Source organism: Notolepis coatsorum (assembly GCF_963971535.1).
Source record: "Notolepis coatsorum genome assembly, chromosome: 8".
NCBI classification, from domain to species: Eukaryota; Metazoa; Chordata; class Actinopteri; order Aulopiformes; family Paralepididae; genus Notolepis; species Notolepis coatsorum.
In genome coordinates, this window is record NC_140172.1 from 107552769 (window position 1) to 107624857 (window position 72089).

At 43.6% G+C, this 72089-nt stretch overlaps 1 protein-coding gene across 2 annotated transcripts; it reads right to left on the minus strand.

Annotated features, from left to right (window-relative positions):
- Positions 1-11609: 11609 nt before the first annotated feature.
- On the minus strand, positions 11610-47774 carry ncf1 (neutrophil cytosolic factor 1). Of its 2 annotated transcripts, XM_084320730.1 has the most exons (12): positions 47659-47774; positions 46884-46964; positions 46137-46212; positions 33633-33798; positions 32954-33012; positions 32511-32633; positions 32093-32245; positions 31224-31341; positions 27323-27442; positions 18598-18764; positions 17038-17112; positions 11610-13903 (listed from the first exon to the last, which is right to left on the minus strand). In XM_084320730.1, exons 1-12 carry the CDS (start codon positions 47728-47730, stop codon positions 13740-13742), a joined length of 1374 nt encoding a protein of 457 aa, XP_084176856.1. In that variant the 5' UTR covers positions 47731-47774; the 3' UTR covers positions 11610-13739. The 2 variants fall into 2 exon arrangements, with proteins under 2 accessions (XP_084176856.1, XP_084176857.1); XM_084320731.1 differs by lacking the exon at positions 17038-17112.
- Positions 47775-72089: the final 24315 nt, after the last annotated feature.

The window sequence follows — 72089 nt, forward strand, 5'->3', positions numbered from 1 at the left end:
AGAAGAGGACGACGTCGATGATGAAGAAGAGGACGCCGATGACGAAAACAAACTGCATAGCCAGAGTGATAAAGAAGAGGAAGAAGAGGTAGAAGAGGTGGACCAGTGGCCAAGCCATACTGCTACAAGCCATAAGACAGGATGTGCTGCCCCCGCTGGTCAAAGCCGGCATGTAATGCCAACAACCTCTCATACCCAAGCCCCTCAGTCTCACACTGATCTACACCCAACAAGCGGAAGCAGCAACCTAGCATCAGATGATGGAGAAGACAAGGAAGCTGATGATGATGGGGCAAAGGCAGAGGATGAAGACGGAGGAGAGGAAGGAGAGGAGGGGAACCAAAATGCTGGATGGGCGGAAGCCATGGTTAAGATCCTGGAAAAGAAGACCCCAGAGAGTACACCCTCCATGCTTCTGAAGAACAAACAGCTGGACAAGCTGAAGGGGAAGGAGAAACCGGAGCAGCTGGAGAGAAAGAAACAGGTTGACAAGAAGCGGACCTGGGAGATGATGTGTAGAGACAAACCTGACCTGGTCAAAGACAGAGAGGTGGAACGAAATCTACAGAGCATTGCTACCAGGGGGGTGGTGCAGCTGTTCAACGCTGTGAAGACACAAGCTTATCAAGTGAAGCCCATGGAAGCCCATGGTGTTACCGGGGCCGGTGATGACCAAACACTTTTGGATATGCCAGTTTCCAAAAGGAGAAACTACAAGAGACGACGGCGTAAGGGAAACCTGCAGGGAAGAATGGCTGAAACCTCCCGACCGACTTACCGCAGAAAGTCCTGACGACCCCGATGGAGTCTCACAACCAGTGGACATTGGCTGTATGCCTATCAGAGCCATAGGGCTCTGTTGAACTTTGAATAGACATTGGCTATATGCCTGTCGGAGCTTTATGGCTCTGTTTGTTATATAAAAAAAAAAAAAAAAATTTAATATTATTGAGTTACCTTATCTGTTTGACTCACTAACTGATTTGTTCTTCCCATGCTCAGGGACAACAAGTGAAAACAACAGGACCCAGTCAAGTTTCTTCGTGTAGAATTGTGATTTCATATTGTTTATTATTATGGAGGACATTAGCATTGACTGTAGGTTATGTCGGCTTCTTTGCCTCTTTGATGCATATATAGTTTTATAATTGTGTTTTAGTACACAATTAAGGGGCCGGTGTGTAAAGGCAGAAACCGACTTGGTGGATTTATATATTATTATTATTATTATATATATATTATATTATATATATATATTAGAACCATGCACTGAACCATTATATTATATTATATGTATACATTAGAACCTTTAGACTGTTTGGCCACTAGAGGGCTCACCACCCATTGCAGCCCAATAACTATAAATGGCCAAGGTGATCAACGGAATCTCATGCACCTGCTGAGGACTCACTTTCAAACACTGTTATACTGTTGGAACCGAGCACGGAGCAACTGACAACTGTTCTGTCAAACCTTTAATTCATTATCACTTTCATTTGGACAACAATAAACCCTGTACACCGTAAGAGAAGCAACTGTGGACATTCAACTCATTTAACATCAACAACTTTGGTACAGTGTAAAAAAGGCAATAGCGGGTGCATCGTGGACGACTATCAGCACACAGAGGAATGACAGTCGGCCACTACACTCACTTTAACAATAAATCTAATAAACGAAGATAAACTAACGAACACCAATAACTGCAAATAATTTGAGGTAGATGTAACGTTAGGCCAACTGACATTGGTTATGGTAATGTTAGCTAACTGCATTTTTCTCTGCTTTTTTGTTTTGTTGTACAAAATAAAGCCCCATCAGAGACCTGACAGTACCAGCTTTGTTTACACCGTCACACACTGTGTGTCAGCGATGACATTCCATGATTTCAAATAATTGTTTAACTTACATCAGTCTAATTGGCTTGACATACCTTATAGTGCAGCTGTAGTTTCAAGCCATTGGTACATCATTGCCAGATTTCTTGGTCTGCTTTGTAAATCAGAAATATAGATCTGTTTTGCTAGATGCAAGCTAACCATGTTAGTTGAGCAACTTACTATGCATTGTAATCATATGTACTAATACGGTCGAAACTACGTGTTGCTCACTTAACAATAAATCTAACAAACGAAGATAAACTAACGAACACCAAATAACTGCAAATAATTTGAGGTATGGTAACGTTAGCTAACTGCATTTAGAATCTTAACAAGCTATTAACTTACAATAAACATTAACTAAAGCTGGCTACATAAAATACCACTATTGACTAAATCCATGAGTTTTGATTTAAAAGACTCGATGGAGGGTGCAGATTTAATGGACATGAGGATGCTGTTCCAGAGGTCAGGGGCAAAAGCACGCCCCCCCCCCCCTCTAGACTTGAAATTAGACCTACTGGTGGTTAAGAGACCCTTAAAGGTCCCCTGTCTTATAAATGGCCTTTTCCAGCCTTTATCATTGTTTTCTAGCAATGGTGGTTTGTATCAATGGGGTCTGTGTTTCTAATTCTCATTTTGGCTCATCAGTCTAGTCTTGAGTTCACGAGATCCTCCCTCACTCAACTAAGGGGGCTTTCTCACTGCCATTCGGGGTCGAATCAGCTCCGCTCCGCCCTCGCTCCGTCCTTGGGTGCGAACTCCCTCTCCCCCCACCGTGTAAGCTGCCGTAGCGATGATGTCACGTTCTAACGTCAACACAGGAAGAGTTTTAACACACGGTGGTGGAAACTGGATGCTGATATAAAGAAACAAATAACCAATAAATATGAAGTTATATTTGAACCTCTGTTGTCAAGCCTTGTCAATATAACCCACCCCCTTTTCTCACGAATGGAACTGGTGTCGTGGTCCGCTTTGAGGGTTTTCCAGGGTTAACGCTAGTTAGCTTAGCCTATTTATTACTAGTTAGCAGCTAACATTAGCCCATTGCTCGCGGCAATTATATTGCATGTCATTGATCTACCGGTCGATCACGGCCGACTGGTTGGGCAACACTGGTCTATAGAATTAAATGCATTCGAACAAGAAATCAATGTATAGACATAGCAATGGCAAAACAATTGCCAGGCCTAATGCGAGCCAGGGAAGCCTTGTGCTTGTAACGTGGCTTCATCTAGAAGTTTTCATCCACTGAGCTGTGAGGCTCAACATGCTTGTTTGGTTGAGGTCTGAACTCACCAAATTGCCCATAAATATAGTTCTATTTCATTCTGGCCTCCGCTCAGCATCAGTCTGCACTGATTTCACTTAGTGCACGAGCACTGAATAAAAAATTCCACAATGTACCTTTACATACCAACATTCGTCTGGCCACACCCCTATCCGCTTACCTTCATAAGCAGGTGTGTGGTCACCTACTCGCCTCCTTCTTCACTTTCACCACAAGGAAGTGCCTTCGGTAGATACCCACACTTGACGAGGTTGTTAGTTGAAGAAAGTTGATACGTGTTTAAATTTTTTCTTGCTTTTTTCTTCTCTCATATATTTCAAAAGAAAAAAGCTAAGTAATAATGTCTACCTCGGAGGGTCGCGCTCGCAACGCCACTCTTCACCAGCGGTTCTCCATTGCCGCCTCTGTCGTGCGTCTTGGAGCGGGGTTGAGGCCTCTCTCGTGGTCGGCAGCCACGCCCGGTAGGCGTCCGATGGGTAGTTTGCCTCTCCAAGGAGCTGGTGCACCAGTGCCGTCTCCTGTGCGATGGCCTGGTTCCGGCTCTGGTTCCTCTGCTTCCGGGGAGTCGTCCGCTGTTGGGCGGCCGGCACCTTTGGTTGTGGGGGAAAAAGTTTGCGTCGGCTTGCTCCCGTCGCAAGATGGTGGCTTGCAGACGCGAACGGCCTGGTTTTGGTGAGTTGCTGGAGCCGGATGAGGATGCGTCTGTCTCTACATGGCCGATGGAAACAGAGGATTACATGATAGAGGCGGACAGGTTCTTGTTTGAAGGCCCGGTGGAGACATGTCTCCCGCCCGTCCAGGTAACACTGGAGGGGGGTGAGATGTCTCCTTGGGGTTCCTCGTCCGCAGATGTTGGGTTAGAACCTCCGACTCGGCGGCGGGATGCCCTGCTATCAGCCGCATCAGAATGTGGCTCCTTAACCAGTAGTCTGCTGCATGTGAGGGACGCGGGCTCGGAGGGGGAAAGTATGCAGGGGGAACTGCATGCTTTGTTCCCCGAGCTCATGGCGGCGGCGGCAGTCGCAAACGGCGTGCCGCTGCCGTAGCCACTGCCTGTTCCTGTCCCTGACGATCTCATAGGTCATCTATGGCAACGTCGCCCGGTGAGAGGGGTGGACGTTGTCTACGCATTTTTCCCTTCAATGGCGGCCTACGTCCGTCAGGGACAGGTGGTCTCCCACATCATGGGCCTTACTCCCGCCTACGTGCAAGTCACGCGGGTGGTGGGTTTGGTAGACGGCATGAAGGAGGGCGTGCCACGGCTTGATAGGCCGATGGCGGCGCTCCTTTGTCCTGAGGTGGTGTGGGAGCCGTTAAGGAAGCCGGTTCCCCAAGGGAAATCGGCGAGGCGGTTGGCGTTTTGGAGTGACCAGTCATTTATCTCCGGGACACAATCTCTAGCTGCCACTTCCAACATCGCGCAGCTGGCGAGATTCATGTCGGGATATTGACGGGCGGCATGGAGCTGACTGATTTACAACATGATCAGCTCGCCCAGTCGGCAGGAGCCATCCTGCATCTGATTCAGCCGCAGGCTATAGCCGCTGGGAAAGTGCGCGCCCTGGCCACTCTGATCCAGCGCCACCTTTGGCTGGAGCAGGCGCGTGTGCCGGAGAAGAAGAGGACTCCACTTCTGACGGCACCCCTCTCCGAGGCTGGACTATTCGGGTCGGCACTGCAGCTGATGACCTCAACCTGCAGGGAGATGCAGGAGGAGCGCTCCGTGCTCCAGCCTCATTTCCCCCCGCCCGATGTTGCCGGTGGAGTCAGACGGCCGCCACGTCGTCGAGGTTCCTCCGCCGTGGCCGCCGCTGCTGGACCTTCGGCGAAGAAGGCCAGGAGGAGAGAGGGCGCCTCCGCCACTGCAGCCGGCCCATCTACGCCCGGAGGTGACGGTAGGGATCGTCGAGACCAGCCGCTGATCGTTTACCGTCCCTCCGGGGCTCCACGGGGTGGAAAACCCTGAGCGGCTCGTGGCAGGCGTCGCTAAGTTCATTAACTTTTTCCCTCTGTGGTCCCCCCCTGTTCCCTTCCCGGCCCCACTATGATTTTGTTGAAAAATAAAGAGTCCCTCCTAAGGAGGGACTGTATTTTTTGTTAACAAACTGTGTGTTTATTCACCAAACATATGATGGTGATGCAACGTGTGAATCCTTCGCTAGTATGGGTTTGATAGGAGGGCTAGACGTTACTTTCATGTTAGAGCTTAAGCAAGGCCTGCAGCCTACACTCGGTTGAAAAAGGGTTTTTTCTGCCTCGACCTGAATCTTCACATAAAGGTAGAGGTTAGTTGTGTGCTCTGTTGCTTAAACAGTGATATTGAGCTGCAACACTATTGTGTTGGTTTGCAGTAATGCTCGTATGAAAACGTATCACGCCTCAGCCGCTCTCTCTCTCTATCAGATTTTCTGTGTCTTACAACATAGATACGGGTGTCGGGTTCACACGTACACAACTTGGCCTTGCTATAAACCCTGTTCACAGATGTGTCTGTGGCTAGCGTGCATTGAATTAGCTTGTGCTATTCATTGGCATTGCTACTGAAGGTATCATATGGCTGTTGTTGTTGTCATATGCAAGGGTTGGGCTTGCGAGGGGGTACCGGATAAACCCCTCCTTCCCTCTTCTGATTGGTCAGGGGGTTTCTGGGACTCTCTTTTCATTCGGTCAGGGTCAAGCTGTTAGGCAGCTTGGCACGGGGGGGGGGGGGCGAGGGTTTCCCAGACTCCGCACCTATCACAGGCGATTGAGTCTTGGGTTTCCCCCCGTCATAGCAAACGTCACTAGGCACGTTTCTATTGGACGACGGCTTCCGTGAGTTTAGACCCGTATGTAGGGTCTGTTGTTGTCAAGTTGTCGGGGCAGAGCGTAGGAACTTACTGTTCTAAATTTTTTTTATAAATTTTGAGTTAATTTTCATAACGCGATAATTAGCTGTGTAATTAATTAATCGAATTAACGCGATAAACTGACAGCCCTAATATATATATATATATATATGTATATATGTGTATGTATGTGTATATATATGTGTATATGTATATGCCTATAATGTCGTGAAACAGACATGGACACGATTAGCAAAAGATGTTGACTGGTATTTGCAACATGATGTCAATCTCCACATCCAACAGTAAAATGAAGAAAAAGCGTTTCTGAGAATGTGTCATAATCAAACAGTTCTATTACATTCCTAGTGTAATATTCCGTTACTCCATTTTATGATAAACCTGCTTACTGGCATAAATTATCTAGAATACAGGGAGCATGTTTTGTCTGTGACAACTAACAACCAACTCTCATAACAGAAATGCAGAGCTATTTGTTTTGGGTATATTAAGATATTGTTTTTGGTACGTCCCAGATGTATTAGCCTTGTGCCTTATAGACGGGGTGCTGGGAGCCTACCACGAGTATAATAAAAATTTTGAGTTCAATTTGCCGTATATTTTAGTAACCCCATGTACTTATACTAAGCAGTATGGTTACCAGTACCAGTATCACCAGAATTGATATGAGGTAGCTATCACCAGAATTAGCGGCTGTATTAGCGTGTTTAAAAGAAGTTGGGAAAATTCCTGAAAACTTAAACAAGCATGTACCAAAACAAAAATAGAAGAGCCAGCTGACTTAAAATCAAAAACCTCTTTTAAAAAAGGCGAGAGGGAACACTGACAAAGAGAGGCAGTTTGTGGGCCGGTGAAGGGAGACAGTGTTTTGGGGGTTAAATTCTAATTTTCATTTGTTTAAGTGAGGGAGCCTATCTTATCAGACACAGGAATGAAAGCAAGAAGCCACTATATATATATATGTATATGTATATGTATATATATATATATATATATATATATATATATATATATATATATATATATATATATATATATATATATATATATATATATATATATATATATATATATATATATATATATATATATATATATATATATATATATATATATGGGGGGAGGTGACCGTTTGAGCGGTGAAAAATAAATGATGAAGGAGGCCCCAACTCTTTTCCATTGTGAGGAATGTGGAGAACTAGCATTATTCTTCAATAGAAAGGGAACTGCACCACACCTTATCTGGTCAGGAGGCTAACGAATGAGAGAAAATTGTGTTTATTCAATGTATGTGATGTATAGATTGGGGGGAGATGGTAGCATGTAACGGTGCCAGAGAGGTCGAAGTGCATGCTGACGGTGGAGGCAGGTGACGGTGGTTCAGTAGAGCAGGGTGACTGAATAGCAGCACACTGAGCAGAGAGAATGTTTTGAATTCCGATCTAAGACACAACATTGATAAGAGCGAGTATTTAACAGAGCAGGGCGGAGAGAGGTTCATCTTAATGAAACGTTTTAATGGTGTGAAAGGTTATTAGCAGTTGTCATGACAGCACGTCGCATGACAACCAGAAGAAGGGGCCTGTCGTTGCTATGGCGAGAGGAGACAGTGTAGCAGGCAGAGTGTTGTTTTGAAGTCCGTGTTAGCAGGGCAGAATGTTTACATTCCTAACCAGAACATCATTCAATATAAACAAATTCTCTTCCAAGAAAGAGTAGCCATTGGATTATGAGCGAGACAAGATGGCCGCAAGGAGCCACGAGGAGGATGAGATAAGATGAGAGGAAAGGTCAACAAATTGGCACCAAGACAAGATGGCTGCACAGAGCCACGAGGAGATAGCGGATTAGGGTTGGAGAATGACGTCAGCTAAAATACTCTAGACTGAGTTTGCCACCATCTAGGGGGGACAGTGGGATAATGCAGGCACATTTTTGAAGATAGGTCTGTACTACCATCTAGTGGCGGAGTGGGGGAGTGATTAGAGTCTAGGATCTACCAGGGGATTCGGGTGGATCTATTATAATAATAATATTGATATACAGGTTAATTAAATATAATTTGAGGGGTTGCTTTCTTGCCTTAGGCGTATTCCAACAATAGTATGGCTGACTACTTAAAACCTGTTGAATTTTAGTTTTGTATGACACTCACACGAACAGTCAGTTTGATTAATACACCAGACGATCTCCAATAAGAGTCCTCTGATCTATTGTTTTGGTACAGGTTTTAAGACTGTCATGTTTTATTTTTATTTTATTTTATTTTATTTTTTACTGGGATACCATACACGGGTCGAGATGGCTTTTGAACAGTTTGGCAACGTTTCAGAGCAACATTGCTGCACTGTATGATTTGGAGGAAAGAAATGTGATAACGAGCAACATGTTTTATTTTTTAAAAAAATTGCACGCTTTAACACTTTGGTCGCCAGGCTTATATTCACAATAAACCATCCCACGCCAGCTCTATTTGTCTATGGAGAAGTTCCCCTTCTTTGCAGGGCTATAACTTTTTAAATTGTATGGCTAAATTGACATTACTATGGCCCATTCAACGTCAAGTATCTATTGTTCAGGGTGTAGCAACGTTATACTTTTTCATTCACATATTCATACTAAAATACGGTCTAAAGTATAAGTATGTTTTTATCGTTTTCTGCAGCATTCTCCAGAACGTGATTTATAGCCCCAAATGCATTATATTGATGATCAAATACAGTTTGATAGCAATCTGAAAATAGATAAGTCTTGAGGAAAAGCAAATATATTTGTAGAGGGGACATTGCATTGTGAGATTGTTATTTGATTTCAAAGCAGAAGATGTTAACTGCAAAAGTAGTTAACTTGTACATTATACTGTCGGGCCACATCGAGTCACTGGGAATGTGTCATGGTTCAATAATATGTATATATATATATATATGGTTTGTTTTTTGGCCAACGAGGGTCTAGGGGACATTTGTTTTTGTTGTCATGACCTGGGAAACTGCCCTGCTCATTGGAGCTGAGTTGAAATGTTACCGGACAGGTTTTTATTTTTTATTTCTTTCTCTCTCTCTCTTTTTCTTGTGTGAGTTCTCTCTGGGCGTGTCTCTCTTCAGTCTCCTGTGCCGGTCCAAATGCCCACCCAGCTGATGGGACGCAGCTAGGACACTGCTGACAGCTGACCACTGGGAAAGGGGGCTGAGGCCCGCGGTTCGGACCGGGGGCATGTGCTGGGCCAGCTGACCACTGAGAGGAAGCTGGGGTCCACTGCTCTAGCATGGGGAGACAGCTATTCTACTGAACTGATTTCTGAGAAAGTAAGCTGTCCCAGTCTGCTGCAGAACTAGGCCTATCGGCTGGTGAACGCATACACCCAGATGATGGGACGCTAAGAACATCAACTGATAGCTGACCCCAGCCTGATATTATCGGTGGTCCAGAGATAGAGATCTAAGAGACGGCTTCCATCAGGCTTTTGACCAGACTCAGTGGGCATCAACTGATGACAAAGATCTAAGCCAGCCAGTCTGGGCCATTCACCGGGCCGCTCCTTGCATCAGAGCCATGGACTGCAGAGGGGGGGTGTTTGGACTGCGGGCAGAGGAAGGAGGAGAGACCGTTCCGGGATTCGTCACAGATTATAAATGAGGCAAGTTTGAACCAAACATATACAGATATTACGGTATCGTCCTAAGAGATATTAGGTAATAATGTACTGAACTTGGTTCAGAATGAAGATGTTTTTGAATGTGCTGTACATTGCAATGGTAAACTTGGGTTATGTGTGACTTCCCTGAGATTATATTTCATTCTTTGTGAAGAGTCTGCAAATTTTGTTTTTGTTTCTTGCTGTTATCTGTTCTTCGCTACTGAAAGAGTTTTATGGGAATTGTTTGTTTTGAATAAGTTTGTATGGGTATGCTCTTTTTGGCGAGATACTCTCCTGGTTTTTTTTGTGATTCTATTTTTCAGCTTGGTGGTGGGAGAAATATGGCCTTGACAAAACCAGAGACTGGACTGTACTATTGAGTCCTTCAACCACCGTCTGGACATTTGCAAAGAGACACTAATGATGGTTGGCTGTTATGGCAACTTCTCTTTTGCACGTGACACAGGGTCAATCCAGAGGACCTTTTGTTTTTAAATAATAAAAATAGTTTGTGCTGAGTTATTATAATTTGTGTTATTTTTGGTTTGAGGATGATAATATTTTTTGTTGTCTTTATGAAGTGATAATGATTGTGATTAATTATCAAACGGGGGAGTTGTCGTGGAATATATTATCATGTTCTTATAGATCTGTGTTGAGACATCATGTTATACAGCGTGACTTTCCGTGTGACCAGCTTGACTGGTTAATGTGTGTATGTCTCTTTAAGAACACTCCGACATCACCCCAGCCATAACTTCTTTGTTGTTGTTCCCAGTGACTGAGAACCATTTTTGTTTACCTTCATCATCATATCTGATATTATGTTATGACTGACAACTGTGTATTTAACATATGTCTGAACAGCGCTCTGGGTCAGTCTATGGCCAGACGCTAATGTGTTAACATATTGTCTCTGACTATAAACTGTCCTTTCATTTGTGGCCACAGTGAAATAAACTTTCTTATTATTATTATTAATAATGACTCAGAATGATTTGTAAACGGCTCATCGTTTAGTCCTTTAATATTTCCCATTACACTATATATATTCAACAATTCTCTCAGAAGATCTCATTGTGCATCTTGAAATAGTGCTGAGCAGTACTGAACAGATAGACTAAACAACATAGATTGAAGCCTGTATTTCTAGACCAGGGTGCCTTGCCTTACGGCTTTCAGGTGTGGAGGATATCTTGTAGTAGTGACGTGAATATTTCGTGGCAGTAAACAGCCAAACAAGTTTTAGTTTAGGAAAAAGCTTTAGGATCACTTCTGTAAAGAAAGACTTCGCTGTGGAAGAGAAATAAACCATTTGGATATCTTTGTTTTACACCGGTCCGGAGCGGCTGTGGACATTATTTTTCTTTATCAATGAACGTACTACTCACGAGTAAGCAACTTTAACCAGTAGAGTGGACCGTTGGCCCTCATATTAGTAAGAAAACTCTGTTCCAAGAGGAAAAAGGAATCAACACAAACTACTGGAGCACTGAAAGAAGGATAACAACACATGTCGGAGCCTAGGAATGACACAAAAGGCCTATGAGGAAAATGTCCGTCATGCCATCAATAAGAGGAGAGATAAGCTATGTCAGCCAACTGGTCACATGAATCAGATTAATCAATTAATGGATGATGACGACAACGGTAACTTGGAAGTTGTACAGACAAAATTTATGGTCGAATTCAACAAGCTATTTGGAGAGTTCTGTGAGCTTAATACTTCAGTCCAGGTGTTACTAAGCAAGACATCAGAAGAGGAGATGAAGACAGATCAGACAGAGTGTGAATTCCTGTTGCTATTCCAGGACATTACCTTGTGTAATAATAAATCAAATTCAACTGCTGATTGAATCTTTATTTATTTATGTACACGTATGCACAATAAGGGTACATTTTCAGATATGGTTCAGATACGATAGCATTGCTATACAATAATACTCGTTCATTAAAAACAAATGTTCTTTGAGTCCACAAAGTCGGTCTCCCATTCATTGCAGCAATAACATTTGGAACAAATACAAATATTATATTGTAATAGGATTAGATCAGGAATTGTGACATTTCTATGATTTCTTTTACATTTAATAAACCTACACAATCCATAAAATATGCCTTTAAATAATGTTATTATCCTAGTGAGAGTTTAAGACAACGAGAATCAACATTTTTTTCAGGAGGTGTACATATTCCATCAAATGTTTTTGAGTAATCCAACATGTAATATATATATATATATATAGGGCGGCTGATTGGCGCAGTGGGCAAGGCGCTCGCCTCCAACGCAGGAGACGCTGGGCCCAGCCCTCGGCGTTGCCACCGGCCGCTTGGTGACACCGGTGCGACGGAAGCAGGAAGTGATGGGGGCAGCGTGAGCCTCCCACGCGGCGTGATTACGAAACCTAGCCGCATTTCTCTGAGACGCTCTCTGATTGGCCGACGCCTGTTTCTACACTGGTTAAGCTTAGGCACTCTTCGAAGTTGGTTAAGGTTAGAGTTTGTCTTAGAGTGTGACGGCAAGTTCTTTTGAAGGTTAAGCTTAGGCACTCTTTCGAAGTTGGTTATGGTTAGAGTTTGTCTTAGAGCATGGCGATAGAACGCCAGGTAGTTTGCAGGCTGTTTGACGTGGAAATGGGCAAAGACACAGCTCGTCACGGATTGGGCAAACGCGTCAGTGGCCAATCAGAGAGCGTCAGTCAGTGCCAATCAGAGAGCGTCTCCGAGAAATGCGGCTAGGTTTCGTAATCACGCTCCCACGCGCTACCCCTCGCCACTGAGAGCTCGAGCTGCTGCGGTGAAAAGATGCGACAGGCTGCCTCCTCGTGCACCGGAGGGGACACATGATGCAAGGCCTCTGTCCTCACTACAACCGACCTGTGGGAGGCATAGTCTAGCAACGTTCAAGACAGGGGATGGAAGAATTGGATATACGAAATTGGGATGGGAGAAAAATAGAAAATGGGGAGAAAAAGTGGATAAAAAAATATATATATATATATTTATAATGTTATTATAATTATTATAATCTGGTGTTGTGCACCAGTTGAATGTGAGGCTGTGAGAATGTTTTTCCACCACTTGATGGCAGTCTCACTTAATGTTGCTTTGATGTGGTCAGGTCATACAATGCACATCAATATCTTGAAGCTAAACCTTTCAGGGTAACCGTGTATATTATGCAATATTTCAAAGGAAGTAGATTGGATATCTGAAATGGCTTGATTGTGTTGATATCCAGGGGGATAGACATGATTTTTTTCTTTATTTTTTAAGCTTTAGAATAGAATAGAAATACTTTATTGGTCCCAAGGGAAATTCAGCTCATGGTAAACAGTCATCGTTTTCACAACAGTTTTAATATTTTGGGTAGTTTTATGTCAACATTATGCAACAAGTAATTATGAAAATATTTAGAAATTGCGAATCCATGAGGGACATAACTCAACCGTATCAGGAAAAAATAAATGTTATTCTGGTTAATCCCTCATGGATTCTACACATATTTAAGCAAGACCTCTACTCATGGTTGTTTGAGAATTAACCTTTTAGTTTACCTTATATCTGTAGCCATATATGTAGCTAGAAATAACAATCTGGACAATATAATTGATATGCCATGGATTGTTATTATTGTACAAATAAATAGCAATATTGGTCTTGTGTTAAAAAAAACTAAACAAAAAAACATCATGCATGAAATCTAGTAGATTGACATGGTAATGCAAATATAAAAATACATGCTTAAAACAGATTGATGTGGTAATGCAAATACAAAAACATGCTTAAAATAGATGCCCATGGTAATGAAAATAAAAAACATGCTTACGTAAAATAGATCCACGTGGTAATGCAAAATACTTACAGACAGTATGTTACCTAAAGCTGCAATGATACATTTCTGACCACTAGAGGGCAGCAAGGAAACAATATTATAGAAAAATGTATATTCACTGCACAATTCAGGAGAGAAATAAAAACGACACCTTTCATTACATTCCCCTTTGTTTTTAGCTTGTTCTGCAAATGCGAACAACACCACAGCCATGCATCTTTCTTTACATACTACTACTACTAGCTTAGCTTGACAATTCCGCACTGGACTTGCGTAGACTGACTTTCTGGCGGGTGTTGGTAGTACAGCGCTCCATGATGAGCTCTGCACTGGGCCGAGGGGGGATGACAGGAACCCCTTTCTTCCCTTCCCCCTCAGAACTGGAGCTTGAGTCCTTAGGGACGTTGTCTGTGGAGAGAAAAAGGACACAAAGAGTCATATAGACTGTGAAGCGTTCGTGACATTTGATCTGACACATCTTACAAATGCCATGCATGTGAGCCACCACTAGGGGCAGAGTTTCCAACAGTGAGTGAGTGACAGAGTTAGGTGACATTGCTAGTCTACGAGGTGCTTTGCATCAAAACAGCTTAGCTTGATTTGAGCCAAGACATTTTTACCTGGCCAGTATGTAAGATTTTCAATCACTTGGAATGCGGACCACGTAGTCGTAGACACAAACACACTCACAATTTCACTCACAGTCTATAGTGAGCGAGTTTCCTTGACCAGTGTACCAGCAGTGAGGAGATATTCCATTCTTGTATTTTATTTTTTTATAATTTTTTAAACAAACATATAAACAAACATGACAACACACGATAAGATATACAAGCATTAATTGTCAGGGCACATCCAATGAGATCACCTTTTAGTTAGTTGTCTTATATAAGATATACCCATAATACCTGTTATCTAAAAAAAAACCTACACACATATGCTCAGCTCGAACCCCCCCCTCCCGGACCCCACCTTGAGAAGTACCTCCACTATCCCTCGCACCTAACCAGACACTACCATTATAAGCTAGCTTTTATTCTCTCCACCACTTCTAACCACATTGACATTTTGGATTCATTGAGACCCAGAATTCTTGCTGTAGATATTTCATGGTAAATTACATCGAGATATGTAAGAAACCAAACTTTACGGCACATTTTTTCCGGTTGAAACCAGCGTGATGCGATCAGCTTTTTGGCTACTGTGATACCCGATAAATCTCTTTAGCTGTGGACAGTGGTGCAGTGGCAAATTGACAGGAGGTCAAACGCTCCACGCGCGTGCGCGTGCGCGCGCATGCACAGTTTTTTTTGGCTGCTCTCGTCCTGCAGCTGGATACTATTGCCTCACAGCGCGGCCGTCAGCGCGCGGCCCAGAGAGCGCCGCTGGCTCTGCGGCTCTGCAGCTGCATGCTTCTCCGGGAGTCCGGTTGGATAATGCCATGTAAAAAGCGATTGCGCGTACTTCAGCCTCAGTGACCGAGGTATAACGCCGTTATACCGAGTTATACCAGCACTGCACCACTGGCTGTGGATTCACTGCAAACTCAAAAACATCATTCAATAGTAATACCGAGGGGTGTACAGGTATATTCCAAGATACGAGTTTTGATATTTGTTGGGTCACTTCTTTCCAGAATGCCTTAACTGGTGAGCAGTCCCAATACATGTGCATAAATGTCCCTTCGTCCCCATTTGTACATTGGGTGCATTTGGAATCTTGTTTAAGCCCCATTCGGCACAGTCTTATAGGAGTCAAGTATGTCCTGTGAATATAGTTAAGATTGATTTGTTGATGATCCGGGTTCCTTGATGTAAGTCGGACATTTGCCCAGGCTCCTTGCCAATCAAAGTCATTTTCCAGGTCTGGTATATCCCTCCTCCAGACAGAGTCAAGTTGGAGGGTTTCATACGAGGACGTTAGTAATTGATGATAAAATTCTGAAACAAAACCTCTCGATGTCTCTCTTGCATAGAAGAATTTGTGGTATCTGTGGTGTTCAATTGGTCTGTCTAATGGAACACCGTGAGACTTCAAACATAGCTCTAACTGTTTGTGAAAAAGCCATGTGGACTTGGTGAGATTACATTTTTTGCGTATTTCTTTATCACTACAAAAACCCTGTTTGTTAAAAACATCCCCTAATGAGTGTATGCCTTGCTCTTCCCATATAGGGAATCTTATAGGTCGTTTTCCAATTAAGAGAGCATTGTTATTGAATAAGGGAGTATGATTGTGCCATTTTTGTGGGTTAGGATTTTTTTTTTGTGATTCACGCCATATCCGGATCGCATGAGTAATTATGGGGCCAAATTTCCGTTCACAGTGCTTGATTGGTAGTTTAGTGTATGCTATGTCCTTCAGTCTATGTGGGGCTACTATGTTTTCTTCTATTTTTCTCCAGGATGCTAATGCTTGGGAGTCAAACCATGTTGTCAATGGACTTAATGAGTACGCCTTAAAATATAGGAAAAAATCTGGAAATGCCATGCCATCTGCTTTATTTCTCTGTGCGGTGGATCTTTTTATACGTGGTGGTTTGTTATTCCAAATAAATTTGTATGTGGAGGAGTGTAATCGTTTCCAGTAACCCTCTGGAGGGGGTAACGGTAGCATTGAACAGATGAAGTTTATTTTAGGTAGTACATCCATCTTAACTATTGATATCCGTGCTTGTACTGTGTTTTTAAGTTTTGCCCATCTATCAAGGTCGTCTTTGATTTTGTTTTGGATTTTTGTGTAGTTGTGCTTCACCGTTTGTCTTATGGTAGGGAATATTTCCACTCCCAAGCATCTGAAATGTTTTACCATCGGTATCTGTCCTGGGAGGGTTGTATCTTTTTTTGCAGGGGTGTTAAGTGGAAGGAAAGCCGACTTCGGCCAATTTATCTTAAATCCCGATAAATCACCAAAGTCCTCAATCAACTTGAGCAGATGAGGCAATGTGGTGTTGGGGTTTTCCATGAACAATATTACATCGTCCACATATAAACAAATTTTTTGTTGTGTGCCCTTGATTACGATAGGTTCTATGGATTGGGATTGTCTTATATATTGTGCTAAAGGCTCTAATGATAGATTGAACAGTCCGGGACTAAGAGGACAACCCTGTCTGGCAGAGCGTGATACCGGAAATATTTCGGAGATGATTGTGCCTGTTGTAATCATGGCCGATGGGTCTTTGTATAATACTTCAAGTACGTGCAGTATACGTCTTATGTTCTCAGTGATCAGGCGGCCTCCTATGAAGCCAGTTTGGTCCGGGTGAACTAAAGACGTCATATGCTTTTGTAATCTGATGGCTAATACCTTAGAGTACAGTTTGATATCTGTTCCGAGGAGGCTTAAAGGTCTATAACTACCGCACTCGTTGGGGTCTTTGTCTTTTTTAAGGAGGACTGTTATGAGTGCAATATTGTCATTTTTATGGAAGTTCCCCTCCTTGACTGAGTATAAGATCATATTTAGTAATAAGGGGCCAATAATGTCCCAACAAGAAAGGTACATTTCTGATGGGAAACCGTCTCTTCCAGGAGCCTTACCACTTTTCATTGCGGTTATGGCCTTCTTGAGTTCCTCTAGTGTGATCGGTGTTTCTAACTGTTTAGCGTCATCCTCTGAAAGTTTAGGGAGAATAATTTGATTAAGAAATGTGTCCATTTTGTTTTGATCGAAGGTCATTTCTGATTTATATAAGTCGGAGTAGAATACTTTGAATGTATCGTTTATTTTTACAGGATCTGTTACAAGTACTTGTTGTGCTCTAATGGTAGTTATATCTGCAAATTTTGCATGATGAAAAAAGAACATGTGGACATTGCTCTGCTAAGTGAAACACACATTCTAGGGAAAGACATAGATAAATTAGCGGACAACATATACCATAATATCAGTCACTCCTCTATTGGTACGAGAACTCGGGGTGTAGCAATAGTCGTTAAACGTAAGTTGAATATTGTACTAAAGGGAGTATGGTCTGATGTAGAAGGTCGGATAACTATAGCTAAGATTGAACATAAGAACAGGAAAATAGCGTTGATAGCGGTATACGCCCCAAATTTGTACGAAGAAGATTTCTTCACTACACTAACCAATGCAATGTTAGACATTCCCGATTACTCATTTATAATAGGAGCGTATTTTAATGCCATCTGGAACCCAAGGATGGACAAATCTTACCTCGCCTTTTCCAGCGAACAAAAGAATTCATCGAAGGCATTAAAGGATTGGTCAAAGATTACAGGTGTAAATGACTTATGGCGGTTACTTAATCCCACGACCCGAAAGTACTCTTGTCGATCTGCGAGGCATAATACACTATCCAGAATAGATTATGTCTTTGCATCACAGAGACTATTTGATAATTATGAAGTGGAAATGATACCCAACGCACTATCAGATCACTGTTATTTACTCCTTAAAGGTACATTTGGTATACTATCCTCCCGAGCCCCAAGATGGCGATTTAACTCGTTGCTGCTTAATAACAAGGAATTCATTACACAACTCAAAGAAGCTCTTATAGTATTCCAACGGGAGAATGCAAACTCGGTGCAAGACCCCAGAATAATATGGATGTCGGTAAAGGGAATGATCAAAGACTTCACGGATAGCTTTTCCTCCAAAATGCGCAAGAATCAAAGCACAAAACTGGATGAGCTGGAAACGCTTTACTCAACGTTATTTAATTCTCTGAAATACAACAACTCAACTCGACTAGAAAATCAAGTTAACGTACTAAAAATAGAGATCAATGCCATATACAGACAACAATCGGAAATACAAATACGCAGCACAAGACAACAGCAGTACTCCCATGGTTCCAAACCCAGCCACCTATTAGCCATGCGATTAAGAATTAATGCAACATTTGCAGAGATATTCCATTCTAAAGTTTCACAGTAAGGCTCCCCCTTCTAACGTTTAGTGACTGAGTCTACGTGGTCGTCATTCAACACAGTCTGGTAATGAGGACCACGTCTTCTCTGATTGGTTAGAAGCGGGAGCCTCACTGTGAAACTTTAGAATGGAATATCTCTGCACTGGTGCCTCACTGGTTAATGGAACTCAGTGGAGGGGATGTTTAACTCTAGCATCTTTACCTTGGTTCTTTTTCTCCAGTAGCGGAGGGGGTCTGGAGATCTTCCTGGCGTCAGAGCGGCGACCGCCCTTCTGCTGTAGGTACCGGCGGCTGTTCCTGCGGTACGTGTCCTGGGTGATCCGCTGGCGGCCCCTGGTGTGCATGCTCTGGGCATTTCGGATGGTGGACCTGCGTACAAAAGGGAGACGGCAAACGCCTGAAATTAACATCAGCCAATAGACAGGTTTCGCGATTACGTAAGTGTGTGCGCATCAAGGAGGCAAAAAGGAACGTAATCCCGGTCACAATTAGAGTGCAGACTACAATATATTTGTGATCTAAACAATCAATCCACACCAAAGCTACAGTAGATGTGTAAAAGGTGAAAGACTCACTCTCACAGTTATGTTGATTTGGCTAAATGACATCCAGCTATTTTCATTTGACACAACCTTTAGTCAGGGGAGTGCCATGGTTTCTCCTGAAAGGGATAACCTGTCCCTTGTGAGTTCTTGAATTGATATGGTCATGGACCAGTCGACCAAAAGATTCGCAGAACGGCAGAGTATTTCAAACAGAGCTTTTATTCACAGAGAAGAAGAACAGTCACCCCGCACAGGCTCATCCTCTCGCACCAGTAGAAGAAAGAATTCATCATCACATGACATTTTATACCCTCTTGGACAGAGGAGAGAAGGGAGGGGTGTATGTGTGTATCTGTATCTGTGTGTGTATGTATGTGTGTGTGTGGTGTGTGTGTGTGCTTGTTTCAGAAGGGGGGCTAATGGGTTCCAGATGTAGAGACCCCTAGTCTCGAACAACACCTCCACAAATCACGGCCCTGACAGCTGGGTGGGGGAGATGTTGCGCGTGTGCTTGTGTGTGCGTGTGCGTGTCGGAAGAGGAGGATGTGTGTGTGTGAGGCGCGTGTGTGTGAGGAGGGAGCCACAGGATGGATGCAGCAACGGGGTCATCAGGTCACATGCAGGGAGGGAGAAGGCAGACAGAGAGCAGGGTGCAGCCTGCACAAGCACAGATATAAGATATCAGACATTTTACATCAAATTTGACTAGATCAATGAACTAAAAACTATCACTCCATAGAGCCCTGTTGTACATTTAGTCAGGGGAGTGCCATGGTTTCTCCATAGAGCCCCGTTGTACATTTAGTCAGGTGAGTGCCATGGTTTCTCCATAGAGCCCCGTTGTACATTTAGTCAGGGGAGTGCCATGGTTTCTCCATAGAGCCCTGTTGTACATTTAGTCAGGGGAGTGCCATGGTTTCTCCATAGAGCCCCGTTGTACATTTAGTCAGGGGAGTGCCATGGTTTCTCCATAGAGCCCTGTTGTACATTTAGTCAGGGGAGTGCCATGGTTTCTCCATAGAGCCCTGTTGTACATTTAGTCAGGGGAGTGCCATGGTTTCTCCATAGAGCCCTGTTGTACATTTAGTCAGGGGAGTGCCATGGTTTCTCCATAGAGCCCCGTTGTACATTTAGTCAGGGGAGTGCCATGGTTTCTCCATAGAGCCCCGTTGTACATTTAGTCAGGGGAGTGCCATGGTTTCTCCATAGAGCCCTGTTGTACATTTAGTCAGGGGAGTGCCATGGTTTCTCCATAGAGCCCCGTTGTACATTTAGTCAGGGGAGTGCCATGGTTTCTCCATAGAGCCCTGTTGTACATTTAGTCAGGGGAGTGCCATGGTTTCTCCATAGAGCCCTGTTGTACATTTAGTCAGGGGAGTGCCATGGTTTCTCCATAGAGCCCTGTTGTACATTTAGTCAGGGGAGTGCCATGGTTTCTCCATAGAGCCCCGTTGTACATTTAGTCAGGGGAGTGCCATGGTTTCTCCATAGAGACTTGTTAATTTTGAAAATGTCTAATCAAATCTAAACTGTACATGTTATAAAAAATAAAATAAAAAAGTATTTTGACAGCTAGTAAAATGATGAATCTCTTGCCACTGCATCCGGTGGACAAACCGGCTTAGATGCACGTTCTGAGACGAGGCCACAAGGTACTTCTGCTTTGGCAGAGGTGAGGTTGTCCAAAGAGGAAGTAACAGAAGTCGTTAGGGAAACTGTCACGACATATAAACAGAATTGGGAAGGTTTTACTACTTGAAATGTAATCCATTTCAGATGACTGATTACTTGTTTAAAACTGTGAAAAGGAAAATAATCCACCAGAATATTTGAAATCGGATTACTTAGTTACTTGTGGGTTACGTTGTCGCCAAAATATAGAATATGCAGTTCCTGCACTGGCGGACACTGTGCCCTATTGGTGCACCTCCAATGGTTAAACTTGACCATGTGCCCCCACAGTTGAAAAACATCACGCTAAAGTGCCCCTTTGAGTGGCAAAAACGAGAGGACGTGCCCATTGGTGCCCTTTCAATGGTCTAAACTTGACCATGTGCCCCCACAGTTGAAAACATTGCGCTAAAGTGCCCCTTTGAGTTGCGAAAATTTGAGGATTATTGGCTGCCCTTCACATCGGAAAACATAGCAAGAAAATTAAATAATGTGTCCTAATGTCAAGTCAAGAGTCACTTTATTGTCCCATCAGCTGGGAAATTTGTCTTGGCCTTACACCCACACTACAGCCACAGACACATAGGCATACAGACATGACACAACACAACTGACTCCAAACAGAGGAGATAAACAATGTAAAAGATACAGTAGAGTACCTGCACATCAGGATGTCTGGCAACACCACATATAGAATAGTATACCCATTAAGATTTAGTCTAGAGCGTGGAACTCTAAACCTCCTCCCAGAGGGCAGTAGCTCATATTCGGCATGTAAAACATGGGAGGGATCCGAGACAATTCTATTGGCTTGCCTTAGAGTAGCCTGTTCAAAAATAGACTGCAGGGATGGGTGACCTTTCACCCATATGATCTTCCATGCAGTCTGCATCAGATGGACCAATTTGGACTTTAGTTGTACAGACAGGTTACCAAACCAAGCTGTAATACCGTATCTGATGAGACTCTCTAATACAGATTGGTAAAAAAGTTACATAAATTAAATGAGTGCTCTTGTTAGTGGATAAAATGTGATGCAGCTTACTAGGGCAGGCTTTCCCAAAGTGGGTGCCATGATGACGACAGTCTAGGGGTGTTGCCAAATAGTTAAATCCTGCTTATTTTCAAAACACATTATATGGCCATTAGCAAGTTTTTGCAAGGGACCGATGGGCTAATATCTAGCTAACATTTTGATGTTTCTCGATCTGCATTGTCCCTATTTTTCTTTCAATGTATCATTTATGTTAGGTTAGAGTAAGTTCGTTTAACTGTATTTGAAAGTAAAAGACAAATGAAATTGTTGCCAATGATGAAACAATAATGTTTAAAATCCCATTGTTGAAAACATACTGTGGCAATCTGAAGAATGAGGCAGTTCGACTTCTCTTCAGGCACTTTATTGACCACCTGGACAATTATTCTCAACAGAAAGTTACCACTGGGTTATAATAAAAAATAACAACAAACCGCTGGCTGACACTAACACTCACTTTGTATGGCTACTACTGAATTCACACATTAGCTCCCGTAAATTGCTAGTTCTCTTTCATTAACATAGTATAGTCCTCAGGTCCTAAAGCTGCGCTGAACTAAACACACCGGCTTCCTTAAACCAATATGTGCCTTTAATGGACATATTTTCAAATGAGAACACTTCTCAGTTACAGTAATCTAATGTTGGGTCTTAAAATCATAATTTTCCATATAATGTGCTTGAATCAAGTGTATTTTATAGCTTAACATATAGCATGAAAATAACCAACATATTATCTTTGGAGGTGTTTGTGAAATAAACATTTTAAATGTGTATTGTTCCCTGTGTGTTTTTATGATAGAGGTGTGGTTATACTTTTAATCTGGATTGCCTAGACTACATGTTAATCTAATGTTAATCTTAAAAAAATATATTTATATATTCTATTTATTTTTGGGCTTTCTGTATTTTTCACCCATCCCAATTTAGTCGTTATGCCAATTCCCTTCCAGGTCATTGCGCACATTGCCCCACTGTCGGCCTGGGGAGATGTAGAACTACCACATGTCTCCTCCGATACATGTGGAGTCGCCATCCGCTTCTTTTTCACCTGACAGCGAGGAGTTTCACTGGGGGAACATAACGCGTGTGGAGGTTCACGCTATTTCCCCCAGATCCCCTCCCTGCTGAACAGGCGCCCTGACCGACCAGTAGGAGTCGCAGTTTACAACGACCAGGACACATACCCCACTGGCTTCCCACCCGCTAACACTGCCAATTGTGTTAGTAGGGACGACTGATCAAGCCGGAGGTACCGCTGACAGCTGGATTTGATCCCAGAGTCTCTGCAGTGTTGGTGAGTGCTTAGTCCACTGCACTACCCAGCCGCACCTCTAATGTTAATCTTAATCAAGGATGAGGACTATTTCACCATACATGCCATCATAACTTTTTGCTCGCTGATGGGGTCCCATGTTGTGCAGTAGGTACCCTTTTTTCTTTTCGCCCTGTCCTTCAAACTTGACACCATAAATATAACTTACGAACTAAATGGGCCCAACTTTATTTTCCTGTCAGCAGCTAATATCAATAGCTGACATAATAAACTTGCGACCAAGCTGTTCCCTAGCAATGCAATTCCACTGAAAAGGTCTTTATTTAACAATAATTTATTCCAATTTACAGACTGTAATTTGGTCGGAGTTCCCCTATCATCATCTACAACCATTATCAGCCTTTATTTAAAAATATGCTAAATAATGTTAGTGTCACTGTCAATAAAATCATAATCTAAATGCCCCCCCCTTCAAACATGTTCCTCTGGTAATTATCTTTTCAAAAATATTTGTAAAGGCAAATGAACAGGTCCAGGCATTTTCTTTATTGAAAATGTACTGACCTGTGGAGAGCCAATCCTAGATTGTGTGAAGTTCCAAGCAGTCAGGATGGGTCAAATGCAGAGGGCGAGTTCCCCCACGAGGATCAATAAAGCATAACTTGACTTCATTCATAATGTGGATGCAAGAGAACACACCAACAGCCTGTTTATTAAGTCAGGAATTATGAAACTTAAAGATATAGTTGAGCTACAGATATTGTTAGTATTGCCAGAAAGCTTGGAGAAGTTGTTTGTTTCTAGTTTGAGGACAAGAACCATAGAAGGAAATGTAATTTGAAGCATCAGTATGTAGGACTACTAGCAGATGTGTATATCAGTATGTGGTGTAAAACTATGGAATTATCTACAGAATGATTTAAAGAGTTGTACAAATATCTTTCAGTTCAAGAAAATGTATAAAGAAAGAACATTTATTAGACTTTATGAAGTTGAGGGGCTATTCTTATTTTATTATTATTAATTTCTTTCTCATGTTATTGTAAGTATTGCTCGTTAAATATGTGTAATTGACAGACCATCTATTTCTATTGTTTATTTATTATTATTATTATTATTATTATTATTATTATTATTATTATTATTATTATTATTATTATTATTATTATTATTATTATTATTATTATTATTATTATTATTATTATTATTATTATTATTATGCTTTTGTGGAGCTGTCAAGTCAAGTCAAGAGTTTTATTTGTCACGGCATACAAGCATACAGTGAAATGCGGGAGGTCATGCCCGCAGCGATTGTGCAATAATACAAGTAATAAGAATAAGACATTTGTGCAATAATACAAGTAATACGAATAAGACATAACAGGTATAATGTACATACAGTTTACAAAAAGCATGGTAAAGACATGCTAAGTTCCTGCGATAGTGCAATACAATGTTAGCTACGGATGAGGCACTGGGTCTTATGTACAACACTACTATACAATACTATACAATCTACAGTTATACTATATATATATATTTTTTTTAATCCACTTTTTCACCACTTTTTCTATTTTTTCTCCCATCCCAATTTCGCTGTGCCAATTCATCCCTCCCCTGTCTTGAACGTTGCTCGCATATGCCCCCCACTGGCCGGTTGTAGGGAGGATAGAAGCCTTGCATCATGTGTCCCCTCCGATACACGAGGAGGCAGCCTGTCACATCTTTTCACCTGCCAGCGCGGACTCTCATTGGCGAGGTGTAACGTGTGGGAGGCTCCATTTCCTGTCTCTGCTGTGCAGGCGTCCCCCAACCGACCTGTAGGAGTCGCTGTCCACAACGTCCAGATTGCCACCCATCGACTTCCACCCGCTAACTCTGCCAATTGAGTTAGTATGACGGCCGGCCCAAGCCGGAGGCAATGCCGACAGCCGGATACGAACGCGGTGTATCTTGCGTTGGTGACAAGCGCAATGTCCGCTGCGCCACCCAGCCGCCCCTCAGTTATACTATATATCTTTATGCTATCTTGCTATATCCATCTATTTACTATACAAGAACCACTCCCGTTCTTTAAAAAATAAAACATTTTAAGTGACCTTTTCATTGTGTAAAGTGACCGTTGAGTGTGAGCGTGTGCAGCATGTGTGTGTGTGTTCATGCTAAAGTGACTGTTAGTGTGTGAGCGTATACAGTGTGTGTTGTGTGTGTGCTCATGTGTGCTTGTGTGTGGAGAGTTCAGTGTTCAAGACTCTGATGGCCTGGGGGAAGAAGCTGAGCCGAAGTCTCTCTGTCCTAGTTGCTGGTGTGCGCAGGCGTTTGCCTGACCGCAGCAGCTTGCACAGGCTGTTGTTGGGGTGGTGAGGGTCTTTCATTATTCTGCAGGCTCTGGATTTGCACCTCTTGTTATAAGACCTGCAGGGGTGGTAGTGCAATATTCATAGTACGTTCAGCTGGGCGCACCACTCTCTGTAGGGCCTTCTTGTCCTGTGCCTTGCTGTTTCCATACCAGGCAGTGATGTTTCCAGTCAAGATGCTCTCTACAGCTCTGGAGTAGAAGGACTGGAGTATCTTCCCCGATACTCTGAACTTCCTTAACTGTCTCAGGTGGTAGAGGCGCTCCTTCGCCTTCTTTACGACTGAGTCTATGTGTGTTGTCCATGTCAGGTCTTCTGAGATGTGGACCCCCAGGTACTTAAAGCTGCTCACCCTGTCCACGGTAGCCCTGTTTATCCACAGTGGTGTGTGTGTCCCCTGCTGTGTTCTCCTAAAATCCACGATCAGCTCCTTGGTTTTACCAATGTTCAGGAGCAGGCTGTTGTCCTGACACCAGCGTGCCAGTGCATCAACCTCCTCCCGGTAGGCCTTCTCGTCGTTCACTATGGAGTTGGAGCTGAACTTGGCCACACAGTCATGTGTGTAGAGTGAATACAGCAGGGGGCTCAGAACACAGCCCTGGGGGGACCCGATACTCAGGGTGATGGTGTTGGAGGTCTGACCCCCCACCCTGACCGCCTGAGGCCTTTCACTCAGAAAGTCCAGTATCCAGGCGCTCAGAGCGGAGCTTGTTCACCAGTCTGGTGGGGACTATGGTGTTGAACGCTGAGCTATAGTCAATGAACAACAGTCTCACATAGCCCCGCTTCTGGCTGTCTAGGTGAGAGAGGGTGCTGTGTAGTACCTGAGAGACAGCATCGTCAGTGGACCTGTTTGGTCTGTATGCAAATTGAAAGGGTCCATATCACTGGGTAGGGAGGCACAAATGTAATCCTTAACCAGCCTCTCAAAAATGTCATGACCACAGAGGTGAGTGCCACCGGTCTGTAGTCATTAAGACCTGCTGGGGAGGATTTCTTTGGTACCGGGATTATAGTGGACACCTTGAAGCAGGCAGGGACCACGGACTCAGCCAGGGATAGATTAAATATGGTGGTGAACACTGGGGCTAGCTGGTTAGCACAGGACTTAAGTATCCGTCTTGTTATCCCATCTGGGCCAGCTGCTTTTCTGGTGTTCACCCGCATAAATGCTCTTCTCACATTGTGTTCCGCCACTGAGAGAGTGCCCCCCCCCCACGGATGCCCTCCCCCCTCCATGACGACCGGTGCGTCAGTGACGTTGTTAGCCGGTGAGCTAGCGTCGCTACTGTTTGCACCGAACCGCGCATAAAAGGAGTTGAGTTGGTCCGCGAGAGAGGCGTCGGCACTCCCCATTGAGGAGGAGTTATCATCCGTAGTCCTCGCCATAAACCTCTTGTGTCGTTCGGGGCCATTTGTGCCTCCATCTTGCCAGCATATGCCCGCATGCTCACCTCCACCCGTCGCTCTGATCACATCACCCCTGTCCTCCACAATCTCCATTGGCTTCCGATCAAATACAGGATACAATTTAAAATACTTCTCATCACATTTAAAGCCCTTAACAACCTTGCCCCTCCCTACCTGTCCAACCTCCTCCACCGTCACACGCCCATCCGTCGCCTTAGGTCTACTGATGCCAACCTCCTAACACCTCCCGCGACCAAGCTCCGGACCTGGCGCGACAGGGCCTTTGCTGCTGCTGCCCCCTCCCTCTGGAATGCCCTCCCCAGCCATATCCGTGATGCAAACACCCTGACATCTTTTAAATCAGCCCTCAAAACCCACCTTTTCAATCTTGCTTTTGACCTCTAATTCTGCCGGTTTTATTTTATTTTGTCATGTATTATTTTTGTTCTGTTTTTGTTTTGCCATAGTTTTGTTTCTTCTACCCATGTAAAGCGTCTTTGAGCATCTGGAAAAGCGCTATATAAAATAGATGTATTATTATTATTATTATTATTATTATTATTATTATTATTATTATTATTATTATTATTATTATTATTATTATTATTAAATGAAATGAAAATGAAATTTACCGTCGAGGGGGAGGTTTCTGCCTCAGGACCTTGTTGTTCCTCTCAAATTCAGACAGGTCAATCTTTGTGCCAGACGGATGTAGAAACATGGAGGGGAAGTGTCCGGTCTCGTCTCCTTTCCTGTCCCCACACAGGTTCAAGTTTCTTTAATAGTTGTCATACAGAAGTACAGAATACTTTTATACAAAATGCTTCTTTCTATTACGCTCCAGAGACTGTGCTAGACAAAAATAGATAAGTATAAAATAAAATAAGTATAGCAAGTAAAAATAGAAGTCACGTACGTGGACACAAGTGTTCAGTATGTACATATGTACAATGTTCAATGCAGAGTAGAAGTAACTGAGTTACCATACAATATACTAATATACAATATACTATATAGTGCAAAGCAGAAATGGGATGAGGTACAATTTACAGTAAGGTGTAATGAGGTATGGGTTGTAGTGCAAATCTTTACCAATAAATATAAAGTGTGTTTAGGTGTTCTAATGTGTGTAAAGTGGGTGCTGCAGTGAGTTGTTTGTTTAAAGTGAGTGTGTGCGTGTGGATGTGTGTGCTGTGAGTGCATTTGATGGTTGTTACATAGTGTTATTGTTCGTTGAGCAACCTGATGGCCTGGGGATAGAAGCTTCTTCTGAGTCTTTCTGTGCTTACCATGAGACTCCGGTATCGCTTGCCTGATCGCAGCAGTTCAAAGAGGCAGTTGTTTGGGTGGCTGGAGTCTTTGATAATTCTCTTAGCCTTACCCATGCACCGCTTGTTGTAAATGTTCTGGGCCCTCATTTATCAAGTTTTCTTAGAAAGTATTCTATTTTCGTTCTTAGGCACAGAATTTAGAATGTGTGCACGCACAAAAAAAACTGGATTTATCACACGTGCGTATACAGGTCCTATGCACACCTGTCTTGATAAATATCACCTTGCTCCTAAGCTGGAGCTTGTGCACTGTTTTTTTTTTTTTTTTTTTTTTTGATCTTTTTCCCCCTCCTTTTTCCTCCGATTTTCTCCCATCCCAATGTTAGTCGTTATGCCAATTCCCAATCCCCTTCCTGGTCGCTGCGCACTTACCCCCCACAGTCGGTCTGGGAGAGTGGAGGCTACCACGTGCTTCCTCCGACACACGTCCAGCCAATCAACTGCTTCTTTTCACCTGGCAGCGCGGATTCTCACTGAGAGGGCGTAGCGTGTGGAAGGATCACACTATCCCACTTAGATCCTATCCCCGCTTAGCAGGCGCCCCGACCGAACTGTAGGAGTCGCTGTTTACAACGACCCGGACCCACCCCGCCAGCTTCTCCCACCCTCTAATACTGCCAATTGTATTAGTGTGAACGGCCAGCCAAGCTGGTGACAACCCCGGAGCTGTGAGCAGCCGCTCCGGGGTTGGTGACGAACGCAATCTCCGTTACGCCACCTGACCGCCCCTGCACTGTTTTAAGTATTTGCATACCAGAACCGCCCCGATTAACCATATACGGTAATGGAACACCCCCATGAAATGTGGAAAAGTGGACTGACCCGAGGGAAGGGTGTAATGGAGAAATACGAGACAGGCTGACAGACATGTACACGTACAGTGATGTCGGATATGATATCTATTAACCATTGCTGCCTGGACAGCGCAAACACTAATAAAGACGGTGCTGGAATATGACTGCCTTTTCCCGTTTTGTTCGATTAATACCCAGGGATTAAAGTTCTCCTCAATTTTATTCCAAATCGCGATGGATTTTCCGTGTTTTCTACCTGCTGCATATGATTTCTAGAGGCATATTTGATGTCAGTATTGGGTAGCCTATATAAACAATAATACGAGAGCATATACAAGAACAATGAATCTCACTGCCATGTATGATGTAGCACGCCATGTATAGCCTGCCTATGTGATCAATAAAAACGCGAATTTGAATCCCTAGCCCCTTTCGTGACTGTGATGCACGGAGTGAATCCACAGTCACTTGCTCCTCAATAGGAAACCAACCTAGATTTACCCTGAAGGACTGGTTCTAACCAAATCGTTCGTTATACAAGTATCACAGAGACATTTCAAAGGTACTCAGAGTTGCACGAGGGTTTCGAACAGAGATACGGGATGGTTTGAAAGCTCGGCGTTGCTAATAAATAAAATAATAAAATAATTTAAATATTTTATATAAACTGCTCAAAACGGCATTATTTTCGGCGTTGGCTGCCTGGTTGTGATCACAGCGCATGCGCATCATGCACCCAACGCCGGAAATAATGCAGTGGTGACCAGTTTATAAAAAATATTTAAAATGTTTACGATGTTTAAAACGCCGAGCTTTCAAACCATCCCGTATTTGTGTCCGAAACCCTCGTGCAACTCTGAGTACCTTTGAAACGTCTCTGTGATTCTTGTATAACGAACGGTTCGGCCAGAACCAGTCCTTCATGGTAAATCTAGGTTGGTTTCCCATTGAGGAGCAAGTGACTGTGGATTCACTCTGTGCATCACAGTCACGAAAGGGGCTATTGAATCCCATCATCATATTTACATAGTCTGTCCACTATGTTTATTACTTTGTTATTTCCCCCCCCTATCTATGTAAAGTGACCTTGCATGGGTCTCTTGAAAGGCGCTATATAAAATGAAGCTATTATTATTATTATCACGTCTGTGCGCGGAGCTCACAAAAAAAAAAAAATACTGTCTTTTACTGTTAGTCTCAGTGAAGTTTCAACGGAGCGAGGTAATCTATTCTAACCAACAAATTGAAGTAGAAAGCATGTCGTTGTGGCCAATCTTATTTGGAAACATGACACAAAATAATAGTATGTCGCTTTTAATTGTATTTAATCGCGTTTGGAGGTCGGTGTTCTGCGTCTGCCCCCGTGCCAAACAAGCAAGCCAACCTATTGTTCGCGCATGAGCCCGTTATAATTACACTACTGTCGCTATTTCACAATGAACTATAATGAATTACGGTTCATACAGAACACGCGCCAGTGTCGGGAGTAATGCACGGAAGCTTATTTCCGCGTTGAAACTAATGCATGCAACTGATGAGAGCTATGCCGTCCGTCTGCAGTCCCCATATTCTACCACATGGCGTCAGCTACGCATGCTCTGGGCTGTGCGTAGACATACGCACAAAGTCAAGTTCACGTTCAAACTGATAAATCCCACACTTTGCTTAGAAATGGTCGTACGCACGGGTTAAGCACATATCTGTGCGTACGCAACGTTGATGAATGAGGGCCCTGGAGAGTGGGAAGCCCCCCTCCAATTGTGCGTTCGGCTGAACGTGCCACTCTCTGTAGTCTGCTACGGTCTTGTGCGGTGCTATTCCCAAACCAGGAGGTGATATTGCCAGTCAGGATGCTCTCTATTGTGCATGAGTAGAAGTTCTTAAGGATCTTCTGACTGACTTGGAACTTCCTTAGGCGCCTGAGCAAGTAGAGGCGTTGCTGTGCCTTCTTCACAACACTGTCAATGTGTGTGGTCCATGTCAAGTCCTCGGATATGTGGAGTTTACAGTTTAGCCATTTATCCGGCACTCATATATCTTGTGAATTACAAAGTAGTTCAACAGTAGATTAGGTCAACGTTTGTAGTAGCCGTGTAATTAACAAGGACAAGCAGTGAGGTAAGTATAGAAGAATAGAACAAGAGAAAGAGTAACTAGAGAACAATGGAATGATACAACCGGTCTAGGAGGAGTCGAACTAGTGACAGACAACTAGAGAGAGCGACAGAGAGAGAGAGATGGAGGAACATAATTAAAGAAAGATAAAATAGCTCTGTCAATTCATTTGAGAATGAAATAACACTCCCAATCCCATGTGTCACCACCTCCCCGGTGGATGGGTGGTGGGGCTACTGTTGTTTGCGTATATGGATTACAGATCAGGCCTTTAAAGTGTGTTCCATCCATACCTGACAACCCACCAGCCGTCCAGCAGCTTGTGAATGACCGCTATGGTTTCATCTGATTCCAGACTAATTTCGTCCTCTTCTTGCGCCTTGTAAACTCTGGTGGTGACGTACAGCTCTCCTGCAGGGACCAAGGAATCCAAAGGTCATGAAAAACATTTCTGTAATATTGTGTTAACAAGGACATACAGTTTCATATTTTCACTCTTTTATTTTGGGATTATGGGAATCATGTGGTGACTCATGCAGTAGATGTGAAACATCAGGGCAGATTCTCTGAACATGAGTCAAAATGCCCTGCCTGGGAACCGCCACTAGGGGCAGAGTGGCTAAGTGAGAATGAGTGAGTGAGTGAGTGAGTGAGTGAGTGAGTGAGTGAGTGAGTGAGTGAGTGAGTGAGTGAGTGAGTGAGTGAGTGAGTGAGTGAGTGAGTGAGTGAGTGAGTGAGTGAGTGAGTGAGTGATAGGCCTTTCACACCGGCCAATCTCGAACCGGCCGGCACGTTCACACCGGGAATAATTGGTTCGGACCATGACGGAGGCTTTAGTTTGGCCCTCTAAGAAAACACTGAGCACCGATTTTTCATGTTCCGAACCAATTATTTCCGGTGTGAACGCGCCGGCCGGTTCGAGATTACGTTCGGGAACCGGCTCCGGCACGGTGTGAAATGCCTCTGAGTGAGTGAGTGAGTGAGTGAGTGAGTGAGTGAGTGAGTGAGTGAGTGAGTGAGTGAGTGAGTGAGTGAGTGAGTGACTGAGTGACTGAGTGACTGACTGAGTGAGTGAGTGACTGAGTGAGTGACTGAGTGACTGAGTGAGTGACTGAGTGAGTGACTGAATGAGTGACTGACTGTGTGAGTTAGTGGTTCGTACTTTTTAACTTGTAAGTCACTTGGTCCACACTATGTGGTGACTTGCCTGCGTAGTTTGGCTCAGCATCCTCTGCTTCCTCTGGGCCATCCAGAGGCTCCAGGTAGGAGGCAGGCACCCAGCCACGTTTGGACTCACATTGGCAGAACCACCAACCTGGTGAAGAGGGGCGGGGGGGGGGGGGGAACAGGTAAAAACCAGGCTTTGTCTCTATCCCTGCTGCCTGTCTTCATTGCCTCATAACGTTACCAGTGTGGCAGCACTTCATCACCTTAGATACGTAGCACTGAGAGCCAATCGCCACTCTGTTCTTGTGATATACCTAATGACAGCTGGGTGGGATGTAAGGAACAATGTATCTTGAAAATATATTGTTGGTCTGAATACTAATCTTTGCTATATGTATGTCAATGCTTCTCACCATTGGAGCTCTTCTCCACAATGTCCACCAGGTCTCCAGTGTGCAGACTGATCTCGTGTTTAGAAGTCTGGCTGAAGTCAGCGATCACCCTGTAGCTGTCCAATATCATGGGGCTAGAGATCTCTGTGAGGACAACACAAAATAACTTTATTAAGGCTATTAGTTTCGATTAGATTAGATAAACCATTAGATTGTAGCTACAGCATAAACATGTTACAATAGTCAACACTTTATTTACTATTAAAGAAGCATTAAGATGAAGTGCCTTGCTTTAGGTTTAATGGGGTAAGTCACATTTATTCAGCTTGTAGATTAGAGAACAATGATACAAACTCTGTCTATTTGTGTGAAAACGACAACAAATCAAGATATTATATCTTCAATAAACTTTAACTTAAAGAATTTTTTTTTATTTTGGTGTTGAGAAAACGAGAGAATCTCACCAGATATGTTGCCTCTGGACTGGTCTGTAGACACGACAAAAGTCTCGTTTCTTTTTTGTCTAAAGGGGAAATGATAACATGTCGTTATTCCCCCACAAAACTTGCAAATGGTGACACGAGCACACATACTGTAAGACCATTATCCACACGTGAATTTCAGTGCAGTTAGAAGACATTTCAACATGATTCTATAGGGCCTTGATTGATTGATTGATTGCAATTTTGATGAACAGATTGCAGGATGGGCACCGCACAATACAGTATGGCTCAATACACACAATTGTTAAGGGGATGCAGACCAGAGAAAGACTTTCGTCTTGTTTACATCAGGGTCCCCCATTTTGAGCCTGATATTTGTACTACATCAGAGGGCCTGATGCTCTCCTGGTCATGGCCAGGTTACGGTTAAGCGAGGATAACGAGTGGGTAAGGTTAAGGTCCTGGGTAGAGAAGGCTATGTTTCGGGCGAGTACAACCAGCTGGTTACATACATATTTTGAGTGAATGATTTGGTAAATGGTGCATTTATATAGCTTTAATGTCAACGATACTTGATACTTTATATCAGTAATATCTCCTATATATACTATCACTCTGCACTATATACTGTCCAATACAGAAAATAATTACGACAACAACAACAATTCTTATTATTGTTATAAACATGTCTCATACTGACGGGTGAGAAACAGGTGGGTTCTCGTCCTGAGGTCGGACCTTGAAGAAGGCGCAGACCAGTTTGCTGCGAGACATGTGCGGCGGCAGGTTGATGAGAGACTGACAGTACTCAGCCAGGGTGCTCTGACGTGTCTCTGTGGACTTCAGGCTGTCCACCCACCTGGGGGCTGGAGAAGAGATGACATGTTTCTCAAATGTTTTCACGTCAAGGACCCCTGAAATGTAAAAGCCCACAAACCTCTATGATAAGATCTAACACAAGGGACCCCCATCTGAGAAGATGCTTGCTGTTGGATATGACTTTAGTCCTGAATTCCATAACGTCTTGTAGGAGAGAGTGAAACTTGTGATCTGAATAATCATTATTTTTGTGATACATTTTTTTAAACTTATTTTCTTTTACATGAAACAAGACAACACAATACAGTAATACAATAAACAGGACTTCAGAGGACATAGTAACAACAATAACGATGGAAAATAACAAACAATAAAACAAAACTAAAATAAAATTGTGTTACCACAGACACAGGGGGCGAAATTAAAGCCCGCCACCCGCCATTTGCGGGCAGTTTTTACGTTTGGCGCCTCCCACTGAGAGGTCTGCCCGCCGTGTGGCGGGCAATCAAATAGTCATGTGAAAACCGAAAATCATGATCCAATTCTGAGCGGAGTTCTCACTCGCTGTCTCAGCACAGACATGCAGCGCACCGCGCACTGCTCCTCCTACCCCTCCCACACCTGTTTCTGTATGCTGCATGTAAACAGAGGACAGTCACCGTGACGTTAGTCTAGTCAGAGGGACCTCCGTGAGCTAATGTTAGCTACTGTTACAAAATGACCCAGTCAACTATTCACTTTTAGTTTAATACATGAGGCATTGTGTAACGTTATCCAGCCGGCTAGCTACTGATAGCTCCCGACATCAACAACTGCTCCAGCAAGTGTCCAGTGCATAATACCTCCGTTGGCTAGGTAGCTCATGTTAGCTCACTAGTCACTACGAAATGTCCCAGTAAACTAAATAGTTCAGAGGCGTTGTCCCAACGCCATCCAGCAGTAGCTACAGATAGCTCCTGACATCAATGTCCTACAACATGCGTATTCGAGCCCCTGGCTTACATCGCATGAGGGCTGCTGAATAGGGTCCAGCTGGAGCGCAGGAGAATCCTTTCATGCTGAATGTAGAGTTTAGGGGTCCAGCTGCAGCGCCGGAGAATCCTTGCGGGAGCTGGAGGCCACTCGAGTATACACACAGACAGTGGAGCTGTTTACAGACAGCGAGGTGGCGATGTCTCGCAGATAATACAACTACAAGTATGATTATATAATGTATATATTTTATTAAAAAAAAATCTTTTATATAAAATAATAATTTTTTTTTTTTATCAAAAAAAAGTTGGCAGGTAAGAAATATGCTTGGCGGGTAGATTCTTCCCATCTACCCGCCACTGGCCGGTGAGTCAAAAAGTTAATTTCGCCCCCTGCACAGACACCATAAAAAACATTTCCTTCCCCATTCCCACCCCCCACCCCAGGACCCCCGGACATATGTTTGAATGTTTATTTGCCATGGATTTCCAAAAAAGGCACCGGTGGGCAATCCCAAAACATATGCATATACGTGCCAGTAGCACCTAGAGTGCATCGAGTGTCGGCCACCAACCCCATAGCGCACAACCTGCGAGATATGGTCTGTGAAATATAATTAAAATGTATTTGCTGGTGATTAGGGTTACGGGATATTATTATTTATTATTAGTCCAAATATCATCCCCGTCAAACTCAGGGTCTAATTCCGGGATGTCCCCTCGCCAGATTATATCTAATGTTACATTTTTATGTGGATTTGATCAATAGTGTGTAAAAATCGGAGACAAACCCTCTTGAGGTTGTAAGTAGAGGAAAAAAGACGCGCCAGGGATATCATAAAAATCTCTTAGGTCCTGAAACACACGAAGACCGGTTTTATAATATATATCCCCCAGAGTATGAACTCCCTTCCTTTCCCACTGAGGAATGTTAATGGATTTGTGCCCAACAAGTAGTTGCTGGTTATGAAAAACTGGAGAGTCGAGGTGCCACAGGCATTTAACCACACAGGACCTCTCTACATTACGCCACGTTTGAAATGATTGGTCCATATCGTAACTGGTATTTTGATATAGGGATAGTGGAGTATACTACATCCTGTAGTCTTTGTGGTGAGACCGCTGCTGCTTCTAAGGAGCGCCATTTCATTGAAGTTAAACTACATTACATTTGACATTTTGTCATTTAGCTGACCCTTTTATCCAAAGCGACTTACAAGTTCTGTACGACAAGTCAGCAGGAAGGGTACAACTATGGCAGCTGAGTAACAATGTTCATCAAACCGTGTTGAAAGTTGGGCACTGCAGTGTTGAGTGTATAGTAGTAGAGACATAATCAATATTAGTAATATAGGCAAGGAAGATTATTTAGTGGTAAAGTGCATGATAGTAGAAGACAGTACGAAGGACTGAGAATCAGTCCTCTTTTCTCTGCTTCACCGAGACGTGGTTGACGCCGGACGTCCCAGACCACGCCATTCAACCGGCCGATCACTTCTTCATTCACCGCAAGGATCGAACAACAATTGGAGCGATCCAGGCAATGTGAAGGAGCTTTCGAACCACTGCTCCCCCAACCTGGAGTATATATCCATCAAGTGTCAGCCTTTCTTTCTCCCGAGAGAGTTAACATCGATCATCAAGTCAGTCAGAAGATCCTTAAGAACTTCTACTCATGTACAATAGAGAGCATCCTGACTGGCAATATCACCTCCTGGTTTGGGAATAGCACCGCACAAGACCGTAGCAGACTACAGAGAGTGGCCCGTTCAGCCGAACGCACAATTGGAGGGGGGCTTCCCACTCTACAGAACATTAGTGGTGCATGGGTAAGGCTAAGAGAATTATCAAAGACTCCAGCCACCCAAACAACTGCCTCTTTGAACTGCTGCGGTCAGGCAAGCGATACCGGAGTCTCATGGCAAGCACAGAAAGACTCAGAAGAAGCTTCTATCCCCAGGCCATCAGGATGCTCAACGAACAATAACACTATGTAACAACCATCAAATGCACTCACAGCACACACATCCACACGCACACACTCACTTTAAACAAACAACTCACTGCAGCACCCACTTTACACACTTTAGAACACCTAAACACACTTTATATTTATTGGTAAAGAATTTGCACTACAACCCATACCTCATTACACCTTACTGTAAATTGTACCTAAATTGTATCTCATCCCATTTCTCCTTTACACTATATAGTATATTGTATATTAGTATATTGTATAGTATATTGTATGGTAACTGTGAGGTTTTGTCCGCTCCCCACCTACTCGCTCCGTTCCTTTAAGGTACTTTGTTGAGTAATTGCATTCCCCGCCACGCTCCGTTCCTTTAAGGTTCTGTGAGGATTCTGTGATGATTGGTCCGTGGCCGAACGCACACTTCTAAGTCAAGTATCAATTACCATCACGCACCTGATGTGTGTTCTAATCAGCGCCCCAGAGGGCTTTATATACTCTGTTCCCCCTAATATCGATGTTGGATCGTTTTGAATATTCCCTGCATCTGCCTTTCTTTCCCGTTCGCTGTCTGTTGCTCTCCAGGACTCTCGTGAAGTATCCCTTGGAGAACCTGATTTCCTGTACGAAGCTACGCCTCGTTTATCTGCCCGCTTTACGCGTTGCGCTTTGGTGAGTTTTTGAAACAGTCTTTTTGGATCACCAGTTTTTTGTGTGTTTGTGAAACACCGAAGAGATCCCGTTTTTGTTATACTGTTCTCACCTATTTTTTGTTGTTTGATTTACTCTTTGGATTACCGTATTGTTTTTTCTCTGGACTCTGCTAACTGTGTGTATCACACCGAAGATCAAGTCACTTGGATATTAATTTGGATCAGTCACCTCTCTGTTATCTGTTGTGCGCTGAGCTAATTGGGATTCTCTCTCTCCCTCCGTGTTCCATCTGGAGTGTATGCTGGGGGGATCTGCAGAGCGGCTCAGACGTCACAAGCAAATTCCTCACCAACACCGTCTGGGAGAATCTGCAGAGCCGCAAGACATTCTTCACATGCCAGATTCCCCGTTTGTTCTGTTTTCCACCTAATTCAATCTTGTGACTCTGAGAATAAACACGCCCTTGTTTTTGGCTAACTCTGAAAACAACTCTCTCTGTGCCGTTGCGTTTGGGGTCGGTTACAAACCATAACATTACGATCCAACCATGACGACCCCAGCCGACACAGAGAGAGCCCCTGCAGCTTGCCAGGCCTCTACTACCAGCATGGCCCCAGTCTGCTAGCTTAGCCCCGGCTGCTAGCACAGCCTCTATGTTAATGCAGCCCTTGCAGCTAGCCTAGGCCCTGTAGCTAGCCATGCCCAGGCAGCTAACCCAGTCCCTCTGCTAGCCCCACTTTACGTGTAGCTTCCCCAGCTAGCATGGCCTCCACTTTGTGTGTAGCTTTCCCACAGCTAGGACTGCCCTTTCAGCTAGCTTGTGCCCAGGCAGCTAGCCCTGCCTCATCGCCTGGTCCGGCTCCCTCGCCTGGCCCAGCCGCTACGCCCGGTCCAGCTTCTACGCCCGGCCCGGCCTCCACGCCGTCTCCTGGCTCGCCATCGCTCCCTATTCCACGGGGGGATGGCGTGTTCTCCCTTGGACCCCGGCTCGCCATCGCTCCCTATTCCACGGGGTGATGGCGTGTTCTCCCTCGGACCCCGGCTCGCCATCGCTCCCTATTCCGCGGGGGGATGGCGTGTTCTCCCTCGGACCCCGGCTCGCCATCGCTCCCTATTCCACGGGGGGATGGCGTGTTCTCCCTCGGACCCCGGCTCGCCATCGCTTCCTATTCCACGGGGGGATGGCGTGTTCTCCCTCGGAACCCGGCTCGCCATCGCTCCCTATTCCACGGGGGGATGGCGTGTTCTCCCTCGGACCCCGGCTCGCCATCGCTCCCTATTCCACGGGGGGATGGCGTGTTCTCCCTCGGACCCTGGCTCGCCATCGCTCCCTATTCCACGGGGGGATGGCGTGTTCTCCCTCGGACCCCGGCTCGCCATCGCTCCCTATTCCACGGGGGGATGGCGTGTTCTCCCACAGACCCCGGCTCGCCATCGCTCCCTATTCCACGGGGGGATGGCGTGTTCTCGCCCCGGTCCCCTGGGACCCCCTGTGTTCTGCGCTGCCCGTCTGCAGCATCCGAGGAGGAGGAGGATTCCTTTCAGAGCGGCAGAGCCCTACTCGGTGTAGGGACGGAAGAGGATCCCCGTGCCCGGCCCCCGCCGTTGGATTCCAGTCCCCGTCTCCGGCCTCCCTCGCCGGTCCTCTGTCCCCGTGCCCGGCCTCCGCTGTCGGGCCCCTGTCACCGTCTCCGGCCTCCCTCGCCGGTCCTCTGTCCCCGTGCCCGGCCTCCGCTGTCGGGCCCCTGTCCCCGTCTCCGGCCTCCCTCGCTGGTCCTCTGTCCCCGTCTCCGGTCCCCCTCTCCGGGCCTCTTTCTTTGTCCCCCTCTCCAGTGCCCCTGATCGCCGGCTTCCTTCGGTCCCGTCCGGGCAGGCCAGGGCCGAGTGGGTCGCCGGGTGGCTCCCGTGGAGGGGGGGGTACTGTGAGGTTTTGTCCGCTCCCCACCTACTCGCTCCGTTCCTTTAAGGTACTTTGTTGAGTAATTGCATTCCCCGCCACGCTCTGTTCCTTTAAGGTTCTGTGAGGATTCTGTGATGATTGGTCCGTGGCCGAACGCACACTTCTAAGTCAAGTATCAATTACCATCACGCACCTGATGTGTGTTCTAATCAGCGCCCCAGAGGGCTTTATATACTCTGTTCCCCCTAATATCGATGTTGGATCGTTTTGAATATTCCCTGCATCTGCCTTTCTTTCCCGTTCGCTGTCTGTTGCTCTCCAGGACAGGGCCCTCATTCATCAACGTGGACGTAGAATATGTTCTATTTCCACACGTAAGCACGGAATGTAGAACTAGTGTACGCACAGGGAAGTCGGGATTCATCACACGGTGCGTACGCAGGCTCTACGCTCCTCCGTAGAACTTTGTTCTACCGTCAATGCTCATGCATGATTATCCATATATGGTCATGAAAGTGAGGAAACACCCCCCATGGGATGTGAAATAATGGACTGACCCGAGCGGAACTCTGAGAAACTCCACGAAGAATTCACTGCTGTCGAACCAAGAAGACACTATTGCGTATTATGGGATAAATAAAAGGCGGATTTGTAAACGGTGATTTCAGATATCAACGGCTCCTTAAGACCATTGCTGCAATTCTGCCTGGACAGCTCAAAATACTAATAAAGACCGTTCGTTGACCACTGTTTGGCGTTGGTTGTGTGTCATTATAACGTGCTGTAATATGAATGCCTTTATTAGTTGTGTTCAATTGGCTATATGATTTTTAGAGGCATCTATTTTGTTGTCGGCTAATAAAGACCGCGCTGGAATATGACTGCCTTTTCCCGTGTTGTTTGATTAATACCCAGGGCCAGGGATTAAAGTTCTCCTCAATTTGATTCCAAATCGCGATGGATCTCCCGTCGATTTTCTACCTGCTGCATATGATTTCTAGAGGCATACTACAATCTATTTTGATGTCAGTATTGGGTAGCCTATATAAACAATAATAGAGATCATATACAAGAACAATGAATCTCACTGCATGTATGATGTAGCCTGCCTTTCAATACATGAACTTGAATTCCATCACGTTTGTGTGCGGGACTCACAAGGCTGTTGTCACAATGGGTGGTACCGGTAGAGTAATAATTACAGTCCACACAATATCACGATCCTTGCCATAGCCTATGTTCTATTAGGACATGATCTGTGACGACAAATGTTCTAGAATGTTTGATTAAGATATCATACTCTGACAGCATGCCTATGATCAACAAAAACGCGAACTTGAATCCCATCATATACATAGTCTGTCCACTATGGTGTCATTGCAATGCGTTTTCTATTCTTTCTTATACAGTAAAAAGGGGGAAGAACACTATATTCATATGACTTGTATTCTGCTTACAGCTTCGAAATTCCACTTGTTTCGTTTAACGTAAAGCCTTTTAAATATAATCAAGACGTTCCCGTGTTTCTGCGGTCTGCGCAAAATAATAACGAGTTGAGCTTTATGATTTATGATGAATTGAAAATGGGGGACCCTGATGTAAACAAGACGAAAGTTGGTCTGCATCCCCAATTAACGATTGTATGTACTGAGCTGTACTGTACTGTACCCATTCTGCAATCTGTTAATAAACTTTCCAATCAATCAATCAATCAAGCTACGCGGAGCGCAGTCAGTCAGTAGCCTACACCCCGTATATTCCGATAACGCTATATAAACCATGCTGCATTCATTCTGAGAGAAAGATCTATTATTCCAAATGCTATTTATAGGGTTTTGACCATAATTACACTACTGTTGCTATTTTACAATGAACTATAATGAACTACGGTTCGTACAGAACATGCCAGTGTTATTATGCACAGAAGCTCATTTCCTTGTTGTAATAATATATTCTACCACTGGGCGTCAGGTAAGTGTGGTCTGACCTGTGCGTAGATGTAAGCACGGAGTCAAGTTCAAATCGGAATTGATGAATCCCACTCTTTGCTTAGAAATGATCGTACGCACAGGGTAAGCACAGATCTGTGCGTAGAACACGTTGATGAATGAGGGCCCAGGACTCTCGTGAAGTATCCCTTGGAGAACCTGATTTCCCGTACGAAGCTACGCCTCGTTTATCTGCCCGCTTTACGCGTTGCGCTTTGGTGAGTTTTTGAAACAGTCTTTTTGGATCACCAGTTTTTTGTGTGTTTGTGAAACACCGAAGAGATCCCGTTTTTGTTATACTGTTCTCACCTATTTTTTGTTGTTTGATTTACTCTTTGGATTACCGTATTGTTTTTTCTCTGGACTCTGCTAACTGTGTGTATCACACCGAAGATCAAGTCACTTGGATATTAATTTGGATCAGTCACCTCTCTGTTATCTGTTGTGCGCTGAGCTAACTGGGATTCTCTCTCTCCCTCCGTGTTCCATCTGGAGTGTATGCTGGGGGGATCTGCAGAGCGGCTCAGACGTCACAAGCAAATTCCTCACCAACACCGTCTGGGAGAATCTGCAGAGCCGCAAGACATTCTTCACATGCCAGATTCCCCGTTTGTTCTGTTTTCCACCTAATTCAATCTTGTGACTCTGAGAATAAACACGCCCTTGTTTTTGGCTAACTCTGAAAACAACTCTCTCTGTGCCGTTGCGTTTGGGGTCGGTTACAAACCATAACAGTAACTCAGTTACTTCTACTCTGCATTGAACATTGTACATATGTACATACTGAACACTTGTGTCTACGTACGTGACTTCTATTTTATACTGCTATACTTATTTTATTTTATACTTATCTATTTTTGTCTAGCACAGTCTCTGGAGCGTAACAGAAAGAAGCATTTTGTATAAAAGTATTCTGTACTTCTGTATGACAACTAATAAAGAAACTTGAACCTGAACTTGAACTTGATGATCCTCCCGGAGCTCGGACAGGAGTGGGTCTGAGGCGGCCAGAAGATGTAGAGCGGAGGGGTCTTGAGGGTGTGTAGTTAGAGACCATTGACTGGAGGTAGGCAGGAGCCGTTCCCTTCCCTGCACGATATACCAGGTCAAGCTAAACTATTCCCCGTTTTTCTGGAGGCAAAGGGCCCCTGGGGGTCCCTGGCTGGAACCCACTTTGTGAGCCGTTCTAGGGGTCCGATTGATATATGAGCCACTCTCTCCCAAAGCCAGAAACTACAGTAGACGACTCAAACTTGTGATACAGTATAAAGTATAAAGTCTCATATAGGTACCGTACCATAGAGTGCAAGAAAGATGGGTGGATATTAATACAATACAAGTACACATGTATACAAGTTTGTACAAAAAATACATCAATAAACCATAGATAGAGAACAAAAAAAATGCAATGCAGTGCAGCAGCATTAAGAGTGAATGATAGGCCTTCTTGAAAACCATTTTTCTGGTTTGTATTTTTAACTGAGGAATCTAAAGATATTTATTTTCCACATCTCTAAAGATAATCTAACTAAGATTTTAATTATTTGAATGACAGTGTAGACTCAGCCACACACATAACCTTGTGGAATATCTAAGTGTTTTGGTGGTTGAGTCTAAATGGTCCTCATTGCTGGACCATGTTGAATGTGGACCCTGTAGACTCAACTACTCCAGAGAGAGACAATGGTCTCATTCCCGAAATGTTTTCAAAGATATATTCTGGAAGACTTATCTTGGAACCACTGAGACATAATCAATGACAAGTTCACTCTGAGTCCTGAACGTGCTGGTAATATGTCTTAAGTGGCTGAAAAGGTCGCACAAATTATATGATCTGATATCTGCTTGGAGAATGGCATTCTGTCTTAAACTCGAAAGCGCGTTCCCGCTCAGGTCATTTGCATACAAAACAACGCCTCCAGAGCTCCTTATAAGGTAACTAGTGACGCAGCTGTGTGCAAATGAAATGGCGGAAGTGCTTTGCGAGTCTTGCAAGCCGCGTGATTACGAAACCTAGCGTCAGTCAGTGCCAATCAGAGAGCGTCTCCGAGAAATGCGGCTAGGTTTCATAATCACGCTTGCGCGCCATCAAAACTAGATTCGATTAATGTATTGGCATCATATACAGCTTGCGGTACACCTGCCGCAGCACGCGCGCACACACACACGTGCGCGCGCAGTACTGTATATGAATGAATGAATGAAATATAATATATATAGCCTACGGCGGGCGTAATGAATGAACGCAGTATGGCTTATTATTCCATAATTAAGCCTATAGGCTACTGTTCATTCATAGGCGCACACAAGCAGGGGTTTAGCCCCAGATTGTGGCCCCTGTAAATGTCCGAACACAACCCCCTCCAATGTACAGTAAATTACCAAGTATGGTCTTGTCAATAATCCAATGTACAGTGTTGTTTGTACAGTTGTACAGTGTCCCCCACCCACCCCTCCTACCCAACCCCCCCCCCCACTCCTACCCAACCCCCCCCCCCCCCCCCACTCCTACCCACCCCCCCCCCCCCCCCCCCCCCCCCAACCACCTCCAATGTACAGTCCCCCCCCACCCCCACCTACCCAATCCAATGTACAGTTTCTACGCCTAATGTATATACTCTTTTCTTTCTGGACTCTTTTTGCATCCCCTTATGTAATTGAGCTGTACTGTACTGTACCCATTCTGCAATCTGTTAATAAAGTTTTCAATCAATCAATCAATCAATCAATCAAACAAAGGTCTGTCCCATTGTATACCAATCAATGGGATACATTGCATGTTGACCTGCATTCTTTCAAATGTATATAATTAATCATTAAAACAGATGTGTAACAAATAAGAAATACAAATTCCACGAAGGCATTAAATAATTATTATTTTCAATCATTTCACAATAATTGCATAATTGTGTTTGAATATCTGAGTAATTAAAGTAATTATACATTTGTCCAAAATAGCTGGTTCAGATATGGTTAAGCAGCTGCCCTGTGATCAGATGAATCCATATTATTTATTTTTCCGACATCAAATGCGTAATTTCTTATCGTACAAATATTGTCATATTTATTTTAATTATGATTAAGTAATTAATTCCAAGGAGGCCTGTAGCGTTGACGTGAAGGAATCACTATGAGAACACAGTCTGTCAAGTTAAAATGACATTTTTAATTAGTCAATCAATCATGAGATTTGATCGTGGCTGAGAGCAGATTTAAGAGTGCTCCTCAGCACTCTTAAATCTGCTCTCAGCCACGATCAAATCTGATCTCAGTAAAATTTGGGGACTCCCACTCCCAGCCCTAATATGTCTTAAATGGGCCGAAATCTGGCTAAGACGAAATCTTTTGTCGTAACTTCGTTCGGGAATGAGACCCAATAAGATAGATACCAGTTTTCTCTCTGTGCGTTCAGTATGGATGGAAGCACAATGAATGGAAGCGGACAGTGCCGGTTATCTTCTTGTCTCTCTCTGGAGAAGACGATAAACTAATTTCCCAAAATGTCGGCATGTGCCTTTCAATCGTAGTAGTGTATCTTTACTCCCCAAATATTATCATTCATCATAATTTTGTTCTGCAACCAGTCACTTAGTTTTAGTTTTACTCTCTGAATGTTTATAGATTCGATTAGATTCGATTCGACTATTACATTGTGTTTGAGGTTTCTGGCCACTTCCCCTTCACCATATTGCTTCAGAAATGGTTTCAGAAACAAAAGTTTCACAAGGAAGAATTGCACGAGTTCTGTTTTCATGACAAATGACACTGTTGCCGAATAGTCACGCTAATGGGTTTGGAGAAATGAAGAGTGAATCTAGTGAGAACATGAAACTGTGGAATGTCCACGACTCCATGCTGTATGTGCCACCTGTTATACAACAGAACAGGGTATAGGAGCAAATAAGAAGAAGTCTTTATTTGTCATGCAGATTAACACACACATGCGAGATTGGTGACACACAGGAACACAGATGAAATGTCTCTCTGCACTTGACCCACGGTTGTCCTCCCCCCAACTTGAAGGGCAGCCGAGAGCATACATGGGCCACGCCCGGGGACCAATCCAAGTGCTCCTGTCCATCTTCATCAGGGATGCGACAGCGTTAGCGATTTGTTATGCATGTTTTTCCATTGGGTTTATCTTATTGGGAGGGGGAAACACACAGAACTCCACACAGAACTCCACACAGAAAGGCCCGGGAGATACCCCACCTGGGTACCTGGCAATGCGGCAACCTGGTCCCCAGCGGGAATTTAATCCGGGACCTTCTTGCTGTGAGACGACAGTGTTAACCACTACACCACCGTGCCGCCCTATAAGTACTGGTACACCATATACTAATGCGTAATATATAAACTTTTTTGTTGAGAATTTGTTGAGTTTTCTTCCAAATTTCACCAACTGCATTTTCTTTGTCGGTAATCATGTTGCAGGTTATTGCAACACGCTAGTCTCTAGAAACTATAATTTTCTAGAAGAAAATAACAAATGTAAGAAAGGAGAAGTAGGTATTTCGACAGGTGCTTCCTCACTCATTATGATATTATTACACGACATATTCTTAGCAGTGATATCAGTCTTACTTTCACTAATCTGTATCATTGTTCAACGCTGGTCTTGTCATATAATGTAATTCAAAGTTGCTGCTCATAAGATCCTATTTTAGTTTGAAACGCCATAAAATATCCTGCTGGCAGACGTGTGAACCTGGTATTGTTGGATGTTTCCTTTTGAATGAACTCTATTTAGGAATTCTTGAACTCGATAATTTCTAACGGCCAGTAGTAATTGTGACGTTGATGTTCGAATGTTCACTTCTCAAAATTCTAATCTCACACAGGGAATTGTACACTTGGAAAGGGGCTAATTGTTAATGCTCTTTACAGGTGTTGTCCTTACCTGGAAGCGGAGGAATGATCCTATCGCTCCTTTCAATCCGTCCAGACTCAATGGGGAACATCTCCTTCATAGTTTTCTGTCAGTGAAACACAACGTCTCAGTACAAGGGCTGCAGACGTGGTGACCGACTTTAACTGATAGATGCTAGATTACAAATGATACTTTCACACCTGAATGTGCTTTTCATAATATTTTTGTAACTTAATTTACATGACACTTAAAAATTCTAAACTGATGGCAACCGTTTGAGTTAAAGGGGAACGCAACTCAAATAAAACATTTGAATATGTTATTTCCATGGCCTAAAATTGTTCAATCAATATTTGTGAACACAAGCTGCCTTCTCTCCCAAAGTAAAAATCGAACTTGTGATCAAGTATAAAGACTGGAGCTGCCCCATTGACAATGAATGGGAGACTGGTTTTGTCGACCCACAGAACATTTATATAAATTAAATGAGCTTTATTCTACAGTAGTGGTCTCAGTTCTGAAACATAAAATGTAACTACTCTCTTGGGTTCTCTCAGCTTCATGTATGAAATCCTTCCCAATCTAATGTCTATGGAGCAACCTTATGCTTGATGACATCACACGTTTGAGTTTTAGCTCTCTATAGTTTTTGGCATTTAAGATAGAGTTGCTCAGTTAGTTTTCTGTACTGTCTTTGACCAGAGGAATACCATGTATGAATTCTGAAATTGGGCATAGTTTTCCCTTTAAGATGTGAGGAACCAGAGAGGAACTCACATGGAAGGTGTGGATCTCAGGGTAGCTCCTGTAGATCAGCTTCTCAGAGAGGTCACTCCACTTCACCATCAGTATGTACACCTGCCAACACATCCATCAATAGAGATTTGATTAGATTTATTGTCGTTGCACAAGCAAGTGTAGAGTACAATAGTGCAGGAAGTCAAGTGTACTGAGGATCTAACATCAAAATATCTATTCACTGGGCATTAGCAATTTCCAGGTTAAAGATACATTATGCAACTTTGGGATAGACATTTTAAACTGATGGTATATTTTTCATAACTGAATAAACAAACTGTGCTAATAAGAAACCTGGGTCCCTGGAACATTGTTTGAAGCTACCTGAAAAGTTACTGTTGCACTGTGGCAGTTTACAATGGCAGGGTCCGCAATATCGTTTACAAACATGCAATGAAGTATCATCTACATGTAGGTTTACGTTTAGTTCACTGGGCCTGAAAATTATTTTGTTTTGATTCATGATGGCATAAGATAAAATAATTATCAGAATTACATAGTAAATATGTTTTGTAAACTAATTGCAAGCTCTGCAAATGTAAACAAATCCCCCTCCCCCAAAACGGCATAGTGCACCTTTGAAATGTCAGTATAGTACAGTTCAGAAAAACAAGGATTTTAAAGTACTTGATTCATGACTTGAGCGTGTTCCACAACCTTGAAAATACAGCATCCAATAAAAATATATGCATTTATCTTTTAAAGTATTTCAAGCACCATGTGTGTTATGGAATAGAAATCAATATAGTCTTACATAGTGCTGACTTGGGATGAAGCGCTTCTCAAAGCCCAGTAGCTCCACATGCCTGACGTAACTCTCATCCATGCTGACATGAACTGTAGAGGCTGTAGAGGCGCGTTACTGATATGATGCTCACTGAGTGGAAGAGGAACAGTGAGACTATTGCGCGCGTGAGCAAGCACCAGTGTACCACAGGAGGCGGGTCCATCTTTTAGACATGTGTGATTATCATCCACTGAGAGAAGGCAACTCACTTTGGTTGGTTTAGCTGCTATTTGTAAATTATGTTCTGGTTTCTCTGGATGGCAACCAAAAATGACTCAAATATAGAGATCTTTGACTTTGTGGCTTGGCCAACATATGAGGTTATCACTTGTCGGCCAAACTGTAAAGCCAGAACATAACTTTCACAGAAAAGGTTGTTTATAAATGCCTTACTTACCCTAACCTACCTTACCCTAACTTAAAACAGAGAGGACCAGTGAGGACCCTGTTTTGAGACCCTTCCCCACATCACAACACTGCTAGTATGTTTTTAAATAATGAGCCATGGTCCTTGGGTGAGACGTATGCCTCGTCTCCACTAGCCAGGGTTTGTCTGTCTCCATTATCTATAGAAGCTGGCCAAATCTAACTGGACCCTGGCTGAGACGGATGTCTCATATGGCTTAGCTTATGTACCACAGTTGGTGGAATACATTTTCAAAGGTTGCCTATAACAACCAGAGTTTACAAGAAATGTAATGGAGACACAAACCCAACCCAACCATACCATGCTAGAAGACCTCACCATATCACACCACACCACCTCACCACACCACATCACCTCACCACACCACCTCATCACACCACACCACCACATCACACCACATCACCTCACCACCTCATCACACCACATCACCTCACCACACCACCTCATCACACCACACCACCACATCACACCACACCCCCTCACCACATCACACCACATCACCTCACCACCTCACCACACCACCTCACCACACCACCTCACCACACCACTCATCACACCACCTCATCACACCACACCACCACATCACACCACACCCCCTCACCACATCACATCACCTCATCACATCACCACACCACCTCACCACATCACCTCACCACACCACGTCATCACACCACATCACCTCATCACACCACATCACATCACCTCATCACATCACCACACCACCTCACCACATCACCACACCACCTCACCACATCACCTCATCACACCACATCACATCACCTCATCACACCACATCACATCACCTCATCACATCACCACACCACCTCACCACATCACCTCATCACACCACGTCATCACACCACATCACCTCATCACATCACCTCATCACATCACCACACCACCTCATCACACGACCACACCACCACATCACACCACACCCCCTCACCACATCACCTCACCACCTCACCACACCACCTCATCACACCACATCACCTCATCACACCACATCACATCACCTCATCACATCACCACACCACCTCACCACATCACCACACCACCTCATCACACCACATCACCTCATCACACCACATCACCTCATCACATCACCACACCACCTCACCACATCACCTCATCACACCACACCACCTCACCACATCACACCACACCACTCATCACACCACACCACCTCATCACACCACACCATCACCTGGGCCCTCATTCATCAACGTATCTTACGCACAGATATGTGCTTAACCTGTGCGTACGACCATTTCTAAGCAAAGAGTGGGATTCATCAATTTCAACTTGAACTTGACTTCGTGCTTATGTGTACGCACAGCTCGGAGCACACTTAGCTGACGCCCAGTGGTAGAACATCGTTACTACGGCATAAGCGCTCCTCAGTTCTGCATTAGTTTCAAGGCGGAAATAAGCTTCCGTGCATTAGTGTTCAACTTCTGTATGACCCGTAATTCATTATAGTTCATTGTAAAATAGCGACAGTAGTGTAATTATAACGGGCTCACACGCGAACAAGAGGTTGGCCTGCTTGTTTGGCACGGGGGGGGCAGACGCAAAACACCAACCTCCAAACGCGATTAAATATTGTTTCAAATAAAAAGTAAATTATTTTGTGTGTCATGTTTCCAAATAAGATTGGTCACGAAATGCTTTCTACTTCAATTTGTTGGTTAGAATAGATGACCTCCGTTGAAACTTCACTGAGACTAACAGTCTATTTGTGAGCTCCCGCACAGATGTGATGATAATAATAATAACAATAATAATAATAGCTTCATTTTATATAGCGCCTTTCAAGAGACCCAAGGTCGCTTTACATAGATAGGGGGGGGGGGAATAACAAAGTAACAAACATAGTGGACAGACACACAACATATAAATATGATGATGGAATTCATTCAAGATCCTCTCCACCCTCGGGTCTTTGCCACCGGCACGGTCCATCGTGATATTGGAGATGGATCGAGCAATAGACTGTTACTGTAGCTGTCAAAGCTCCATCACAAATGCAGTTATGTGAATAGAAAGGGATTCCACTCAGTCAATGTTGCGATGCGCATTTGCCTGATACATGTTATTGCTGGATGCCGGGAGGAAGGCGATGCTGAATGTTTTCAATTCATTAAATAAAACGGATACTTTTTGCAAGGGTTTACTGACTGTCATACAAATAATCAACCAACTACATACTGTAACTTTTCAGTGCACGTTCTTATTTACATTGTGACAACAGCCTTGTGAGTTCCCGCAGTGACCCGCACACAGACATGATGGAATTCAAGTTCATGTTTGTATTGATCACATATAGGCAGGCTACACATGGCGTATCTGCTACATCATACATGGCAGTAAGATTCATTGTTCTTGTATATGCTCTCGTATTATTGTTTATATAGGCTACCCAATACTGACATCAAAATAGATTGTATGACTCTAGAAATCATCAGCAGCAGGTAGAAAATTGACGGAAAATCCGTCACGATTTGGAATAAAATTGAGGAGAACTTTAATCCCTGGGTATTAATCAAACAAAACGGAAAAAGGCAGTGATATTCCAGCACAGTCTTTATTAGTGTTTGCGCTGCCCATGCAGCAATGGTTAATAGATATCATATCCGACATCACCGTACGTGTACACGTCTGTCAGCCTGTACGCTTCCCTCGGTTTAGTCCATTCTTCCACATTTCATGGGGGTGTCCATTACCGTATATGGTTAATCGGGGCGGTTTTGGTATGCAAATACGTGAAAGTGTGCACGAGCCTCGGCGTAGGACCAAGGTGATATTTATCATGACAGGTGTGCGTAGAACCTGCGTACGCACGTGTGGTAAATCCCGTTTTTTTTGTGCATGCACTGATTCTAAATTCTGTGCTTACGTGTGGAAATAGAACATTTTCTACGCCACGTTGATGAATGAGGGCCCAGGGGTGTAAAAAGTACCCAGAAATTATACTTACTGTTACGAAGGATCAGATTAAACCGAATATATATATTTATTGATTGATATATATTGCATAATATTTGTATATCGTCTGATATCCCTTGTGTATTCTTTGTACATATACACGGAATATCCCTTAACCTAGTACAGACCATAATATTTCGTTCTCCTATTGGACAGCGGTCCCAGACATGCCTGGGCATGAACGGCTCTGCGCAAGGATACGAGACAGGAATAGGGCTGGTACTAGTTTGTTCACCTAACGTATAAATACGGCGCAGGTGAATACAGAAGTTAAGTTACCCAATAAGTTGAAGCCTCACCCACGATACAACGTGCAGTGAAGTATGGCCTGTTTGGCCCCAAATAGAGCATTGAGACCGCGTGCGAATTAATAACTAAAGTATCAGAGTTTAACGCTGTACCGTCAAGTTCGACCTAGTTAATGTGAAGTACCGCGCACCGGAGAATCTACACCGGTGAATGCAGAGCCCTTTTCCGGCTGGATTATTATTATTATTGCTTTGGTCCTGTGGCTGTCGGAGCGGAGGAGAATCGTCTACACCCCACTACTGTGTGGGATTTACCCGTGAGGAACATCACTCGAGCCCGTCTCCAGGAGAGGCTGGCCGGCTTTCACCTATGCTGCACGCATACTTGGATTACAGCTGCTGCTTTCGTCTGCCGATCAAGGGACCAGTACCGACTCCCGTAGCTGGAGCTTATTGATTCCCCGTTGATCCAGAGTTTGCATTTGAACATCCTCTCCCCTTGCTGGCTTACAACCGGAGGGACCCTACCAGTATCTCGCGCTGCCTTACTAGTGTACCATAGATATAATTCCTAAGATTCAGGTTGTATTCATTATCTCCTGCGTAATATGAGAATGGACATACGTTATTGATTTGCTCACGCACATTCTTTTGCCTTATAAGCGCACCCTACGTAAAGTATTATTATATACTATCATTGCTGCTAATAAATATTCTTAAACCCAGTTTTGTGTGGAACCGTGTCATTGTGGGAAGTGTTCACATCATATACCTGTGTACTGTATGGCCAGTAGTAATGTACATAAGACAGTAGTGGTTTAATGATACCATACTTATTAATACAGTCAGGGAATTGTACCCCTCAGTTACACTTACAGTAAGAGAAAGTATGGGTACCGTCTCAAAATCGTACTACACACACCACACCACATCACCACACCACCTCATCACACCACCTCACCACCTTCCGACCACCTCATCACACCACATCACCTTACCACACCACACCACCTCATCACACCACACCACCTCCGACCACCTCATCACACCACACCACCTCATCACACCACACCACACCACCTCATCACACCACACCACCTCACCGCCTCCGACCACCTCATCACACCACACCACCTCACCACACCACACCATACACCTTACACATTGCTAGAAAACAATGCTAAACACTGGAAAAGGCAATTTATAAGACAGGGGACCTTTAAAAGAAAGTTAAAAAAAGGAATATTGGAAAGGTATAAGGAGGAGGGAGGACATGACGTTTGGCATTAAAAGGAATATGTTATATAGAATATGTATTAATAATAATAATAAATTGAATATATAAAAATATATCACAAGAAAAGAATATAAATAAAAAGCTAACAGTCAAAGGCCTTTTGAAACTAGGTTTTCAGGCCTGCTTTAAAAGAGTCCAGGCTCTGTGGTGCCCTCAGCTGGATGGGGAGGCTGTTCCACAGGTGTGGTGCAGCCGTGCAGAAGGCTCGGTCACCCATGGTGCAGAGCCGTGTATTGGGGACCGGAAGGAGCAGGCTACCTGCAGATCTGAGTGTACGGGTGGAGGATTGTGGAGTGATGAGTTCCTGAAGGTAGAGGGGTGCGTGTCCGTTTATGCAGTTATGGGTGAGCATCAGGATTTTGTAATTGATCCGGGATGAGACGGGGAGCCAATGTAGTGAGTGGAGGATGGGGGTTATGTGCTAGTGTTTACGGACTCTCATCAGTGTTATATCTTAATAGAAGAGACCGTGGTAATGCTCAGTTGTGCTTTATTCACAGTTAGTATAATACAGGTAAACAGTAGAACCGCAGGCAGTCCCTCTGGCGGCTGCCTCACACTGACCCAGAGCGCTCCGTGGCGCCTCTGGTTAACGGAACAGTAACCAATCATACGCAAGACATGTGACACAATAACATTGGGAGTCGTAGTCCTACACTACACTACACTCCTCCCATACCCTGATTCCTGAGATTACAGATCTAATCTGTCTGGGGTTTTTGCATTTCGTTTTGGTCTACTACTTCCCATGACCTGAGGACCAATAGGCCCTAGTATTTCTCGCTCTTCCGTTTCAGGCTGTGGTAACTTAGTTGACACCATTTGATTCACATGTCTTTTACATACTTTGTTCTGAACCTCAACCATGTATGTAACCGGGCCTAATGGCCTCACAATCCTCCCATGAACCCACTTTTCTCCTTCCCCTCCCCCATAGTTTTTCACCAACACCCGCTGGTGAGGTTGGAATGATCGGACCCTCTTCTGCGGTCGCTCCGGGCTCCGCTGTGTGCTCTGTTGTCCCGTCTCTGCACCGCTGGGCTGTATCAGCGACAGTCTCGTTCTCAGTTTCCGTCCCAAGAACAGTTCTGCCGGTGTTTTACCCGTCACACAATGGGGGGTGCTCCTGTAACAAAACAAAAAGTCTTGAATAGAGTGCTGCGTTGTGATACTCGGACTCTTTGCTTTTTCCAGCGCCTTTTTCAGATTCTGCACCAGGCGCTCTGCAGCCCCATTAGAGGCAGGGTGCCACGGCGGCGACCGTGTGTGTTTCACCCCATTGTTCCTGAAGTCCTGAAATGTCCGTGACTGAAATGGGGGGCCATTGTCTGACACCAGTTCCTCTGGCAGTCCATATGTTGCGAAGAACCCCCTCAAAATGTCCACTGTTTTCTCCGCTGTCGTTGTCGTCATCAATGACACTTCCGGCCACTTAGAGAAACTGTCTGTTAACACCATGAACTTATGTTTGCCTTTTTCTGCAAAATCCACGTGGACCCTCTGCCACGGTCTCACTGCACCAGTCCATGCATGCACCGGAGCCGTCGGTGGTGTGTTTCTAGTCAGTTGACAAGGGTTACATGTGGCCACCAGGTTTTTAATGTCTCTGTCCAGGTTTGGCCACCAAAAATGGCTACGTGCTCTGGTCTTCATTCTCACTATACCCAGTTGATTGTCATGTAACTCTTTTAACATTTGTGACATCAATACGGGAGGAATGACCACTCTAAAACCCCACATCACACAATCACTCTCTACAGACAGTTCTGTACGTCTCACCCAGTATGGTTTTAGTTCCTCCTCTGTGACATGCTTAGGCCACCCTTTCTGTGTGAAATCTTTCACTGTTCTCATGACTGCATCACTCTTGGTGTGCTCTGCGATCTCTCTAGCAGAGATAGGGATCTCATCTAAGAACGAGACTCTGAAGTCCGGGCTACACTCTTGTACCTCTGCCTGCATCGGTAACCTAGATAATGCTTCCGCATTTCCATGTGTCAGAGCGGCCTTATACTGAATATCATACTGGTAGGCTGCTAGAATTAGGGCCCATCTCTGCAGTCTTGCTGCTGCTAATGTGGGAACACCTGTCTTAGGTCCTAAGATCTTGACCAGTGGCTGATGGTCTGTACATTTTCGACCATACAAATATTCATGGAACTTTTGTACTCCAAAAATGATACTGAGGGCCTCCTTCTCTATTTGCGCATAATTTACCTCTGCCTTGGACAGGGTCCGTGAGGCATATGCTATTGGCTGCTCACTGCCATCTGGTAGCTTGTGTGATATCACCGCCCCTATCCCGTATGGGGAAGCGTCACAGGCCATTATCACTGGTAACTGGGGGTCAAAGTGCGCTAGCACTGGTGCTGCTGTCAGCATCTTCAATTGATGTTCCAAAAGCACACCAAGAAGCCAATCCCTTCAATGCCGCCACATATTTCTCTTTTACACTGCCTATCAAATTCATGTGTCGGTTATTGCACTTTTTACTTCTTACTGATGACTATTTTTAAACTGAATCATTTTAAACGATTCTTATTATTTGCTATGCTCGCTCATGCCTGTATTTTTTATGTCCGTCGGTTATTGCACTTTTTAATTACTGAATAGAGAGCCTATTAGGATGCTAGATCCTAATGTGAAACACTATGCTTATGGCAGATCAATCAGCATGGATTGTCTGTAAACTTTAATACATGGCAGTTTGGTTTGTTAGAACAGACTGTAATCTTATGCTTATGGCAGATCAATCAGCATGGATTGTCTGTAAACTTTAATACATGGCAGTTTGGTTTGTTAGAACAGACTGTAATCTTCACTTGCTTATGGCAGATCAATCAGCATGGATTGTCTGTAAACTTTCACTTGCTTATGGCAGATCAATCAGCATGGATTGTCTGTAAACTTTATGCATTGTTGTCACTTGCCATATCTTGCTATGCTCGCTCATGCCTGTATTTTTTATGTCCGTTCTATTTTATCATTTTTATTTTATTTTATTTTATTTTTATTTTACTATTTTTAAACTGAATCATTTTAAACTATTTTTACTATTTGTGTTACTGAAAACTGTAAGCGGAGAGCCTATTGGGATGCTAGATCCTAATGTGAAACACTGTGATTCTACCTGTCTATCTTTTTATGCTCGCTTATGCCTGTATTTTTTACTGTTGTGAAGCACTTTGAACTGCAACCTCTGTATGAAAAGTGCTATACAAATAAAGTTATTATTATTATTATATTCCGTGAGCGACTCACCAGAAAGCTGTTTGCGATTTCTGAACGTATACCTCTCTGCTAGCACATTCTTCTTCGGTGAGAAATAGGCTCTCACTGCCGTTAACAAGTCTTTCAAGTCCACGTTGCCTGGCTTGTCTGGCGCCACCAAATCCTTGAGCAATGTAAACATTTTAGCTCCTACCACGGAGAGAAACACAGCCCTTTTCCGGCCTGCCGCGATGTTGTTTGCGATGAAAAACTGCTGAAGTCTCTCTTCATAGGCTTCAAATGTCTCTATCGTCTCATCAAACACCAGTCCCGTTTCTAGACTGTAAAGCGCCATTCCTTTTTGCACTTGCCAGCAACGAGTTCCAAGAAAAAAAAACACGTGGAAGCTAGCTTGACTATACACTTTCTTCGGCTACAACCTCTATTTCCGAGGTGGACACAAACGTGTGTTTTCCTTTATCCTCGTCGCCACTGTTATATCTTAATAGAAGAGACCGTGGTAGTGCTCAGTTGTGCTTTATTCACAGTTAGTATAATACAGCCCAGGTGGCCAAAAAGTTCCGGCCCATTAATGGCCTGTATCCGGCAGGCCGGAAGAAATTAGTCGGCCCAAGTCCGGCTGCCAGAGTCGGCCAAGTAGGCGGCAATGACTGACTGGCCGATTCCGGCCCGAGTACACTGGGCCAGGTCCGGGGTTGCCGGAAGCGGTGAACGTCCGGATCGGCCGAGTAGGCGGCAATGACTGACTGGCCGATTCCGGCCCGAGTACACTGGGCCATGTCCGGGGTTGCCGGAAGCGGTGAACGTCGGGTTGCCTAAAGCAGCCCAGATGCGACCCACACACACTGGGCCAGGTTTGGTTGCCCGAAGCCTAGCCGACACTGCCAATGCAATGGTACTACACAGTAAATTCCGCAGAGTACATTTGACTCAAACTGAGTAAAGAAATTTTACTCAGTTTGAGTGAAATGTACTCAGTTTGAGTCAAATTTACTTTGCGGAATTTACTGTGTAGTACCATTGCATTCTGCCAGAGCTACTCCACTATCTGCCTATGACCATACATTACCGGAAATACAGTAGGAAATGGTTGATTAGTAATACAATGCCACATATTTAAGGACCCTTCCCTTTACCAATGGAGTATTGGCATGTCCCGCATTGAACAATTCAGAAGTTTACATGCTGTCTCCTACCTCACTGAAATATATTCTCAGTGTATGTGCACATTGTACACAATATACACCATTCTGCAGTGAAGCTCAAATATCAAGTAAAGTAACAATTACCCCCATACATGCTACTTTTTCCAGTTAAAAATGACAACTTGAATAGATATTTAAACATTTATTAACAAAAAAATATCACATCCTCCTCTCTGAACCCAACGACAAAGCCTCCAATGAAATTAACCCATTGTTCCCCTGCAACAGCTTCTCCCACAGGGGATCTTTGATTAAACACCTGCTATCAGAAGAATATAGACAGTCAGAAAAAAAGTTCAGTTTACTATTAAGTACATTTAAAAGTAGAAACTTTGACTTTTACTCAAGTGTGTACTTTCACTTAAACTTTCATGTTAGTCTAGCTTAGCAAATTTTTTTAGGAGAATTAATACAAAAACGAGTGATATGGCCATTCAGTTGTAAATGAAAGCCTGCATTTAGTAAGACGTTGTTTATAAATGTCTTTTGGTTTAGTTATGAATGAATGACAGCATCTCTATAGCACAGCTCTATTACTAGGACATAAAGTGCTTTGGAATGACTGTATACATCATTCACAACGGGTGGCCCCAGCAGGAATCAAACTCCTAACCGTGACAGTGTTAGTGCCATGCTCGGAGTGCCAAGCACAAGACCCCAATGTTATGCGGGGCTCTGCTCATAGGCGGGCGGCTCGTGGCGTGGCTCGTAGTCCTGGTTGTAGAAGCAACCTTCGCCCTCCATGGAGACCCCCCTCCTCCCGCGTCACCCCAGCGAGGTGGCGGGTGGCGACCCTGACGAGGTGAGCCATGGTGGGGTGACGGGGGGCCGGCAGGGGGAGGCCCCTGGGGGGGGCTCCGGAGAAAAGCGCCAGGGGGCCGGGCCGGGAGGCGCCCCTGGGGCACCCCGGGAGGCGTGGGCATAGCCTTACGGACCACGGGGGAATAGGTGACGTGGGGGCGTAGCGTGGCGGGGGTCTGGGGGAGCTGTCGCCGGCCCCGGCGAGGCGTGCTGGTCCCCGACGTGGAGGGGACGGGACTTCCACTCACTGCCCTACACGAAAAGTGAAAAAGGCAAATAAAAAGAACGAACCACAAATTCAACGACAGAAGAGAAGAGGATGAGATAGAGAGAGAGAAGAGAGAGCGAGAAGAGAGAGAGAAGAGAGAGAAGGAAAGCAAGATAACAAAATACAACAAGAGCCAGTATGGAAGCAAATGAGTGACAGAAGTATTTGAATTTGATCAGACACTGAATTTATAGCATTGAAAATAATTACTTTGAAAACATGTATCTGAATTGAATTTATAGCATTGAAAATAATTACTTTGAAAACATGTATCTGAATTTTTTCAGACACCAAATTTAAAGCATTGAAAATAATTACTTTGAAAACATGTATCTGATTTTTGAATTTTATCAGACACCGAATTTATAGCATTGAAAATAATTACTTTGAAAACATGTATCTGAATTTTTTCAGACACCGAATTTATAGCATTGAAAATAATTACTTTGAAAACATGTATCTGAATTTTTTCAGACACCGAATTTATAGCATTGAAAATAATTACTTTGAAAAATGTATCTGAATTTTTTCAGACACCGAATTTATAGCATTGAAAATAATTACTTTGAAAATCATGTATCTGAATTTTTTTGCTCCGAATTTACCTATGTGAAATAAAAATTCAATGTAAAAAATTCGAATGTATAATAAAATTCAATGTAAAAAAATTCTATGCATAATTGCGGTGTATAAAATTCGATGTAAAAAACCATCATCCGGGCTACCCAGACAGGATAAGCAATCGCGCCTGGATGCAATCGAATTGACTTCTGGCCTATCACTGCACGGCTTTGTCAGTCATGTGATCACACCAACCCGGGAGAAAGATGGCGGTATATATACATACGTTGGGGGGAGAATATACATACGGTGGGGAGGAGACTGTACATTAGGAGGGGGTGGGTGGGAGAGAAATATACATACAGTGGGGAGAGAATATATACATACGGTGGGGAGGAGACTGTACATTAGGAGGGGGTGGGAGAAAATATATACATACGGTGGGGAGGAGACTGTACATTAGGAGGGGGTGGGTGGGAGAGAAATATACATACGGTGGGGAGAGAATATATACATACGGTGGGGAGGAGACTGTATATTAGGAGGGGGTGGGAGAGAAATATACATATGGTGGGGAGAGAATATATACATATACGGTGGGGAGGAGACTGTACATTAGGAGGGGGTGGGAGAGAATATATACATATGGTAGGGAGGAGACTGTACATTACGAGGGGGTGGGAGAGAAATATACATATGGTGGGGAGAGAATATATACATATGATGGGGAGAGAATATATACATACGGTGGGGAGGAGACTGTACATTAGGAGGGGGTGGGTGGGTGAGAGAGAAAATACATATGGTGGGGAGAGAATATATACATACGGTGGGGAGAAGACTGTACATTAGGAGGGGGTGGGAGAGAAATATACATATGGTGGGGAGAGAATATATACATATGGTGGGGAGAGACTATATACATACGGTGGGGAGGAGACTGTACATTAGGAGGGGGTGGGTGGGTGGGAGAGAAATATACATATGGTGGAGAGAGAATATATACATACGGTGGGGAGGAGACTGTCTATTATATGTATATTTCTCTCCCAACCACCCCCTCCTAATGTACAGTCTCCTCCCCACTGTATGTATATATTCTCTCCCCATCATATGTATATATTCTCTCCCCACCGTTCTCTTGGTGTAAAAAGTTTAAGACCAGGGTGAGGCCAGGCTATGGATGGCTTTGAAGGTGAGGAGTAGTGTTTTGAAGTTAATGCGTTCCTTGATCGGGAGCCAGTGGAGGGAGTGGAGGACAGGAGTGATGTGTTCGCGGGACCGGGTGTTAGTGAGGAGGCGGGCAACTGAGTTTTGGACCATCTGCAGTTTATGGAGGGAGCGGGAGGTGATGCCAGTGAGGAGGGAGTTACAGTAGTCCAGGAGGGAAAAGATGAAGGCGTGTATGAGGGATTCAGCAGCAGGGGGTAGAGGCAGTGACGGATTTTGGCAATGTTGCGGAGGTGAAAATATGAAGTTTTGACAATGGAGCGGACATGGGGTCAAATGAGAGGGTGGGGTCGAGGATGACACAGAGGTTGCGGACTAGGGGGGAGGGGGTGATGGTGGAGTCATTGATGGTGAGTGTGATGTAATACAATAATTTATACTGTAGCATTACAAACCATTTGACAGCCAGGTCCTGCACCTCCGTTCTTGTCCTCTAGGAGCCATCGCAGCATGGCCAAGACCTTCCTCATCCAGCATACTGTCCGGGTGTAACTTATTGCCAGCGGAAGAGTGCAAGAATGCTTCCGCATTCGTCACCGCACGCCAGTACGGTAATGCGCCTTTCCTTTCGCCCCGCTCAGACAAATGCATGTAGTACATTGCAACACAACGCAGCATTTCCGCGGCTGTCTTTAACTAGCAGGACGCTAGTGGGCTAGTCGCTAAAATATATAATTGTACCAACACAGATATTAGGCAGTACACACATTGTCCTGCAATACATGTACAGTGAATGCACAGCTACATTCGCCATATATTTCTATCGCTGCTGCGGTCTATAGTGAAATGCAATATTATTATTATTATTGTAAAGATTATCATTACAATCGCAGCCTGGAGGCAATGTTACAAGTGTACGAGGGTTGTGTGCAAAGAGCACAGCCTCTCAATTTGCACAACGTGCACAAAATAATAATTGTAATGATCTTTACAATAATAATAATATTGCATTTCACTGTAGACCGCAGCAGCGATAGAAATATATGGCGAATGTAGCTGTGCATTCACTGTACATGTATTGCAGGACAATGTGTGTACTGCCTAATATCTGTGTTGGTACAATTATATATAAAACGATATATATATTTGAGCGACTAGCCCACTAGCGAGGCAACCTCCTGCACCATCGCAGCAGCGCCGAGCGTGGTGATACAAGCGGGCTGCTCTGAGGAAAGGAGCCCCTTCACGCTAGTGGGCTAGTCGCTCAAATATATATCGTTTTATATATAATTGTACCAACACAGATATTAGGCAGTACACACATTGTCCTGCAATACATGTACAGTGAATGCACAGCTACATTCGCCATATATTTCTATCGCTGCTGCGGTCTACAGTGAAATGCAATATTATTATTATTGTAAAGATCATTACAATTATTATTTTGTGCACGTTGTGCAAATTGAGAGGCTGTGCTCTTTGCACACAACCCTCGTACACTTGTAACATTGCCTCTCCAGGCTGCGATTGTAATGATAATCTTTACAATAATAATAATAATAATAATATTGCATTTCACTGTAGACCGCAGCAGCGATAGAAATATATGGCGAATGTAGCTGTGCATTCACTGTATGTATTGCAGGACAATGTGTGTACTGCCTAATATCTGTGTTGGTACAATTATATATAAAACGATATATATTTTAGCGACTAGCCCACTAGCGTCCTGCTAGTTAAAGACAGCCGAGGTTGAGTAGTTTCTTCTGATATCACTTTCAAACTCCAAGTGATTCGTTGCAATGTACGCGGAAATGCTGCGTTGTGTTGCAATGTACTACATGCATTTGTCTGAGCGGGGCGAAAGGAAAGGCGCATTACCGTACTGGCGTGCGGTGACGAATGCGGAAGCATTCTTGCACTCTTCCGCTGGCAATAAGCTACACGCATACTGTCCTTCTGAAGCTCTGAAGTCATTAGTGGCCATGAACCTAAAGAGAGAGAGCGAGAATACGTTAGTAGATAGTCTAAGGCCAGTGATTCTCAATATTATTTTGCATATCTAGGACCTCTAATTTAGTCCATGTCATGCACATCTACATAAAATATACTCTAGCATTACAAACCATTTGACAGCCAGGTCCAGCACCTCTCCGTTCTTGTCTTCTAGGAGCCATCGCAGCATGGCCAAGACCTTCCTCATCCAGCATACTGTCCTTCTGAAGGTCTGAAGTAATTAGTGGCCATGAACCTAGAGAGAGCGAGAATACGTTAGTAGATAGTCTAAGGCCAGTGATTCTCAATATTATTTTGCATATCTAGGACTTCTAATTTAGTCCATGTCATGCACATCTACATAAAATATACTCTACCATTACAAACCATTTGACAGCCAGGTCCGACTCCAGCACCTCTCCGTTCTTGTCTTCTAGGAGCCATCGCAGCATGGCCAAGACCTTCCTCATCCAGCATACTGTCCTTCTGAAGGTCTGAAGTCATTAGTGGCCATGAACCTAGAGAGAGCGAGAATACGTTAGTAGATAGTCTAAGGCCAGTGATTCTCAATATTATTTTGCATATCTAGGACCTCTAATTTAGTCCATGTCATGCACATCTACATAAAATATACTCTAGCATTACAAACCATTTGACAGCCAGGTCCAGCACCTCTCCGTTCTTGTCTTCTAGGAGCCATCGCAGCATGGCCAAGACCTTCCTCATCCAGCATACTGTCCTTCTGAAGGTCTGAAGTCATTAGTGGCCATGAACCTAGAGAGAGCGAGAATACGTTAGTAGATAGTCTAAGGCCAGTGATTCTCAATATTATTTTGCATATCTAGGACCTCTAATTTAGTCCATGTCATGCACATCTACATAAAATATACTCTAGCATTACAAACCATTTGACAGCCAGGTCCAGCACCTCTCCGTTCTTGTCTTCTAGGAGCCATCGCAGCATGGCCAAGACCTTCCTCATCCAGCATACTGTCCTTCTGAAGGTCTGAAGTCATTAGTGGCCATGAACCTAGAGAGAGTGAGAATACGTTAGTAGATAGTCTAAGGCCAGTGATTCTCAATATTATTTTGCATATCTAGGACCTCTAATTTAGTCCATGTCATGCACATCTACATAAAATATACTCTAGCATTACAAACCATTTGACAGCCAGGTCCAGCACCTCTCCGTTCTTGTCTTCTAGGAGCCATCGCAGTATGGCCAAGACCTTCCTCATCCAGCATACTGTCCTTCTGAAGGTCTGAAGTCATTAGTGGCCATGAACCTAGAGAGAGCGAGAATACGTTAGTAGATAGTCTAAGGCCAGTGATTCTCAATATTATTTTGCATATCTAGGACCTCTAATTTAGTCCATGTCATGCACATCCAGTGATGTACCTGAACGCGTTCAATGAACGATCGTTCATGAACGCGTTCGTATTTTGGGCGAACTTGAACTGAACGTACTGTATATCCGCTAAATGAACGTAATTGAGAACGCGTTCATTCTCAGCCCTGTGTAACGGAGTTCAAAAGTGCGTTCATTCTCAGCACTATGTTATAACGGCGTTCAAAGATGTGCCATATTTCATATGCATTTCAGCCGAAAACTCAGTTAAAACACACTGTAAACAGGACAAAAATGATGGGTAAAACCACCCGATCTGGCAACGTGCCTGTCACCCCCTGCTACATCATCAGACTCGTCCTCACAACAAGCAGTGGAACAGGCTTACAGCAGAATCTGCGCGCAGAAGCCGAGAGGCGCTGCAGCAGCAGCAGCACTCGCTCAGTCAGAGTCAGACTCTAGACGTCGTCGTATGCATTTAAAATAGTTTACAATTCAAACTATTTGATAAACTTCTACTTTCAGCCCGGAAATGCATTCTGATAAACTGGATTAAGGATAAGCCTCCATTTTTACAAATGTGGTATAGAGAGATCTTCGGTGTGCTGCTACCCCATGAAAGACACTGTGCAATGCATAGAGGCAACAACGCTTCCTTTCAGGAGGTGTGGGCCCCACTATTTATCTATAATAAAAAAATTTAAAAAAATAATAATAAAAAGAACTAAATTAGTTCATTTTTGAAACCATGAACTTTAGTTCAACATTTTGAATTATGAACTATGAACTGAACTAGTTCATTTAAAAAAAATTGTACTGTGAACTGAACTAGTTCATGTAGAAAGTGAACTTTCCCAACACTGTGCACATCTACATACTGTAGCATCCATCAACACAGGATGACCCTTTCCAGCTGTTGAAATGAAAGTCCCAGATTGAAAAGTATATATATACACAGTCACACACACAATAAAACATTGTATACATCACTTACAAGCATGACCACTTGAAGATCTTGAAGACTTGGTAGATCTTGACCGTCTTGGGAGAGAGAGAGAGAGAGAGAAGGCATTACAGGATGACTCTTTGAAAATGATGTCCCAGATTAAAAAGTATATATTATATATACACAGTCACACACACAATAAAAACCACAACCACTTGAAGTATACGGGTAGTTGTTATTGAGCTGTCTTCTGCTTTCATGTCGTTGTTGAGAGACAGCACTGTAACAGTATTTGCTACATTAACAATGAAATTATATATTTTATAATTAAATTAAACCATGAAAGATCTGCGTGATATGCATTGGTTAGCTAACGTCAGTATTCTACAGTCTAGGCCTGCTAGCAGTAGTGCTTGTATTACAGATCCCGCCAGTTTCATAATATCGAGCAAATAACGTTACAGTAGACTAGTCACTGAAACACAGACTAAACAGCATTTATATCAGCAGCACGCATTACTTATAAATAATAAAATATATGTGTTGCACAATTACCCGAGATGAGAACAGTTGGTGACAACGTGAGGCTCTGCCTGTAGCAGTGTATGTAGCCTATATATGTGTTGCACAATTACCTGAGATGAGAACAGTTGGTGACAACGTGAGGCTCTGCCTGTAGCAGTGTATGTAGCCTATATAGCTAACGTGAGCTCGCGCTACACTCAGTGTATGTAGCATAGATATCTATAGATATCTGTGTTCTATAGATATCTATGGTATGTAGCCTATATAGCTAACGTGAGCTCGCGGCCTCGCGCTACACTCAGTGTATGTAGAGCTAGTAGCTAACGTGAGCTCGCGCTACACTCAGTGTATGTAGCCTATATAGCTAACGTGAGCTCGCGGCCTCGCGCTACACTCAGTGTATGTAGAGCTAGTAGCTAACGTGAGCTCGCGCTACACTCACTGAAACACAGACTAAACAGCACTCATTTATATTAGCGGTATTACTTATAAATAATCAAAAATATCTGCATAAATTACCTGCGATGAGAAGAAATGCAACCGTGTCATACTGGTCTGGTCTGACTGTGCCGTGCGCGACGCGCGTCAATTCAAAATTTCAAAAACCACAATGCATTGTGGGGATCCCCCCCCCCCACAATGCAACGCAGCTGTTAGTCAGTGTTGCCAAATGACAATTATTATTTATATTATTTTATATAACAGTTACTCAATCAACTTGCTTTATGCCTACAATCTCTCTGACAAATCTCAATGGCACAAGAATAACTTAAAATAATACTAATAATAATAATAATAATAATAATAATAATAATAATAATAATAATAATAATAATAATAATAATAATAATAATAATAATAATAATAATAATAATAATAATAATAATAATAATAATAATAATAATAATAATAATAATAATAATAATAATAATAATAATAATAATAATAATAATAATAATAATAATAATAATAATAATAATAATAATAATAATAATAATAATAATAATAATAATAATAATAATAATAATAATAATAATAATAATAATAATAATAATAATAATAATAATAATAATAATAATAATAGCTCTCTTTTCAAGTAAAATAATATGAAATAATGTTCGAATTAATACATCTTTAACAAATTATAGGCAGTATAGTATTTGTTTCAAGTTTAAAGTTCAATAACTTCGTTTTTATATACTTTACAGTGAAAATGTTGGTTTTGATTGATTGATTGATTGATTGATTGATTGATTGATTGATTGATTGATTGATTGAAAACTTTATTAACAGATTGCAGAATGGGTACAATACAGTACAGCTCAATACATACAATTGTTAAGGGCATGCAGACCAGAGAAAGACGTTCGTCTTGTTTACATCAGGGACCCCATTTTCAATTCATCATAACATGACATGTGACATACAGATAGACACTTCTATACATTTATGACATACCAGATTTGCAAATACAGTAGGCCTACTGTTTGTGATACAAAAAGAGTCTAGAAAAGAGAGTATATATTTGACGTAGAACCGTACATTATAGGTGGGGGGGGTAGGAGGGGTGGGGGGGGGGCACTGTACAACTGCACAAGCACAACTGTACATTGGAATATTGACAAAACCATGTTTGGTACTTTACTGTACATTGGAGGGGGTTGGGTTAGGACATTTACAGGGGCCAGTTTCGAATTGCAGTCTCCCGTAGGTGTTCTTTGAGAGTGTTTTGAAAGTGGGTAGTGATTCACATTCCTTTACATCTTTGGGTAGGGCGTTCCACATTGATGTGGCATAATTGCGAAATGTGTTTAGTCCCTGTTTGAGCCGAATCTGGGTTTAACATGATTTGTGGAGCTCCCATGGTGTTGTGGTCGTGGTATTCACTGACCTTTGGGAAGTATTTTGACATGTACACATATACCTTGGTCGTGTATGTATCTTGTAGACAGGCCCATTGCAAGTTGCTGTACTCTGTCGTCTACTCTAAGCCATCCTAGGTTGTCACGTGGGCAGGGGCGAGGTGGGTTCTAGAAGTAAGGTCAAGCAGTAGTCTGACCAGTTTGTTTTGAGATGTTTGTGTAGCAGGGTGGATTATCCCTACTTTATGAGATGTACACTGTCACCAGGTAGGGGGGAACGCAGCAGATCTGAGTCCAACTGAATCCCCGACTTTAGTGCAGGAGTGGAGCTTTAGCAGAGGGTCACAGCCTCTTCACCCTGCTCCCCTCTGGGAGAAGGCTGAGGATCCCAAAGGCTGTGAAAGCTCGACACAGACTGAGCTTCTTCCCCTCAGCCGCCAGGCTGATCAATGCCTCAGGTCCCCCCCCCCCCTCGGTACCCCCCCCCCTCCCCCCTCTGCCCCCAAGTGACACTGGCACAATGACACTGACTGCACTGCACTAGTCCGTACTGGATCCCTGCACTCTTCACTTTATATATATATATGTATTTATTGATTAATCCCCCACTGCACTGTTTCGTTTCTTGTCTGTGTTGGTGTTGTTTTCTGTGAAAAAAGAAAGGAAATGCATACACTGTATTGCTGCAACAATTACCAATGTGTTTTACACAAATGGCTAAATAAAGGAATCTGAATCTGGGGCCTAGGATTTACTAACCTAGTGTGCTGGTCCAGCTTTAACAAATTATCTCTGTATCTTTTCAATGTAAATAATAAATCAGTAACCAGTATTGTTATGTTAGCGTACTGAGCTGCGGTTAAAGGCCTTAACCACAGGTTAAAGGCCTTAACCACAGTTGTTATGTTAGCTACTGAGCTGCTGCAGGCCTTAACCACAGTATTATGTTAGCTATGAGCTGCTAACTATAGAGGCCATAACCACAGTATTACATATACTCTTGTTAGCTTTATGAGGCTACATCAACACGCTCCTATGAGTGCAGCATATGCAGCTTTATGAGGCTACATCAACATCCTATGAGTGCAGCTATAATATTAGCTTTATGAGGCTACATCAACATGCAGGCTCCTATGAGTGCAGCTATTTAAAGGCCTTAACCACAGTTGTTATGTTAGCTACTGAGCTGCTGGTTAAAGGCCTTAACTACAGTGTTGTTATGTTAGCTACTGAGCTGCTGCAGGCCTTAACCACAGTATTATGTTAGCTATGAGCTGCTAACTATAGAGGCCATAACCACAGTATTACATATACTCTTGTTAGCTTTATGAGGCTACATCAACACGCTCCTATGAGTGCAGCATATGCAGCTTTATGAGGCTACATCCTATGAGTGCAGCTATAATATTAGCTTTATGAGGCTACATCAACATGCAGGCTCCTATGAGTGCAGCTATTTAAAGGCCTTAACCACAGTTGTTATGTTAGCTACTGAGCTGCTGGTTAAAGGCCTTAACTACAGTGTTGTTATGTTAGCTACTGAGCTGCTGCAGGCCTTAACCACAGTATTATGTTAGCTATGAGCTGCTAACTATAGAGGCCATAACCACAGTATTACATATACTCTTGTTAGCTTTATGAGGCTACATCAACACGCTCCTATGAGTGCAGCATAATGCAGCTTTATGAGGCTACATCAACATCCTATGAGTGCAGCTATAATATTAGCTTTATTAGGCTACATCAACATGCAGGCTCCTATGAGTGCAGCTATTTAAAGGCCTTAACCACAGTTGTTATGTTAGCTACTGAGCTGCTGGTTAAAGGCCTTAACTACAGTGTTGTTATGTTAGCTACTGAGCTGCTGCAGGCCTTAACCACAGTATTATGTTAGCTATGAGCTGCTAACTATAGAGGCCATAACCACAGTATTACATATACTCTTGTTAGCTTTATGAGGCTACATCAACACGCTCCTATGAGTGCAGCATATGCAGCTTTATGAGGCTACATCAACATCCTATGAGTGCAGCTATAATATTAGCTTTATTAGGCTACATCAACATGCAGGCTCCTATGAGTGCAGCTATTTAAAGGCCTTAACCACAGTTGTTATGTTAGCTACTGAGCTGCTGGTTAAAGGCCTTAACTACAGTGTTGTTATGTTAGCTACTGAGCTGCTGCAGGCCTTAACCACAGTATTATGTTAGCTATGAGCTGCTAACTATAGAGGCCATAACCACAGTATTACATATACTCTTGTTAGCTTTATGAGGCTACATCAACACGCTCCTATGAGTGCAGCATATGCAGCTTTATGAGGCTACATCAACATCCTATGAGTGCAGCTATAATATTAGCTTTATTAGGCTACATCAACATGCAGGCTCCTATGAGTGCAGCTATTTAAAGGCCTTAACCACAGTTGTTATGTTAGCTACTGAGCTGCTGGTTAAAGGCCTTAACTAAAGTGTTGTTATGTTAGCTACTGAGCTGCTGGTTAAAGGCCTTAACTACAGTGTTGTTATGTTAGCTACTGAGCTGCTGCAGGCCTTAACCACAGTATTATGTTAGCTATGAGCTGCTAACTATAGAGGCCATAACCACAGTATTACATATACTCTTGTTAGCTTTATGAGGCTACATCAACACGCTCCTATGAGTGCAGCATATGCAGCTTTATAAGGCTACATCAACATCCTATGAGTGCAGCTATAATGTTAGCTTTATGAGGCTACATCAACATGCAGGCTCCTATGAGTGCAGCTAATGTTAGCTTTATGAGGCTCTGCCCCCCCCCCCCTCCACTCCTATAACACCCACCTCGCTCTGCCCCCCCCCCCCCCCCCTCCACTCCTCTAACATTTTATTTATTAATTTTATTATTATTATTTTATTTGTTGCCATTAAAATAATAGGCAAGCATAGGGCTAAAACATTTTCATAAACAATAATATAATCTTTTGTTATTTGGTTATAATAAGGGCTTTTCTATGCATTTGTCTGATTGATTGATTGATTGATTGAAAGCTTTATTGACAGACTGCAGAGTGGGTACAGTACAGCTGTATTCACTTGTTGCGGTGGTCTCAACGGAACAATTTTGATTGACAGTCGATTCTGCCAATCACACCGCTGTTGTGTGTGGGGGCGGCGTCGCTTGACTGAAACTTCGGCTCTGCCCCGGCAACCATTGCCGGGCCAGAGCCGGTTTATCTTTGGCGAGCCCGAGTCGGCTCTGCCCCGGCAACCATTGCCGTGCCAGAGCCGGTTTATCTTTGGCGAGCCCGAGTCGGCTCTGGCACGGCAAGCCGAGCCGGGCCAGAGCCGGTTTATCTTTGGCGAGCCCGAGTCGGCTCTGCCCCGGCAACCATTGCCGGGCCAGAGCCGGTTTATCTTTGGCGAGCCCGAGTCGGCTCGGGCACGGCAACCAGAGCCGGGCCAGAGCCGGTTTATCTTTGGCGAGCCCGAGTCGGCTCTGCCCCGGCAACCATTGCCGGGCCAGAGCCGGTTTAGCTTTGGCGAGCCCGAGTCGGCTCTGCCCCGGCAACCAGAGCCGGGCCAGAGCCGGTTTATCTTTGGCGAGCCCGAGTCGGCTCTGCCCCGGCAACCATTACCGAGCCAGATCCGGCTCATCGTTGGCGTGCCGTGCCGGACATATGCCGAGTGTGCCGACCGGTAGCCGGAATTGGGCCGAGTATGCTGGCCACCTGGGAGGTAAACAGTAGAACCGCAGGCAGTCCCTCTGGCGGCTGCCTCACACTGACCCAGAGCGCTCCGTGGCGCCTCTGGTTAACGGAACAGTAACCAATCATACGCAAGACACGTGACACAATAACATTGGGAGTTGTAGTCCTACACTACACTACAATCAGGATCCTGGCAGCGCTGTTTTGGATGTATTGCAGCTTTTGGATCAGGGGTGGGCAATTATTTTTCCCAGGGGGCCGAATGAGCAACTGAAAATATGTTGGGGGGCCGGGCCAAAATTCCAAACTCAATTATGCATAATATACATTTTATTTCTATATAAAAAGCAGTAAATGGCATTGTTTTGAACCCTGGTAAGAGTGTATGTTATTATTTGGCAATTAAAAGGTGAGGTTAGCTTTCAAAAATATCATTTATTCAAATAGAATTTATTTCCAAAATGATAAACAAAATGTGAAACATTAATAACAAAGGGCATTTTGAGTTTCATATACTATTGAAACAAGGATTTTCTTAGCTTTCTAAAGACATCACATCATCTTATAGCAAAAATAAACAAGACATGTCACTGAACTGTGTAAAGAAGTGTCCCAGTTTTGTAGCCTTTTTTACTTTACATGCCTATATAAAACATTTAATGTTTTCAGAACTGTGCAAAAAAAAGAAGAAAAAAAGTCAAGTGTCCCATTTCACTTGTTATATTTCCACATTTTAGTGTTCTTCAGTTCTTTTTTTTTTCATTCAGTGTGAGAAATCCAGTCTCTGTTGAGCTTTAACAAGTCCATCAAAGTCAGGTTGCATGTCTGAGGTGGAGATGCGAAGCACAGCTGCCAGATGTTCATCAGTGAGAGAGGATCTGTACCTGGACTTGGTAAACGTCATGACTGAGAATGTCTGTTCACATATGTAGGTGGATCCAAAGAGAACCAACATCTTCTGAGCATGTCTCCTAAGCGTATATTGTGCGTGTGAACGTTGACATGAAAAGAAAAAAGTAAAAAAAATAAAAAATAAAAAATATTAAAAAGATATTTTTTTTAATTTTTTTTAATTTTTTTTTTATTATCATGTAATCTTTCACGGGCCGGTCAGAATCATCGCCGTACAATGCCCAGGTCTGTTTTGGATGCTCTTGCCAGGAATCCCGATGAAGAGTCCGTTACAATAGTCCAGTCTTGAGGAGACAAAGGCATGGACAAGCTTCTCTGCGTCTGACAGGGTTAAAGTGGGACGGAGTTTGGATATATTTTTTAGGTGATAGAATGAGGTCTTGCAGAGGTGTTTTATGTGGATGTTGAAGGTCAGGTGGGGGTAAAATCGAACCCCCAGATTTGTGACTGAGGGGGAGAGGGAGATTACCTGGCCATCAAAGGTGAGATGGGATATGGATGAAGACCGAACCTGGTGAGGGGTGCCAATGAGAAGTGCCTTGGTTTTTTTGCTGTTTAGTTGGAGGAAGTTGCTGTTCATCCATGCCTTTATCTCCTCAAGACAGGTGTAGTCCATGGGCCAGAGGCCAAAATTTCACTTTCACCACTCAGGGTGAATAAACGTACATATAATTTTTTCAAAGATCTATGTCTGTAGATGATATTTTGGTATGATAGCCGTTCGAGAGTGGTAGCTTTATCATAATTATCAAGTCATGAAGTATACCCACCCCCTCAGGAAATTGCATTTCAGATGCTGACGCATATCCTGTTTAGACTCACGTAGAGGACATCTGTCAATGTTTCACAATATTGTGTTTGGTATAACTTTGAAGGGGACTATGTCATCTTTCATTCAAGCTAATATGTGAATCTTTCTGACCA

Bases quoted from the DNA above. Each gene is read 5' to 3' on its own strand.
- ncf1 (XM_084320730.1), bottom strand. From the start codon at position 47,730: ATGGATGAGAGTTACGTCAGGCATGTGGAGCTACTGGGCTTTGAGAAG. The intron at 46,213-46,883 runs GTGAGTTCCTCT...TTTCACTGACAG, and splicing joins CTGAGATCCACACCTTCCAT to AAAACTATGAAGGAGATGTT. The intron at 18,765-27,322 runs GTAAATTTCATT...TTTTGTACGCAG, and splicing joins CAGAAACCTCCCCCTCGACG to GTCCACCATCCGAAATGCCC.